The sequence below is a fragment of the Heterocephalus glaber genome, unplaced genomic scaffold (assembly GCF_053883595.1).
Source record: "Heterocephalus glaber isolate CG9 unplaced genomic scaffold, H.glaber_assembly_v1.0 deba00000281, whole genome shotgun sequence".
NCBI lineage: Eukaryota > Metazoa > Chordata > Mammalia > Rodentia > Bathyergidae > Heterocephalus > Heterocephalus glaber.
Window position 1 is genome coordinate 37,738,868 of NW_028258139.1, and position 50,594 is coordinate 37,789,461.

The window sequence follows — 50,594 nt, forward strand, 5'->3', positions numbered from 1 at the left end:
ACCAGTTCTTGAAGTAGGTATTGATGATCTTCTGGATTTCTGCAGTCTGTTGTTTCATTTCTAAGCACATGTATTTGAATATTTTCTTCCTTTTTTGATAAGGTTGGCTAACATTTTACCAAATTTATGTAATCTTGCAAAGAACCAACTCTTCATTCATTCATTCATTGTATTGTTTTTTAGTCTTCATTGTATTAATTTCAGCTCCAATTTTTAATAAATTCAGCTCCAATTTTTAATAATTTCCACCCCTGTATGAGCTTTGAGATTGACTTGGTCTTCTTTTTAATAGAAGCTTGAAGTTCAGCATTGGGTTGTTTATTTGAGCCCACTCTGTTTTCCTGATATGAGCATTAACTGCTATAAATTTCTTTCATAGGACTCCTTTCATTGTGTCACATAAGTTCCAGTATGTTGTACTGGCATTATATTTAATTGCAGGAAATCTCCGATTTCTTCTTTAACTGCATCTGTGACCCCTTGGTTGTTCAGGAGGGTGTTATTGAATTTTCATGTGTTTATGAAGATTTTCTGGTTTATTTTGGTGTTAATTTCCAATTTTTTTATTGTTAATTGCTACATTTTAGGTACACAATACAATTACATTCATCATTAGAATCTTGTACCTTTGCATGATGTATCTTGGTTGTTATTTTTTCCCCATTATCCTGCCCACCTTTCACCCCCTCTACCCTTCCATATTTACAAAGGCTTTGTTTATATTATTTCCTTTTCTCATAAGTTTTCTTTTCCCTTCTTTCCTTTCCCCTCCCCCTCCTACTTCCCCTGCTCCTCATGACATTTTCTTCCCATTTCAATTATCAATTGTACATTTCAGTCCTTATTCACACTTTTAGTTTTTCACATGAGAGAAACTATTTAGTATTTACACGTTTATCCTATTTATTTCACTTAAGAGTATGGCCTCAAAGTGCATCCATTTGGCTATAAATGTTTCTAGTTTCTAGTTCTTTATGGCTGAGTAGTACTCCACAGTATACATATATAAAAAAACACATCTTCTTCATCCAGTCTCCAGGTGATAGGCAATTGGGCTGTGTCCAAGTTTTACCTATTACAAATTGTGCCACTATAAAAATGGATGTGCATATATTGCTGTGGTATGATGCTTTTAAATCTTTTGGGAAGATACCCAGTAGAGAAGTAGCTGGGTCAAATGAGACCCCAAATAATAGTCTTTTTTAGGTAATTCCATATTGATTAACACAGTGGTTGTATCAGTCTGCACTCCCACCAACAAAAGAGAATGGTCTCTTTCTCCCCACAACCCCCACCCATATTTGTTGTTGGTTGATTTCTGGATAGTAACCATTCTTTCTGGGGTGAGGTGGAATCTCAGTGTTGTTTTCATCTGCATCTCTCAAATGGTCAGTGATGTTGAACATTTTTCATATGTTTATTTGCTCATTGTCCTTCTTTGTCTGAGAAATGTCTGTTCATTTCAGATGTCCATTTTTGGATTGGCTCTTTAGATTTGTGGGATCTGATTTTTCTGAGTTCTTTATATATTTTAGATAGTAGACCTTTGTCTGAGGAAAAGCAGCTAAAATTTTTTTTCCCGGATTGTAGGTTGTCTCTTAGTGCTGTTGGTGGTTTCTTTTGTACTGCAGAAGCTTTTTAATAAGATGAGAACTCAATTGTTGATTCTTTGTGCTAGTTCCAGTGCTACTGAGGATTTGATCCCAAAGTCTTTTCCCATGCCAAGGACTTCAAGAGTTCTACCTAACTTATCTTCCAGCATGTTTAATGTTTCTGTTTCAATATTTAGATCTTTAATCCACTTCCATTTCAGTTTAGAGCATGGGGAAAAATAGGGTCTAGTTTTAATCTTTGGCAAGTTGAAATCCAAATTTTCCAACACCATTTATTAAAGAGGCTATCTTTCCTCTAATGAGCTCCTTTGTCAAAGATGAGGTAGCTGAGTCTGTCTGGAGTTGTTTCTGCATCTTCTAATATATGCCATTCATCCTCAGGTCTGTTTCTTTGCCAGTACCATGCTATTTTTATCACAGGGGCTTTGTAGTACAGTTTCAAGTTGGAGATTGTGATACCTCCTGCCATATCTCTGTTACCTAGAATTACTTTTGCTATTCTAGGTCTCTTCTTGTTCCAAGTGAATTTTTGGACTGTTTTCTCTAGTTCTGTGAAATAGACTGTTGGAATTTCAATAGGGATTGTATTGAGCCTGTCTAGCAGTTTTGGAAGTATGGGCATTTTCACTGTATTGGCACTTCCTCCCCAGGAACAGGGGATGTCTTTCCATTTTCTTATAACCTCTTCAAGTTTTTTAGAGTGCTGTAGTTTACATTGTGGAGGTCTTTCGCATTCTTCATTAGATAGATTCCTGGATATTTCATTTTTTTGGATGTTATTGTGAAAGGAATTGTTTCCCAAATTTCTCTCTCAGTGAGTCTGTTATTTTTGTACAAGAAGGTTATTGATTTTTGAGTGTTGACCTTGTATCTAGCTACACTACTGAATCAGGCAATTAAGTCTAGAAGTCTTTTGGCAGTTTTCTGGGTCTTCTATGTAGAGTATCATTTCATCAGCAAATAATAACAGTTTAACTTCTTCCTTTCCTATCTTTATTCTTTTTATTTCTTATTCTTGTCTAATTGCTAAGGCTAACATTTCCAAAACTATATTGAACAAGAGTGGTGATAATGGATATCCTTGTCTTGTTCCTTATTTTAGTATGAAGGATTTCAGTTATTGACCATTTAGTATGATATTGGCTGTTGGTTTTTCATAGATGGCTTTTATCAATTTGAGGTAGAGTCCATGTATTACAATATTTTTAGAGTTTTTATCATAAATATGTGTTGGATTTTGTCAAATTCTTTTTCTGCATCTATTGAGATGATAACACGGGTTTTGTCCTTGGCTTTATTGATATAGAGTACTACATTTATTGATTTGTGTATGTTGAACCAATCCTGCATCCCTGAGATGAATCCCACTTGATCAGGGTGGCTGATCTGCTTGATGATCACCTGCATTCTGTTTCCCACTATCTTATTAAGGATTTTTGAATCCATGTTCTTTAGTGAGATTGGCTTATAGTTCTCTTTTTTGGTTAGGTCTTTCTCTGCTTTGGGGATCAAAGTGATATTTACTTCAAGGAATGAATTTGGGAATACTGCTTCCCTTTATATTTCACTGAAGAGTTTAAACAGTAGTGGCAATAGTTCTTCTCTAAATGTCATTTAGAATTCAGCAGTGAAGCCACCAGGGCTCTGGCTTTTCTTTATTTATTTATGTTAATTATATTTTCAATTTCACTGATTGATATTGGGTTATTTAGAATTTTTAGGTCATCTTCGTTCAACTTTGGTAATTCACATGTATCTAGGAATCTGTCCATTGCTTCTGTATTTTCCGTCTTATTAGTGCACAGGTTCTCAAAGTAAGTATTGATGATCCTCTGCATTTCACCTGGGTCCATTGTAATTTCACCTTTTCCATTCCTAACTGCATGGATTTGGGACTTTTCTTTCCTTTTTTTCATAAGGCTGGCTAAGGGTTGTCAATTTTGTTTATTATTTTGAAGAACAACTTCTTGGTTTCATTGATTTTTTGTTTCATTACTCTCCATTGCATTGATTTCCACCCTGATATTTATAATTTCCTCACTTGTTTGGGCTTTGTGTTTGTCCTGTTCTTCTTCTAAAAGCTTGAGGCTCAGCATCAGGTTGTGTAATTGAGCTCACCGTGTTTTCCTAATATCTGTATTCACTGCTATGAATTTCCCTGTTAGACTGCTTTCACTGTGTCCCATAGATTCCAATATGTTGTATTGTCATTGCCATTTAATTGTAGGAACTGTTTGATTTCTTCTTTAATTTCCTTTGTCACCCATTGGTTATTCAGGAGAGTGTTGTTCAATTTCCATGTGTTTCTGAAATTCTTGTGGTTTCTTTTGGTACTGATCTCCAATTTCATTGCACTATGGTGTGTTAATACACAGAGGATAACTTCATTTCCTTTGCACTTACTTAAATATGTTCTATGAGTGAGTATGTGGTCAATTTTGGAAAATGACCCACGTGCAGCTGAAATGAATGTGTATTCTGATTTTATGGGTGGAAGACTCTGTAAACATCTGTCGATTTCATTTGTTCAACAGTTTGATTGAATTCTAGTATTTTGTTGTTTATTTTTTGTCTACTTGATCTATTTGTGACACTGGGGTATTGAGTTTCCCCACAGCTATTGTGTTAGTGCTTGTACGATTTTTCATGTCCATTAGTATTTGTTTTATATAGTTGGGTGCACTTCTATTTGAGGCATATATATTAATGATTGTCAATTCTTCCTCTTGGATTTTTCCATTACAAGGATATAATGTCCTTCTTTGTCTCTCTTAACCAGTGTTTCTTTGAAATCCATATGATCTGCAAAGAGGATAGCTACTTCTGCTTTATTTCAGATTCCCATCCAATAGAATATTGTTTTCCAACCTTCAACTTTCAGTCTATGAGTTTCTTTTTGAATTAAGTGGGTTTTTTTTGTATGCAGCATATTGTTGAATTTTGCTTCTTGACACATTCTGCCAGTCTATTCCTTTTGGTTGGTGAATTGAGACCATTAACATTGATGGTTATAACTAATACATATTGACTTATCCTTGACATGCCTTTTTCTTCTTGTTGGATTCTCAACCCTTTGCATTTAATTTCTTGCTGTGCCTTATGGATTTATTCTGCTGGGCTTCCTGGGGTTGTGATCATCATTTTCTTTTCCTAGGATATTATCTAAAATCTTTTTTTTGCACTTTATTAAATTCTTTTATTGGTATATTGTAGGTATACAACCCAATTACATTTCTCATTGGGAATTGTACCTTTACATAATGCATCTCGGTTCTTATTTTTTCCCGATTCCTAGCCCTTCCTTCACCCCCTCCCCGCTCCCTATTTACACAGACTTTATTTCCATTTTTTTCATTTCTCATCATATTTCCTTTCCCTTCTTACCTTTCCCCTGCCCCTCCCACTACCCCTACCTCTTTGGACCTTTTCTTGCTATTTTGCATTATCAATTATTCATTCTAATCATTGGGACATTTTAGGTATACAATAGAATGACATTCATCATTGGAAATTTGCACCTTTACATAGTCTCTCTTGGCTCTTATTTTTCATCCTTGCCCAGCCCTCCCTTCAACACCTCCATTTCTCCCTATTTACAAAGATTTTGTTCCTATTTTTCCATTTTCTCATATTAATCCCTTTCCCTTCTATCCTTTCCCCTAGCCCTCCCACTTCCTTCCCCTTTGCCTCTTTTCTTCCTATTTCACATTATCTATTATACATTTTCGTCCTTATTTACACTTTCAGTTTCTCACACCAGAGAAACTATTCAGTATTTACACATGTGTGTCCTATTTATTTCACTTAAGATTATTGTCTCAATGTGCATCCACTTAACTATAAATGTCTCTAATTTCTCATTTTTTATGGCTGAGTAGTACTCCATTTAAAAAAAATCCACATTTTCTTGATCCAGTCTCCAGTTGATGAGCATTTGGGCTGTTTCCAAGTTTTAGCTATCACAAACTATGCTACTATGAACATGGGTACACATATTTCACAGTGGTATGATTCTTTTAATTCTTTGGGGAAGATCCCTAGCAGTGGAATAGCAGGGTCAAATGGGACTTCCAGTCCTAGTTCTTTGAGGTATCTTCATACTGATTTCCACAGTGCTTCCACCAGTCTACACTCCCACCAGCAGTGGAGCAGGGTTCCTCTTTCCCCACAGCCCTGCCAGCATTTGTTATTGGTTGATTTCATGATAGCAGCCATTCTTTCTGGAGTGAAGTGGAATCTCAGTGTTGTTTTCATTTGCATCTCTCAAATGACCAGTGATGTTGAACATTTTTTCATGTATTTATTTGCTATTTCTACTTCTTTGTGTGAGAAATGTCTGTTCATTTCAGATGCCCATATTTGGATTGGGTCTTTAAATTTGGGAGGTCTGATCTTTTTAAGTTCTTTATAGATTCAAGATAGTAGACCTTTGTCTGAAGAAAAGCAGGTGAAGATTTTTTCCCACATTTTGGGTTGTCTCTTCACACTGCTGGTGGTTTCTCTTGCTGTGCAGAAGCCGTTTTATAAGAAGAGATCCCATTTGTTGATTGTTTGTGCTAGTTCACAGGCAACTGAGGTTTTGTTCATAAAATCTTTTCCTACAACAAAGTCTTCAAGGGTTCTACCTAACCTCTGTTCCAACTGGTTCAGAGTTTCTATTTTAAAATTTAGATTTTAATCCATTTTGATTTTAGTTTAGTGCATGGCACAGACATATAGGTCTAGTTTTAATCTTTGGCAAGTTGAAGCCCAATTTTTCCAGCACCATTTTTAAAGAGGCTATCTTTAGTCCAGTGAGGGTGTTTGGCCCCTTTATCGAAGATGAGATGGCTGAGTGTGTCTGGTGTTGTTTGTGCATCTTCTAATCTGTTCCACTGGTCCTCAAGTCTGTTTCTTTGCCAGTACCATGCTGCTGATATCACAGTAGTTTTGTAGTATAGTTGCAAGTTGGGGATTGTGATATCCCCTGCCATGTCTCTGTTACCTAGAATTGCTTTTGCTATTTTGGGTCTCTTCTTGTTCCAAATGAATTTTTGGATTGATTTCTCAAGGTCTATGAAGTATGCTGCTGGGATCTCAATTGGAATTGCATTAAATCTACATAGCAGTTTTGGAAGTATTGCCATTTTCACTATAATAATCCTTCCTACCCAGGAGCAGGGGATGTCTATCCATTTTCTGATATCACCTTCAATCTCTCTTTTCAGAGTGCCATAGTTTTCAGAAAAGAGGTCTCTGATTTCTTTCATTAGGTTGATTCCTAGGTATTTCAGTTTTTTGGATGCTATTGTGAAAGGAATTATTTGCCCTATTTCTCCCTCAGTGAGTCTGTCATTCGTGTAGAAGAAAGCTATTGATTTTTGTTTGTTGACCTTGCAACCAGCTACTTGACTGAATTTGGTTATTAAGTCCAGAAGACTTTTGGTGGAGCTCTTGGGGTCTTCTATACAGAGTAGCACGTCATCTGCAAATAATGACAATTTGACTTCTTCATTTCCTATCTTTATTCCTTTTATTTCTTTCTCTTGTCTAATTGCCATGGCTAATGTTTCCAGAACTGTATTGAACAAAGGTGGTGATAGTGGACATCCTTGTCTTGTACCTGATTTTAGTGTGAAGGATTTCAGTTTTTGACCATTTAGTATGATATTGGCTGTTGTTTTTTCATAGATGGCTTTTATCAGTTTGAGGTAGGGACCATCTATTCCAATTTTTTTTAGGGCTTCCATCATAAATGCATGTTGGACTTTGCCAAATGGTTTTTCTGCATCTATGGAGATAATCATATGGTTTTTGTCCTTGGCTCTATGGATATAGTGTATTTCATTGATTGATTTGTGTATATTGAACCATCCCTGCATCCGGGGGATGAATCCCACTTGATCAGGGTGTAAGATCTTCTTGCTGATCTTCGGGCAGTCTGTTTGCCATTATCTTATTAAGGATTTTGCATCTATGTTCATGAGTGAGATTGGCCTATAGTTCTGGTTTTCAATTGGGTCTTTCTCTGCTTTGCGGATCAAGGTGATGCTTGCTTCCAGGAATGAATTTGGGTGTATTGCTTCCCTTTCAATTTCACTGAAGAGTTTAAACAGTAGTGGCAGCTGTTCTGCTCTAAATGTCTTGTAGAATTCAGCAGTGAAGCCATCAGGGCCCAGGCTTTGCTTAGTTGATAAGTTTTTAATTACATTTTCAAATTCATTGGTTGATATTGGGTTATTCAGAATTTTTAGGTCTTCTTCGTTCAACTTTAGTAATTCATATGTATCTAGGAATCTGTCCATTTCTTCTGTTTTGTCCATCTTATTGGCATATAGGTTCTGGAAGTAGGTATTGATGATCCTCTGGATTTCTGCTGGGTCTGTTGTAATTTCACCCTTTGTATTCCTAATTTCATAGATTTGGGCCTTTTCTTTCCTTTTTCTGACAAGGTTGGCTAAGGGTTTGTCAATTTTGTTGATTCCTTCGAAGAACCAACTCTTGGCTTCATTGATTTTTTTGTATCATTCTGTTAGTCTCCATTGCATTGATTTCTCCTCTGATCTTTATAATTTCCTCCCTTGTATGAGCTTTGGGATTGTCCTGTTCTTTTTCTAGAAGCTTGAGGTTCAGCATCAGGTTGTTTAATTGGGCTCATTCTGTTTTCCTAATATGCATATTTACTGCTATAAATTTCCCTCATAAGACTGCTTTTGTTGTATCCCATATATTGCGATATGTTGCATTGTCCTTGTCATTTAATTGAAGGAACTGTCTGATTTCTTCTTTAATTTCCTCTGTGACCCATTGGTTATTCAGAAGTGTGTTGTTCAATTTCCACGTGTTTATGAAATTTTTTGAGTTTCTTTTGCTATGGATCTCCAATTTCATAGCACTATGGTCTGATAATGTACAGCGGATAACTTTAATTCCTTTGTACTTACTTAAACATGTTCTCTGTGTGAGTATGTAGTCTATTTTTGAGAATGACCCATGTGCAGCTGAGGAGAATGTGTATCCTGATTTTGTGTGGTGGAAGACTCTGTAAACATCTGTTAAGTTCATTTGTTCAAGAGTTCAGTTGAGTTCTAGTATTTCATTACTTATTTTTAGTCTAGTTGATCTATCTATTTATGACAGTGGGGTGTTGAGGTCCCCCACCACAATTGTATTAGTGCATACATGACTTTTCATGTCCATTAGTATTTGTTTTATATAGTTGGTGCACTAGTGTTTGGTGCATAGCTATTTATGATTGTCATCTCTTCCTCTTGGATTCTTCCTTTTGCAAGGATGTAGTGCCCTTCTTCATCTCTCTTAGTCAGTGTTGGTTTGAAATCTACTTGATCTGCAAACCGGATAGCTACTTCTGCTTTTTTTCAGGTTCCTGTTGCATGGAGTATTGTTTTCCACCCTTTAACTTTCAGTCTATGAGTTTCCTTTTGAATTAAGTGTGTTTCTTGTATGCAGCATATTGTTGGATTTTGCTTCTTGACCCATTCTGCCAGTCTATTTCTTTTGATCGGTGAATTGAGACCATTAATGTTGATGGTTATAACTGAAATGTATTGACTTGTCATTGCCATGACTTTTTCTTTTTGTTGTATTCTCCCCCTTTACATTTAATTTCTTGTCAGGCCAGATGGGTTCATTATACTTTGCTTCCTGGGGTTGTGATCCTCAATGTCTGTTCCTAGGATATTGTGTAAAATTCTTTGGAGTGCTGGTTTGGTATTCATGAAGTTCCTAAGGTGCTCTTTGTCATGAAAGTATCTTATTTCTCCATCAATTTTGAAAGAGAGTTTTGGAGTGTACATCAATATGGGTTGGAGGCTGCTTTCTTTTCGGGCTTGGAATATGTCACTCCAAGATCTTCTTGCCTTGATGGTTTGTGTTGAGAAGTCTGCTGTGATTCTGATGGGCTTTGCTTTGTATGTGATTTGTTTCTTTTCTCTAACTGCTTGGAGAACTTTGTTCTTCTCTTGAATTTCTGGAATGTTAACAATTATATGCCTATGTGTAGATTTTTTTTGATCAAGGCTATTTGAATTGCTTTATGCCTCACTTATCTGTATGTCAAGCTCTTTGCCCCAGCTTGCGACATTTTCTGCCATTATTTCTGTGAAGAGATTTTTTATGTCATCTCCACTCTCTCCTCTTTCTTCATTGAGCCCAATCAGTCTTATGTTATTCTTCTTTGCATTGTCTAGCAGCTGCTGGATTGATTTCTCATGTTCCCTTATAATTTTGAAGCAATTTTTCTTTTCCTGTTCACTAATTGCAATCTTATCTTCTATATCTGAAATTCTGCCCTCACATTGGCTCATTCTGCTGTGTAGACTTTCAATGGCGTTTTTCATGTCCTGGAAATCTATTTGCATCTGTTTTATGGATTCCATTTGTTTCTTATGTTCGGATTCCATCATGTTCCTGAGGTCCTCTCTAGATTTATTAATCATTCTTGCACTAGGGGCACAATTTCTCCTGTTATCTGAGAAATTATTTCTGATTTCATTTTTTCCAAATCCCCTTTTGTCGCCAGTTCAGTGGGTCCAGGTGGTTGAGTATCAGAGTGTTCCATCTCATTTCCCTTTGGGGTTGCTGTAGGTGATCTGGAAGTCTGGTTTTGAGACTTATTAATGTGCTTTCTCATTTCGACTGGGGGGGGCGGCTGTTAGCGCCTGCACAGATTACCTCCTTTGAGCTGGGAGAGGTGGGACAGGGGTCTGGAGCAGTGGTAGGGATGGTGGCTCAGAAGCCCATACCTCTGGGCCGGGAGCAGTCGAGAGATGGCTGCCCTGATGCCCCTTCCTCTGAGCCAGGAGCACTGGGACAGAAGGTGGCCCAAAAGCCCTTTCATCTGGGCTGGGTGCAGTGGGAGGGATGGTGGCTGGGAAGTCCCTTCCTCTGGACCAGGAGCAATGGGACAGCCGCACAGAATCCTCTACCTCTGGGCCAGGAGCAGCGGGACTCAGTACCATGGTGTGGTGTTCCGGTGTCCTCTGTGTCTTTGTAATGTGGAAACAGGTGGCTGTACAGTGGAGCGTGGGGGTCCCAGTGGATTGTTGCCAGGGCGCAGGTTGATTTGGCATGTTCCAAGCAACTTGGGACCTCGGTAGGGTATCCACAGACCTGCCTGTCTGCAGCGGCTGATTCAGAGTGTTCTGCATGACTCGTATCTAAAATTTTTTTGAGTGCAGGTTTTGTATCCATGAAGTTCCTCAGGTGGTCTTTGTCATGAAATTATCTTATTTTTCCATCAATTTTAAAAAATAGTTTTGCAGGGTACATCAGTGTGGGTTGGAGGTCGTTTTCCTTTAGGACTTGGAAAACATAACTCCATATTCTTCTTGCCTTGTGGGATTGTTTTGAGAATTCTGCTGTGATTCTCATGGGCTTTCCATTGTAGGTGATTTGTCTCTTTTCTCTAACTGCTTGTAGAATATTTTTCTTCCGTTGGGCGGAATCTTAACTATTGTATGCCTATGTATAGATTTTTTTGATCATGGTTAGTTGGAGTCCTATATGCCTCACTTATCTGTATGTCAAGTTCTTTTCCCTTATTTGGTAAGTTTTCTGAACAGTTTTTTTTTTTTTTTTTAATGTAGTCTGCACTCTCTCCTGATCAGTCTTAGTTTATTCTTCTTTGCATCATCTAGAAGGTGCTGGATTGATTTCTCATGGTCCCTTTTTTTTTAAAAGAAATTTTTCTTTTCCTGGTCACTAATTGCAATCCTGTCTTCTATATCTTATTTTTTTTCCTCACATTGGCTCATTCTGCTTTGTATATTTTCAATGGTGTTTTGAATGTCCTGGAAATCAGTTTGCATCTGTTTTATGGATTCCATTTGTTGCCTGTGTTGTGATTCCACCATGTTCCTCAGTTCCTCTGTGTTTTTTTTTTCTGTGTTCACTCTAGATTTATTAATCATGTCTTGTACTATGGGCACAATTTCTGCTTTATGTGAGAAATTATTTCTGATTTCATTTTTTCCAGGTCTTCTTTTGTTGCCAGTTCTGGAAGTCCAGGTCCTGGAGTTTTAGATTGTTCAAGAGGCTCAAGGGATCTACACTCTCAGACCCTAAGTGGCTAGAATTACAGGCATATGCCACCATGGGTGGGTAGCCATGTAAATTTAACTGGAGGTATATTCTTTGGCAGGTAGTCATTTACAATCTAAAATAACATCCTCTACATAAATGCATATAGGTTGAAGTATTTCTGCATCCCATATTCCTCAAAGTTGTATTGCAGGGTCAAATAGTTGCTGCAGTTCTATTTGACAGAATGATGCTACATCATACTCACACAGAAATAGTTTCCTTAAAGTCTCGTAGGTTATAGTCCTTGGGAAACCACTTATTGAGTTGATTTCTGTTTCTTGAAGCATCATTGACTTTTGTCATCTTTTATGTATTACTGTGCATTTTTCATTTCTATGAATTATCTGTTCATCTCTTTCATGTATCTTCCTGCATATTGAGCTCTGAATGTTTGGTCACTGATTTATATATTTCCTAGTACACAATGCATATAAATCATTTCTTCTTACATATAATGCATGATAGGTTTGATAAATATTAATTCCACATTATGTGTAAGATTTTATAATATTAACTACAAACATTTCATTAATTGTCTTTTTTCTTTTAAAAGTGTCTATTGTTAGATGAATAACATAATTGCACTGTAAAGTCTCCTTTAATTCTTAGAACTAAATTAAATTTTAAAAAATAAATTAATGATGATGATGGGAGCATATTAGTGTCATGAGACTTATGTGATTGTCTTGTTACCAGTAAAGTCAGCTGGTCTGATCAATTTTAGCATAAAGTTCATCCATCATATGCAGCTTCAAGGAGGGTCTTCATCACTTTTGTAGTTCAATTCATGTACTTTCCATACAATTTATATCATCATATTATTTTCCTTGTTGTTTATTATAGTAGTTATGAGTGCTTAGGTTTAAAGAATAATGACAATTATGCCATTTTCAATCAGGTGAAAATTTAATTCTTCCATGTAAGCATTAAGGAGGGAGGAAAGTGACAATAGGATACTGAACAATGGAGAAAATGAGACATACATTCTAAAGTACATATTATATAATAAGAATCATTTCAAATTATCTATCCCAAACCTATTTAATTTCTCAATGTGTCTGCAAGATAATTTAGTGGTCCTGAGTCTTATTCTGAAAAATGAGACACACATATGGCCATACACATTTGGAAAAAATGAAAATTTAAGAGGTATTATTAGATTACCAGTTCTACATTATTACAATCTATAATTGAGACCTTACATATATTCTCAAAGACTACAAATGGTAAGACTAAGAGGGTCAGTTTTTAGAGGTCTAAGAAAAACATAAAATTAGAATGTGAAATCAAAACTTTCCCAATAAGATCAATGTTATAGTAATAAGCAGTTAGTAACTATTATATTTCACATTCTACATATATTTCTTGACAAATGAGTACAGCATGAAGAACATAAATGTTTGATAAGTTCCTTTGGGAAACAGGAGATGTTGCTGTGGATCTAACAGGATCAGTCAAGAAGCACTACTGGTGTTCCAAAACCACATACAATGGTGAGTATGTTTTACAAGATTTTAATTATTGAATATTTTCTCCAGAAAATGATGCAACTACGATATGATGAATATTTGCAAAATTATATAGTTACTCTATGTGAACTTTTTAATGTTCTTTTGTCCATGAATAACTTGTGAACCACAGCTAAGCTAAGTAAATTATTTTGGTATCAAGTATAAGTTACAGTAATAATTTCCAATAGTTACTCCATTTTTTTACTTTTCCCCCAGCCATCTCTTATGTACACCCTGAAATTTTTCTAACTCCTTACCAGTTAGTTATTAAATATCTTGGAAAGGAAACTTAGAGTGTGTTAGGTAAATTGTGAAAATTTATATAGTCACAGGAAGAAAGAATTTGGCATCTTCTTGCTGGAATAAACAGGGAGAATTTGCAAGTATATAATTCCCATCTATCAGGGCTGCCAACTTCAGGCACAAATAAAACTACTCCCTTTTTTCCTTTTTTCTGGTTTTTGTAAACTTTCTGCAACAAAATAGACAATATTTGTGATGATGAATCCCACACTGGCCACACAGGTCAGCAGGAACTCAATCATATCCAAAGAGTGGTACTGGAACCAGTACAGGTTGTGAGCCACAACCCAAAGTTGCTTGGCCCCTTTGTAATGCATGACAAACTCAATCCAGAAGACTGCTCAGTCCAGGGGCTTCACTGACTGGTCATGATGAATTGTTGATAACCTCATGGAATTATCTTCATAGCTACATGGGAAACAGAAAGACCAACATTGAGTCACTTAATTTGCCTAAGTATATAAAAGGGTTTTAGAAACTTGTAAAGATGTGACAAAATATGTGCAAATAAAAAAGCAGTAAAAGTGGTATACTATGAGGTAGGTCATCTCAGAAAGTTTGGTTTTTATGTTGGAGTTTTCTTGTGGGCATTTTTTAATCTCCATGTGGTTAGTGAGATTCTGAAAAGCCATTTAAAACTGTCATCTTGAAATTTTAAAAGAGGAATTATGTCCCGGTGGGTGAAATGCCAGTTAAGTAGTCCATTTCCATTCTTCCACCATCTTCTCTTTTATTTCCACCTAATAGCCAGAGTTTTTTTCCAAATTTATATCAGATTACAACAGTACAATGCTCAAAATTTCTGCTTTCTGATTATGTTTAGAATAATGTATACATCCCATCTTTGGACCACCTGGCCACAAAGTGTCACATACAGAAAAGGTTTTCATCCATGTACATACTCTTTCTTTATTGTTCTGTGTTTAGTTAGCACTTCTTAGAATTTTAAAGTTCATTATGTTTTAATAGAACTTTAAATATGAGCTTTTTAATAAAATATACCTATCATTAATGAAGAGCTGGTTATTATATAATTGGATTGATAATTCTTGTGAAGTAAAAATGTCAATATATTATACCAAGTAGGGGAACAGCTGAGTCAAATGGAACCTCTGGGTTTTTTTGGGTTTTCTTTTTTTTTGTATTTTTTTGTTTATTGATAAAAGTACTTAAATGCTGCCTACTGTGAACATAGATGCATATTTATATTTTTCTTTTTATTAATTTGTAGTTGTTTTCAAGCTTAATTAGCAGGCACATAAAATTAAAACTGAATTAAGAGGGCTGGGGATTTAGCTCAGTGGTTCCAGTGAGTGCCTGCCTCACAAGCGCAAGGTCCCGAGTTCGATCTACAGTACCAAAAAACAAAACAAAACAAAACTTGAATTAAGAGTGAATGACTCACTATTATGAAATATTCATTTCTATATTTATTATTTTGGCCTGTTATGTCTGATGTTGATAAAGCTATAATAGCTTATATTATTATGACTTAAAATAACTATGCTAACCCTTTTACTCATATTCACTTGTATAATTACAATAAACACGTTTTATAAACAGATTATATAGTTTTAGCTTTAGTGAGGTTTAAATATTCAGGCTAATTGTCTTAGACTTTTAATGATTTAGTCTGCTTATAATTAATGTCATTGAAATATATTTAAATGTTTCATCTTATGCTACATTTCCTCTTCAATTTTTCTAACCAAAGTTATCTTCATTCTTTATTATCTCTTGACTATTTTTTCAGTACTTTTACAGTTCAATTTTGTAGCTATTTCTTTTTGGTAATGCATTGTTGAAATATTCCTTTAATTTATCTTCTGCACAATAATATGATTGATAATTGTACAGAATGCTGACTTAATATTAGAAATGCTAGGCACTGCAAACTTTATTAATTATTTCTCTTATAGTATTGTGAATTTTGATTTTTGAAAAACTTTTGTGCTTTAAACTGCATCATGAAGAACGAGATGAATCCATGGATTTAGAATGTAAGAAAATATCTGGATATCATATAAGATGGGTTTAGATCCACATTACAGAGAATTCTTAGAAGGCAATAAGTAGACAACCTAATTAGGAAAAATGATACAGATAGAAATAGTCATATTAACAAAGAATAAATGTGAATAACCAGTTAGGCCTGTGGAAACTATTTATTACTTCTATATATAAGTGAAATGAAAATTGAGATCCAAATAAGATAGCACATTTTGCCTTCTTGAATCCAAAAACTTAGACTATAATAAGTTTTAGTAACATTGTGGAATAATTGGAAGCCTCCTGCACTGCTCATTCAGATTGTAAAATGCTGAAATTTGTTTGGAAAACAGATAGACTTTACTCATTAACATGAAGTTCTTGTGTGAGGCAGTAATTCTACTCCTTGAAACTAAACAAAAGAAGTAAAACATATATTCAAATTAAAACACACATAGCTGTGTTCATCATAATCAAAACAGGAAACATGAAATGGTTCTGTCAAGGCTGAGCCTCCTCAGTGGGACCTGTAGAGGGGTTAACACATTCTTCCTTCATGAGTGAGATAATTAATTGCCCAATGAAGAACAGGATGTGAAGCCAATTATCAGAGTAAAGGCAGCATCAGAGCAGAGGAGAGAGAACCAGGTCTCTAAAGCTCAAGAGCTGCTTGTCTTTATTTCTTCATCAAAACAGCTACTAAAAAGCCATGGTATTCTGTAGTTTACAGCAGTTATATAGTCTGTTATCAATTTAATGGGACATGGGTGACTTTGCAGGACCATATGGTTCATACCTGGTTGAGTGTGTTAGGTCATTCTTATATAACTGTGCACATTCCACTGATAGTGGGGTTGTGTTCTTCAGTGTCCACAAGTGTCCCTACATTTCCAGGCTTTGAATCTAATCAGAAGTGGTACCTCACAAGTTCAAGATGCAATAAATGGGTAAATAAAATGGCATATACCATGCTAAATTATATTATTCAGCAGTAGACAGAAATGAAGTGCTGATGAATGTTAAACCATGGAAAAAAATTGAAAAACTTCATGGGAAGTGCAACAGCACAATTCCAGAATACTCATGCATTTTCCAGCTTTATTTTCACCTGCAACTTAAGGGAGAAGAGGTTAAATTTGGAATGATTCGTATACAACTTAAGAAAAAGATTACTAGTTTCAAAAACTTTGGTATTGGTTTGAAAAATTTTATCATATTTCAACTTTATTATCCTTTTCACTTATATCTTCTGTCATATTAATAAAAATATATTCATGACATTTAAGTACATAGTAAATATGTTTAAAATATGTTTTAAAATTATTTTACCAATGGTCAGGAGGTAGATTTATGATATCAATTTACAGTTTAAAATCAATGATTGGTCAGCTGCAGGTAAACCTGGAGCTGCAATCTGGCAGGTGGTTTAACAGAGAAAGCAGGGGCTGCTACTGGGCCCTAGAATCTCCCAGTCCTTTAGCTGTCCAGGCCAGCTGTGGAAAATCAGAGGCTTGGACCTGCAGCACAGCACAGCCACCATGACCGAGCCAAAGCGAGGTACAGGTGAGTGAGGCCGCCATGATGGAGATGAAGTGAAGCAAGAGTCCTCACTTCCCACAACCTTGCCTGTCAGGACAGAGGAGGAGCCTCGGCCCCAGCCATGCTTCCAAGAGTGGAGCGCTCCCTAAGAAGAGGGTGGATGCAGGGAAGCAAAACATCGAAGGCCTGCATGGCTTCAGACTCCTTAAGGAGTGGGAGGGAATTGCACCAACAGACAGGTGCATGCCAAGTTCTGGGGAGAAGACAGAGTCATGATCTGATATTCCAATGTAACACATCTCATGAAGAAGTACAAAATGACTATGCAGAAAAGATTGTTAAACATGTACTTGAAGGTTAAATGAAGCAATATTTGCATATGGACAAACATCGTCTGAGAAGACAAATGATGGAGGGTCAACTTCATGATCCAGAAGGTGTGAGAATTATCCCAAGAACTGTGCAAGATTTTAAAAATTATATTTACTCTGTGGATGAAAATTTGGAAATTCATATTAATATTTCATATTTTGAAATCTATTTGGATAAGATAAGGGATCTATTAGATGTTTCAAAGACCAACCCTTTCAGTTCATGAAGGCAAAAGTGGAGTTCCCTGTGTAAAGGGGTGCACAGAACATTGTGTGTAGGCCCCATGAAGTTATAGATACCATAGATGAAGGAAAATCCAAGACATGTAGCAGTTACAAATATAAATGAACATAGCTCTAGGACTCACAATATATTGCTTAGTAATGTAAAACAGGAAAACATACAAACAGAACAAAAGCTGAGTGGAATACTTTATCTGTTTGATTTACCTGGTAGTGAAAATGTTAGTAAAACTGGAGCTTACATCAATGACTATTACTTAAATATGTTGTTGTAATATTTTTAAATTGGTTGTCATCAAAAGGTTAAGTTCTAAATATGTTATGGTGATATGTTTCCCCACTTTTGAGAAGTGGGTCTAGCTGAAGCTTATGTCCCAAGGTCAGAGTAATTCAACCCCAAGTTCCATTCACAGGGCTGTAACCTTTAGACTAGAAGAACAGTGTTCTAATTACAACCATATATTTTGTTATCTCCCTTGAGACTGTAACTGAAACTTTGACAACTTGGAGCCTTGTGTGCTCTCTTTTACAGCCCAAACAACTGAGTCTGGGAGCTGCTCAAACTTCTGCTCTGTGGCAATCAGGCTCTGAGGAGAACTGTTTAGTTTCAGTCTTAGAAAAACTGCTTGGCAAATCCAGTGTCCTTCATATGGCAGACTTGCCTCTCTCAGCCTGTTACAATATGTAGATGACCTCCTCCTTTGTAGTGAGTCAGAAAAGACTGTTGGGAAGGGACCAAGGCCCTCATCAAGTTTCTACAAGATCTGGAATATAGTCTCATGGGGAAAAGCACAAATCTGTCACACCAAAGTGCAATCTTTGAGATTTGATTTAGAAAAAGGACAGAGGAGGCTAGGTCCAGAGAGAAAAGAGGTCATTTATTCTCTGCCAAGACCAAAACCCAAAAAAGAAGCTCTGAGAATTCCTCGGGACAACAGGCTTCTGTAGAAACTGGGTTCTGGGTTTACAGAGAAAACAAAACCACTATATAAAATACTGAAAGGCAAGGAAAAGGAGATTAAGAAGCAAAATCCAGGAATATGCTGCATACAAGAAACACATTTGATTCAAAATGAAACTCATAGATTGAAAGTTGAAGGGTGGAAAACAATACTCCATGCAACAGAAACCTGAAAAAAAGCAGGAGTAGCTATCCACTTTGCAGATCAAGTAGATTTCAAAGGAAAAGGAGTACTCCAACTTAAATAAGATTCGCCCTTCAGAGGACTGAAAAAAGCTTTAAGTGAAACTCCTGCACTTGGCATCCCAGATGTCACTAGACCCTTCAACTTGTTTCTAGATGAGAAAATCATGTTGTCTTGGGGATCTTAACTCAAAAGATGGGCCCCTGACCTGTCTCTTACCTCTCAAAAGCTTTACACCCCATGGAAAGAGGATGGCCTCCCTGTTTATGAGGTGTGGCTGCTGCTGCAGTTACATTAATAAAAGAAGCTGAGAAGCTGACTTTAGGACCAGGATTAACTGTGTATACTTCTCATTCAGTAATGGAATTACTAAATAGTAAAGACCAGAATTACCTCTCCAATAACTGCATCATTCAATACCAGGCACTGCTGTGTAAAAATCCTCGCCTGTTCATCATGGCTGTAAAAGCTCTAAATCCTGCAACTTACCTGCCCTCTGAAATGGGTCCACCTGACCATGACTGCCTGATGACTGTTGATGAAGCCTGTGCTAGCCAATCCAACCTTCAGATGACTCCCCTGAATGACTCTAAGTACACCCTTTTTACAGATGTAAGTAGCTCATTCGGGGAGGGAGTCCACCACTCTGGATATGCAGTGCTAACCACCAAAGAGGTGCTCCTAGATAGACCTTTTCCAGCTGGATGGTCAGCACAAAGGGCCGAACTATGGGCCTTGATTCAGGCACTCAAGTGGTCAAAAAGAAAGTCAATATATATACTGATTCCAAATATGCTTTTGCCACTATACATGTTCATGGCATGCTATACAAGGAGAAAGGATTACTTACAACAGAAGGAAAACAAGTTAAAAATAAAAAAGAAATCCTACAGCTCCTTGATGTACTTTGGGAGCCTCTGAAGATAGCTGTCATCCATTGCAGAGGCCATCAGAAAGCAAAAGATTCTGTTACTCTTGGAAGTCAAAGGCAGATGAGCCAGCCAAAAAGGTGGCCAACTCAAGAACAGAATTTATAGAAAACCTACAGAACACCCAAGAGGAATCAAAAAAAGATTGACTTGCACTACTCACACAAGGAAGATAAATGGCACAGAGTCAGAAAGTCCATAAAGGAGAATACAACAACTGGGTGCTCCCTGATAGATGGGTAGTCATAACAAGGAGACTAGCCTATGCATGGATCAAGAGACATCATGATCTCACACATGCAAGAAAAACTGCTCTAAATGAACTCCTTCAGAACTACTATTACATTCCTCAACTCTCCACAGTTTGTCCCCTTGTCTGCCAAAGATGTAGCACCTATGCCAGAGTAGAACCCAGCCAAAAGCCTCAGCCAGTGCCCAGAATCCAACAAGTTGGAAGCTCTTCTTTTGAAAACATTAAAATATACTTCACAGAAGTGAAGCCCTGCAAAGGCTACAGATATTTATTAGTCTTAATCTGTACCTATTCAGGGTAGGTTGAAGCTTTCCTCACTAAGACACAAGGGCTCAATAACTGTGCAGATCCTTCTAAGAGAAATCATTCCAAGATATGGACTCCCTCTGACCATCAGCAGTGACACTGGTCCAGCCTTTATAGCAGAGAGAGTCCAGAAATTGATTAAGTTACTAAAAATAAGATGCAACTGATATGTCACCTACCATCCACAAAGTTCAGGGAAAGTACAAAAGATGAACAGAACCATCAAGTTAGCTCTCACCATGTACTGCTTAGAGACCCAGGCCCCTGGGGTAGATCTTTTACCCTTTGCCTTGAAGAAAATCAGGAATATGCCTAGCAAAGGAAAATTCTCCCTTTTTGTGATCCTGTTCAGAAGGCTACCACCATTAACTAAAAGCCTTAGAGCCAATACACAAGAAGTAGAGAGCCTAATGCTTAACCAACTGCTTGATGGTTTAGGACAGGTTTTTCATCAGCTTCACAAATATTATGGGGAAGGGGATAACATCCCCACAGACACTCCTGCTCATTCATTGAACCATGGGACCAAATTTATATAAAATATTGGAAAAAGGACTCTCTCACCCCAATTTGGAAAGTGCCTTATGTTATTGTTATGACCACTCCCACAGCAGTAAAAGTTGTAGAAACTCATCCTTGGATCCATCATTTAAGAATCAAGGAATTTCATCCAGGAGATGCCTGGATGTGGCACCTGGATCCAGCAAACCCGCTGAAGGTCACACTGCTGAGACAGTGCTCTCAAAGCCCTGCTCCCGTCACTCTGGAAGCTGACAGGTCAATGCATGGCTGAAGAAATTAAAGGAGACAACACTCTCAAAAGCCCTGCTGGCAGGCTGATGTATGGCTAAAAGCTCATGAATTGTTGTACTGCCTTGTTGACTGGGACATTCCTACCCACTATTGTTGTTGTTTAGTTTTATTATTGTCTTGTTAATATTGTGTGTTTAGTTCTAATTGGGTTCCTCTTTGGCATTGCTCTGGGTGCTAGTGCCCCAAAAGACCAGAGCACTTACCAAAAATGCTAGCTTGCTATCAGATATTGCTGTATCATCTCACTTTTATGAGTTCTTATATATTTAAGGTAAATACAGGACATTGGAACTTTGAACTGAGTATGTACAAGCCTAAAGATTCAAAGTGTGATGCCCAAACCAAACTCATTAAGGTAATTAAATGAGAACCCAAAGGGCATCCCCTGCCCATTACATTTTATGGATGCTCATGCCAGGACTGTGGTTGGCCGAGAGTGATAGATTGTGGAGGTCATAGTAAGGAATATCAATACTGGGCAATGAGGTCAGAAGGGTGAGCAATAATGGCTATAAAGTTCCAAGGATAGATTGACTTGCTGGCAGATGTAGTGCTGCAGAATAGAAGAGCCCTCTATTTGCTGACTGCTAAGTATGGGTAAACTTGTTTTTTCCAAGGAAAGAATGTTGTTACTATGCAAATCAGTCAGGAGTAGTCAGGGAATCCATGACCCAACTAAAAGAAAGGTTAAATTGGATGGAAACTAAGTATGGTTCCTAGAATACCAACTGCTGGTGGAGTTGGCAGTTCACTGGATGAAAAGCATGGTTAGGGGCCCTGATGGCACCCATAATGGTGATAATACTCCTTGTGACAGTAAAGCCATGATTATTTAATTTGATCTCCTAATTTATAACAGATAGAGTCCATTCCATGCAATCATATCAAATGCTGTTGCAAGCAGAAACTCCTTATGTTTGTCCTGTTCAAATCAATGAAGATTCTATTTGATGCAACAACAGAGGGGAATGAGGCAGAAAAAGTTGCCAAACATAACATGGACATGGAACAACTGTGGCTTTATTTATTACATAGTTCATCTTTTGTGTCTTAAATTTAGTTTTTGCTGTGCCAAGATACCTGTACCTTATAGGACTGTACTTTTTGCATTTGGTTTTGTTTATATGTTTGTTTTTAGTTTCAGTTTGAATAACCTAGCTGTTACTGCTTCTTGTATTTCTTTTCCTACTAAACTTTCTTTTTTTTAGGGAAAATGGAACATCATAAATTTTACCACATACAACACTTCATGCTCACAAAATATATCAGGTCAGTATTGTATTTTAAAATCCCTTGCAGTGAAATCAAGGTTAAAGTTCTTTGTATCACTTCTGCCATTTGCTTCTGAAAACTATTGTCTTGAGCACAGAAACCTTTCAGCTGCCTAACTAGGCATTTGAGACTGAGCAAGTGATCATTATCTCATGCAGTGCCTGTTGCCCAATTATTCTGAATGGGAAGATTTCACATAAGAAAAGCAAGTCTCAGTTAAAGAGAACTTGGAAAAGGAATTGCATCTCTCTTCCTCCTAATTCTGTACTTAACATAGTGGATGGACTGAAAATGCTTTGTTTCATTCTGATGAGCCTGCTAGCTAATAGAATTGGGCAGGGAGTAATTTGTCATTTTTAATATAGTAAAATTAAGGTATTGTGGAATTAAACAATTTTATACTGTTAGATACTGTATTGGCTGATATAAATTTATAGGCTATGAAAATAGAAAAAATTGAAGAAATAGGACAGATACAAATAAGGATAAAAATATATAGACGAATTCTGGTCTGAAATCTTTGAGATGTTTTAAACTCCTACAGTAAGTCAGACAGTATAATTTTTCATATTTTGCTTAGAAATTTATTTTTTTAACAGTCAAAAATTTTTGCTGTTGTAGTCTGCAGCCATTAAAATGATTGTGTTGCTTTAAGGATACTAAAAAAAGAAAGATATAGAAGTTGATATTAAAACATGGTGCAGCAATATCAAAGTAATACAGTTACAAACAAAGTGCTTCTTTTTCTTTATGGTGATAGTTTCCTAAATGCAGATACATTTGGTTACATCCATGTAGACATTTTTTTTTAGATGAAAACTTGTTTCTCTGTCAATATTCACAAAAGAAATGATTTTTATTTCTCTTCCCTAGTTCTGTATTTGTTAGATGTTTCATGGGTATTGGTGCTATGTAACAAAAAATGAATTGTAGCTAGCATGTGGTTCAGAATACATGATGTTAAGTTTTTAAAATATCTTAATAGTTCTTTTTATGTATAATTTCAAATTTTCATAATGTACACCAAGAATTTCATAAATTTGTTTTCAGTGAACAGCTCTTTTTTCTTATAAATGGAAATTTCTGATCACCTACAATATTGACACATTTCAGTTTGTGGCATCATTTTTATTTTTTATTTTTTGGACTGGATATATTAAAATTCTCTGAATGGTATTGATAAATATTTCAGATGGGAAGTTCAGTGACATAAAAATAATATTTCATAGTTATCAATAATTTAAATTGTTTGCCTAATTTAAGAAAACTAAGTTTTTGTGCATAACTTTCAAATTTTTGTGACTCAATTTCACATGAGGTGATAGTAGACAGTTTGAGTCTACCTTTGGAATACCTTGCTTTATTTTCAGTGCTTGAAAATATACTCAAAGGTAATTGGTAATTAGTTTGGGAAGACACTATACAATTTTAAATTAAACTGCATGCTGTAAATATTTTTATGTCTAAATAAAAAGGAAACATTTTTGAAATATTAAAAGAAAAATCAATGCTTGAGAGTAAAAGCCCACTTTACAGTATTTAAATCATTTCAATTTTTCAAAATTAAGACTAAAATTAGGATGAAATCTATTTTATTTTCAAGATAACTGATCCACAAAACTGTCTAATAGATAAAATTTTGTACTCACGGAGGATCATTAATGAGAGTCTTCAGTGCATTGAGCAAATCTGTGCTTGTCATTGTGATGAAATCCAATCTAACAGCTGCTCCCTTGGCCTTCATGTGAACAATGTTAATAGCTTGATCATAAAACAGAGGAAAGCCCACCATAGGGACCCCATGGTAGATTGCCTCATAGATGGCATTGGTTCCACTGTGAGTTATAATGGCTTTGGTTTTTGGATGACCTAGGATTTGGGAGAATTTAAGGAAAATTATTGATAATAAATATTAAAAATAAAACAAAAATTACAATATAAGGCACTGAGAGATGAAGTGTTTTCTAGATAACTGATTATTATAACCATGAAACTATGTTGAAAGTATTTAGTCCACTGAGAGGTAAGTGAACACTGCAAGGAAAGGGTGGTATGAGAATTGAGACTTGATAAAGTAAAACAAAGTTGCCAGGTAGATGAAAGAAAGAATAAATTCTAAGAAGGAAATAGTATGTGAAAACATAGGAAGTATGTGAGAGAATATGTTCACGTAAAGACACAATAAAGTTCCTGAGTTTTATATGTGGGTGTGTAGGGAAGCAGGGAGTTTTTATAGTTCTGGAGTCACAAAAAGGAAGGTTAGTCTTTGTAATTAAATGTTTTATTAGTTTTAGATTTGGAACATTTGCTAAGATAAAGAGTCAGACATAATAAAAAAGGGAGTTTTAGTTTTCAGTTAAATTTGAAATAGTCCTGCAGTACTTAAGGATAACTGTAAAATACTAGAGAGAAGAGATAAAGTCAAGGTGAGAAGTGATTGATCATAAAGATTGCTACCATGTGTAAGCAAATGCCAATAGTTGTTCTTTATAAATTGTTTTCTAAGACAAGAGCATAAAAGTAAAATCAATGGGAGGTTTTGGTCCTGTTCTTAGTAAATTTTCAATACATTTAATTCCTGTCAATCTCTTATCTTACAATGGTCTGTTTCTCATGTTTCAGGGTTTGTTCTGAGTCTCACCAAGAAGGTCATTCTGAGGGATCCATTTGTACAGCTGAGTGTTGGGTCCTAGGGTATCTGTTTTTTTTCCCATTAAATCTCCATATCACCTTTTAGAGTAAGAAAACCTCTATTTTAGATTACAAATTTTAAATTACAGCATGATCAAAGGCTAAAGATTTTAAGAAATTGAACAATTAAATGCCTATCATGTGACAAATAATGAGAACTAGAGATGATAATGATAACTACTAAATTGGCAATGTACACAGAATGCATACTTTTCCTGTGTTTATTTTATATTTAATTGTGGTGTGGAGCCTTAATAGTTTGTAAATTGAATCTTTAAGAAGTGCATTCATCAGTATCATATACATATATTTCAGAAACAGTTACTATAATTGTTGTGGAACTATCTATGAAAATTCCTAACTGCACACTGAAGAATATATATTTTATACTAATTCTGAACTGTAAACATAATGCTACAATTTTATTATTTATTTATTTATTTATTTTTAAATTTTATTTATTTATTTATTTATTTAAATTCTTTTACTGGTACCTTTCAGGTATACAACACATTTACTTTTCTCATTGGGAACTAATACCTTTACATGATGAATCTGGGTTCTTACTTATTCCCCATTCCTAGCCCTCCCTTCACCCCCTCCAGCCTTCTCTATTTACAAAGACTTTGTTTCCATTTTTTCCATTTCTCATAATTTTCCTTTCCCCTCTTTCCCTTCCCCAGCCCCTCCCACTTCCCCTACACTTTGAATCTTTTCTTCCTGTGTTGCATTATCATTTATTCGTTCTAATCATTGGTACATTATAGGTATACAATATAATGACATTCATCAATGGAAATTGGCAACTTTACATAATCTCTCTTGGTTCTTATTTTTCTCCCTTCCATTGTCCTTCCTTCAAACTCTCCATCCCTCCCTATTTAAAAAGACTTTGTTTCAATTTTTCCATTTTCTCATATTAATTCCATTTCCTTCTTTCCTTTCCCCTACCCCTTCCACTTCCCCTTCCCCTTTGCCCATTTTCTTCCTATTTCACTTTATGTATTATAGCTTTTAGTCCTTATTTACATTTTCAGTTTCTCACATAAGAGAAACTAGTTGATATTTATACATGTGTCCTATTTATTTCACTTGAGTATCACCTCAATTTGCAACCATATAGCTATAAATGTCTCTAATTTCTCATTTTTTATGGCTGAGTAGTACTCCATTTTATTAAAAAAGCCCCACATTTTCTTTATCCAGTCTCCAGTTGATGCGCATTTGGGTGGTTTCCAAGTTTTATCTATTACAAATTGTGCTGCTATGAACATGGGTACACATGTATCACTGTGGTATGATACTTTTAATTCTTTGGGGAAGATAATCAGCAAGAGAAGAGCTGGGTCAATGGAATTTCCAGTCCTAGTTCTTTGAGGTATCTCCATACTGATTTCCACAGTGGTTGCATGAGTCCACACTCCCACCAGCAGTGGAGCAGTGTTCCTCTTTCCGCACAGCCCTGACAGCATTTTTATTGGTTGATTTCATGATAGCAGCCATTCTTTCTGGAGGTGGAATCTCAGCATTGTTTTCATTTGCCTCTCACAAATGAACGTGTTCAGTGATGAACATTTTTTAATGTATTTATTTGCAATTTCTACTTCTTTGTCTGAGAAATGTCTGTTCATTTCAGATGCCCATTTCCAGATTGGATCTTTAAATTTGGGAGGTCTGATCTTCTTAAGTTCATTATAGATTTGAGATAGTAGCTATTTGTCTGAGGAAGAGCAGGTGAAGATTTTTTCCCACATTGTGGGTTGTCTCTTCATACTACTTGTGGTTTCTCTTGCTGTGCAGAAGCCTTTTAATGAAAAGAGATCCCACTTGTTCAATGTGCTAGTTCATGGGCAACTGAGGTTTTCATAAAATCTTTTCCTACACCAGTGTCTTCAAGAGTTCTACCTAACCTCTCTTCCAGCTGATTCAGCATTTCTATTTTAATATTTAGATCTTTAATCCATCTCAACTTAAGTTTAGTGCATGGTGAGAGATATAGCTCTAGATTTAACCTTTGGCAAGTTGAAACCCAAGTTTTCCAGTATGATTTATTAATGAGGCTATCTTTCCTCCAGTGAGGTTGTTTGGCTCCTTTATCAAAAATGAAATGGCTGTGTCTGAAGTTGTTTCTACATCTTCTAATCTGTTTCAATGGTCCTCAATTCTGTTTCTTTGCCAGTACCGTGCTGTTTTTATCACAGTAGCTTTGTAGTATAGTTTCAAGTTGGGGACAGTGATACTCACTTCCATGTCTCTGTTACCTAGAATTGCTTTTGCTATTCTTCTTCAAAATGAATTTTTGGATTGTTTCCTCAAGGTGCATGAAGTATACCACTGTGATATCAATTGCAATTGCATTGAATCTATATAGGAGTTTTGGAAGTATGGCCATTTTCACTATATTGATCCTTTCTACCCAGGAGCAGGGGATGTCTATCCATTTTCTGGTGTCATCTTCAATCTCTCTTTCCAGAGTGCTACAGTTTTCAGAGAAGAGGTCTTTGAGTTCTGTTAGGTTGATTCCTAGGTATTTCAGGTTTTTGGATCCTATTTTGAAAGGAATTTCTAGGCCTATTTCTCTCTCAGTGAGTCTGTTGTTCGTGTAGAGGAAAGGTATTGATTTTTGTGTTGACCTGGTATCCAGCTACTTGACTGAATTTGGTTAAGTCTAGAAGACTTTTGGTGGAGTTCTGTCTGTCTTCTATTTAGAGTATCATGTCATCTGCAAATAATGACAATGTGACTTCTCCATTTCCAATCTTTATTCCTTTTATTTCTTTCTCTTGTCTAATTGCTGTAGCTAATGTTTACAAAACTATATTGAACAGGAGTCATGATAGTGGATATCCTTTTGTTGTTCCTGATTTTAATGTGAAGGATTTCAGTTTTGGACCATTTAGTATGATACTGGCTGTTGGTTTTTCATAGATGGTTTTTATCAGTTTGAGTTAAAGACCATATGTTCCAATTTTTTATAGGGTTTTTGTCATAAATGCTTGTTGAATTTTGTCAAATGCTTTTTATGCATCTATGGAGATAATCATATGTTTGTCATCCTTGGCTCCATTGATATAGTATATTACATTGATTGATTTGCGTATGTTGAAACATCCCTGCATCGCTAGGATGAATCCCACTTGATCAGGGCATAGGATCTTCTTGATGATCTTCTGCATTCTATGTGCCAGTATTTTATTAAGGATTTTTGCATCTATATTCATCAGTGAGATTGGTCTATAGTTCTCTTTTTCCATTGGTTCTTTCTCTACTTTGGGGATCAAGGTGATCCTTGCTTCCAGGAATGAATTTGGGAGTATTGCTTCCCTTTCAATTTCATTGAAGAGTTTAAACAGTAGTGGCAGTAGTTCTTCGCTAAATGCCTTGTAGAATTCAGCAGTGAAGCAATCAGGACTCGGGATTTCTTAGTTGATAAGTTTTAATTATGTTTTTGATTTCTTTGGTTGATATTGGGTTGTTCAGAAAGTTTAGGTCTTCTTCGTTCAACTTTGGTAATTCATAGGTATCTATGAATCTGTCCAATTTTTCTGTGTTATCCATCTTATTGGTATATAAGTTCTGGAAGTAGGTATTGATGATCCTCTGAATTTCTGCTGGGTCTGTTTTAATTTCACCCTTTTCATTCCTAATTGCATGGATATGGGCCTTTTCTTTCCTTTTTCTGATAAGGTTGACTAAGCGTTCAACAATTTTGTAGATTCTTTTGAAGAACCACCTCTTGGCTTCATTGATTTTTTGTATTGTTCTCTTGGTCTCCATTGCATTGATTTCTCCTCTGATCTTTATAATTTCCTCCCTTGTATGAGCTTTGGGTTTGTCCTGCTGTTCTTTTTCTAGAAGCTTGAGGTTTAGCATCAGGTTGTTTATTTGGGCTCATTCGGTTTTCCAAATATGTGTATTCACTGATATGAATTTCCCTTGTAAGACTGTTTTCATGGTGTCCCATAGATTCTGATATGTTATATTTTCATTCTGATTTAATTGATGAAACTGTCTGATTTCTTCTTTAATTTCCTCTGTGACCCATTGGGTATTCAAAAGTGTGTTGTTCAATTTCCATGTGTTTATTAAAATTTTCAAGTTTCTTTTGTTATTGATCCCCAATTTCATTGGACTACGGTCTGATAATATACAGGGGATAATTTCAATTCATTTGAAGTTACTTAAACATGTTCTATGAGAGAGTATGTGGTCTATTTTGGAGAACAACTCATGTGCAGCTGAGAAGAATGTGTATTCTGATTTTGTGGGGTGGAAGACTCTGTAAACATTTGTTAAGTTCATTTGTTCAAGAGTTCAATTGAGTTCTAGTATTTCATTACTTATTTTTTGTCTAGTTGATCTATCTATTTGTGACAATGGGGTATTGTGGTCCCCCAGTACAATTGTATTAGTGCATATATGATTTTTCATGTCTGTTAGTATTTGTTTTGTATAGTTGGGTGCACTAGTGTTTGGTGCATAGGTATTAATGATTGTCATCTCTTCCTATTGGATTGTTCCCTTTCCAAGAATGTAGTGTCCTTCTTTGTCTCTCTTAATCAGTGTTGGTTTGAAATCTACTTGATCTGCAAAGTGGATAGCTACTCCTGCTTTTTTTCAGGTTTCTGTTGCATGGAGTATTGTTTTCCACCCTTCAACTTTCAATCTATGAGTTTCATTTTGAATCAAATGTGTTTCTTGTATGCAGCATATTCCTGGATTTTGCTTCTTAATCCATTCTGCATATCTATTTCTTTTTATTGGTGAATTGAGACCATTAACATTGATGGTTATAACTGATACATATTGACCTATCATTGTCATACCTTTTTCTTTTTGTTGGTTTCTCCCCCTTTACATTTAGTTTCTTGTTGTGCCTGGTGGATTCATTATGCTGTGCTTCCTGTGGTTGTGATCCTCAATGTCTGTTCCTAGGATATTGGGTAAACATTTTTGGAGTGCTGGTTTGGTATACATGAAGTTCCTAAGGTACTCTTTGTCATGAAAGTATCTTATTTCTCCATCAATTTTGAAAGATATGTTTCCAGGGTACATCAGTCTGTGTTGGAGGCTGTTTTCCATTAGGGCTTGGAATACATCACTCCAAGCTGTTCTTGCCTTGGTGGCTTGTGTTGAGAAGTCTGCTGTGATTCTGATGGGCTTTCCTTTGTATATGATTTGTTTCTTTTCTCTAACTGCTTGTAGAACTTTGTTCTTCTCTTGTGTTTCTGGAATCTTAAAATTATATGCCTATGCATAGATTATTTTTGATCAAGGCTATTTGGAGTCCTATATGCCTCACTTATCTGGATGTCAAGATCGTTTCCCCCATTTGGCAAGTTTTCTGCCACTACTTCTTTGAACTTCTGTTTCTTCTTTGACTCCAATCAGTCTTATGTTATTCTTCTTTGCATCATCTAGCATTTTTCTTTTCCTGTTCACTGATTGCAGTCTTATCTTCTATATCTGAAATTCTGTCCTCACATTGGGTCATTTTCTTATATAGACTTTCAATGGAGTTTTTGAGCTCCTGGAAATCTATTTGCATCTGTTTTATGAATTCAATTATTTCTTATGTTGGGTTTCCATCATGTTCCCCAGCTCCTCTCTAGATTTATTAATCATGTCTTGCTCTACAAGCACAGTCTCTGCTGTTATCTGAGAAATTATTTCTGATTTCATTTTTTCCAGATCCTCTTTTGTTGCCAGTTCAGGGAGTCCAGTTGCTTGAGTATCAGAATGTTCCATCTCATTTCCCATTGGGGTTGTTGTAGGTGATCTGGAAGTCTGGTTTTATGAATTGTTTATGTGTCTTCTTAATTTGACCTGAGGGTGGGGTGCTGTTGGCACCCATGTGGCTCACTTCCTCTCAGCTGGGAGTGCTGGGACAGTGGCTCAGAAGCCCCTTCCTGTGGGCTGGGAGTGGCAGGATGGTCAGCAACCCAGAAGCCCCTTCCTCTGGCCTGAGATTGGCAGGATGGATGGCAGCCAGGGAGCCCCTTCCTCTGGGCCAGGATCAGTGGGATGGATGGCAGTCTAGAAGCCCCTACCTCTAGGCCAGGAGCATCAGGACTGACATTGGCCTGGAAGCCCCTACATCTGAGCTGGTCATGGGAGGATGGTGGCTCAGAAGCCCCTTCCTCTGGGCTGGGAGCAGTGGGATGGATGGCAACCCAGAAGCCCCTTCCTCTGGGCTTGCAGTGGTGGGATGGACAGCAGCCCTGAAGCCCCCTCCTCTGGGCTGGGAACAACAGGATGGACAGAGGCCAGGAAGGCCCCTCCTCTGAGCCAGGAGCAGTGGGATGGCAGCTCAGAAGCCCCTTTCTCTGGGTTGGGTGCAGCAGGACAGATGGCAGCCCCGAAGCCCCTACTTCTGGGCCAGGAGTGGCAGGATGGCTGGCAGCCAGGAAGACCCTTCCTGCTGGCTGGGAGTGGTGCCAATGCTGCCATTTTTAAAGCACTATTTGAGGAAATGTATTTATACCTGTTTATTTCATGTTATTATATTAATGTTTGGCAGTGAGGACTACATTTTTAATTCATAGAGTGGACCCTTTCTCTTGGATATTACTCTTTGAGACGTTGCAGTGGCAAATGTACCATAGTAGGTTGAGGTTTCTCTTTTTTAAATTTAGTTGATTTGTTTGGTACCTTCACTCAGAGTTGTTGTATTTGACTGTTTTCTCCTTAGTGGACCAAAGTCAAAGAACCTGACACCCACAACTGAGATGAGAAGTTGATTTGATTCCCAGTTTCAGTAGATTTAATTCATGGTTGGCAGGCTCCAAGTGAGAAAGATCAAAGGAGAAGGGCATGCCAGAACAGAGTTGTTTAGATATTGTCAGCTGGAAAGCAAAGCAGGGAAACATTGCCAGTGAGGAAGGGATCATGAACCACATAAAGTAGTCCTTGTCATTCCTTTGTGATATTTCTAGAAACATTGATATGTATGCTTCACTGGCCATCTTTGTAGTTAATGATATAAGCAGAGTGACAATTAAACAATATTGACAATCTACTCCTTTTCAACTCAACACTCAAGAAAGCATGAGCCTTACTTAGTATCCAAAGAATGTCAATAATCAGTTCATAATTTTGCCTAACATGATACAACTCTGCTGTTTACAACTGAAAATTTGATAGTCTTTTCCCATTGTCTCAACAGATCTGGCATTGTTCATATATGCATGTAAAAGTCTTGTCTGAGACTCAAAGAACTTCTCATTTGTGAACCCCTATAAAATAATACTGGAGTTATGTAATCCCATGGTTCAATGGTACAGGGTAAGCATTTCCATTCCAAAAGGGAGAAATAGCAAGAGAGGAAAGAATAAGATGAAAGCAAGCCTGAAATTCAATAGGGCAAACAAGGCCTGTTACTTGATGTCTGGCATAACGGATACATTATGATAATATTTGAATTACAATGCACCTGGAGAACCACAACTCTATGCCCTTGCTGGTTGCAAGGCATATAGTCACTCTTCCACATACTGCCTATGGCTCTCATTAGTAAATGTTTCCCATTCCTAGCAGCTCTGACTTCCCAGAGTCTGTATTGCACATTCTGATTTATTTGAAAGCAAAAGTTTCAAATAATGCCCTCTCAGGAGCTCATTGGTTGACCTCTTTCTTAGTAGCATTGTGATCTCAGCTCTGACCAGAATCGCCAGTCAGGCTCTACTCACAGTATCATGGGCTTCCCTACCTTGTATTTCCAAACCTATCCAGCATTTTCTGACAAATCAGTTTCAATAGCTTCTAAATCACTTTAACAGATATAGTCACAGCAAAGACCTCATTTGCCTGGTATCAATTTTCTGTAGTAGGCAGCTTTCCTATAGCTCAAGTAAAGTACCTAACACCCACAACTGAAGGAAGAGAAGTTTATCTGGCTCCTGATTCCAATAGATTCCATCCATTATTGGCTGGCTCTGAGGGAAAATCTTTACAGGGTAAGATCACAGCAGAGCACAACTGCTTAGCTTATGATGGCTTGGAGGCATAGCAAGGGAACAGTGCCAGAAAGAAAGGGCCAAGAGACCATGACCCAAGGTCATGTCCCCATTACCTACTCAGGCACACATGAAAATGTCATTTACCATTCTCCTGGGCAGCTCCCAATCCAACCATATTGACAGTTATGCTTAATCTTCACTCTTGATGAGTCATTTTTTTCCTTTTTCTGAATAGCACCAACAACAGCATTATGAATAGGCCCTTTCCAGCATTTATGAGAGTAAAGGAGGTAGATTCACACAGGAGATGTTGCTGAGAAATGCACATCTGACTATGTAGTATTTGCTTATTTTTATTGTGCAACTGGTTTGATTCACTAAAATTTAACCAGACTTGGATAAGTTCTGTAGTATACACACTGTCCTAAATAATCCTGCAAAGATAATAAAGAAATGACAGGGCAGAATTCAGTGACTTCTGTGTCTCTGCTTTCAAGACAAATCTAATACTAAGTTCACAATAGACTTGTAAAATATGTGTCTATCTGACCACAATATAATAGAAGGCAACCTATACACTCTCTGAATGCATGACTTATATCAATGTTCCAAATGCCATTTGTGGCATAAATGAGAGAAATCATGAAGGTGTATCTCTCATCAAGGACATTTCTGTAATGACACTCTTTACAGCCTCATTCAGTAATTGTGCACCACTTAAGCACTTTATTTCACCTTTTGTGGAATCTGAGCAAGGGCTGACGCAATTACATTGGCTCTTTCTTCTGTTATGTTCCTGACCATTGACCCCAGAGTAAACACCACAACACCATGTTCTCCAGAGCTCTGCACAAAGTCTTCCATTTCCTATAAAGAAAGAATTTGCTTTATCACAAAAGAAAAACAGCAGCCCCCACACTTGAAAGCACTGGAAAAAACTACTGAGGAAAGAAATCATATAGTACCAGAATTTATTACAGTAGTTTCTCTTAAAAAGCAATACATGTAATTATAACCCATTATAAGGTGTTTAGTTCAATAATGTAGCACATGCATTTTTGAAAGCAATCTCTAGAATATTTTTATCTTGCAATACTGAAACATTCTCAAATTAAAGAAATATTCCTCACTGATTTCCTAGACCCTTGGCTAGTATACTTCAAGGTTCTGTTTCTATGAATGGACTAATTTAAACACATCATACAATTGGATTTATATAATATTTCTCTTATATTTTGAAGGGCTAATTTTACTTAATTTAATTCCAGGATAGAAAGAGCTCAGACATTACCTCCAGAAGGAGCCCTCGGTACCCCAAATCCAGTAACATTCATAGACTCTGGCACAGAGAAGACAGCAGACAGAGCCCAGCATGTTTTCTGAGGCCAACCTATAGCTGCCTGGTATGAATGTTGGCACTACCAGGGCCAGAATAAATGCTCTTTTTCAAATTCAGAAAAAAATATTTTGTTAAATGTAGCATGTGTCCCAACTGCCTATGTTTATAAGGCTTAGTAATATTTCTATATGTACATACTTCATAGAATTTGTTGGTAAATCTGCTAATAGAAACGTAGGTTGCTTCAATCCCTGTAAGGAACAGAGCTGCTGTGATCACCGAAGTCTTTCCATTAACCCTGTACATATATTTCCACTCCCTCTGACAATTTCATGCTCTGAGCCTGGCCTCTTCCAGCAGAATACAGCCCTGTAAAATTCCTGGTTTGATCCTCGGTCTCCCAAGGAATCCCAGGAGATCTCTCCTTAGCTCTTCGCCTCTACAAGCCTAGGACCCAAGAATTCTCTGACCTGGTCTCTGTGGTTGGGTCACTTTTTTCCTGAAGTGAAACTCTTCCTGGGTATAGGTGTCATCTTCAGTCATGTGAGTAAGTTATATTTCACCTCTGTTGGCCTAGACCATAACCTGGTGTGTGCTTGTCTGGTCAGTCCTGGGGTTGCTCCCAGGACTGGGTGCTCTGTGGTGGCCCTCATGTGTTGCAAGGAGTAGGTTGGCCAGACAGCAGGTTATGTTCTTCTTCCCTGGGCCACTTGCATGGTGCAGATCCTGGCGTACAGCCTGGGAATGGGATAGTCATCCAGAAAATTGTGACCTACTTGGGGCTTGAGGTTGCAGTCCCTCACTGCATTTTCAATATTTAAGGCCTACCTTTGTCCTTTCTTTTGCACTATCTTAATGTATAACAAATTAGTACATTTAACTTTTTAAAACAAGACAATTACTTATTCCTCTCTTCTTGATCTCTGCAGCATTTGAAAACACATATGGAATGCTCTTATTTTATGACAATATAATTATTTGCATGAGTCAATAAGAATCTGTATTCCTTGAATGCATGTGCAGTTAGAAGCATTGCTTGTATTACCATGGCTTTGATTGGTTCATCATACTTAGCAGTAATATATGCAGAATCTGATTTTAGAAAATGGAGTTGACGTTATACAGTCAATGCTGTGCACTCTTCTGAAAAATTGGTCTGCTGCCTGGCTAAAAATGTCCAATACTTTGTATAAGTGCCAAGTTCTCTTCTTGTCATATTCAGGACAATTACGTTTTCTTGGAGACCTCACAAAGACAGGACAGGAATTTACTCAAATCTATTGATACTGAGTGTCAAGTCTTGCTTCTGGCTTGGCTTTCAAGCCTTGGGAGGCTTTTAAAAACTGCTCTGATATTCCTTGTGAAAAGTTCCCTCAAGACAAACTACAAAAAACTCCAATTGATTCCATTCTTGTTGTTATGAAGACTAGTACAATGAAACAAGATGCATCATTAGATATATAATAACCTTAATCAGTTTATCATTGATCAGAAGTGGGCTTGCTTATAAGTGTACTTTAGGTTAGAATGGAATGCCATAGCATAATATTTTTGCTAATATTTGTAAATTGGACTGGGTCACATTATGCCCATTCTCACCAAATTTTTAAATTTCTTTCCTCCAATGTGTAGCTTTAAGGCACCAAACTAAAGTTTCCACAGTTTTGTGCAATTTTGGTCTATAGAATATGGTCTCCTAATTTTTAAATACTTACTGTAACTCTCTAAGAAGCTTCTCTAGTGGAAGCTGGGTGTTTGCATCCTATGGTCTGATATACAACCATGACCGTCTGTGCCATCACCAAAGTCACTCAAACATTCAACTGTAATATTCTCAAGTCCAGAAATCTCAATTGGCTGTCCTCTCAACTCAACTTTGATTTTTGTGTGTGTGTGTGTGTGTGTGTGTGTGTGTGTTAACACCATGCAGCAAATATTTTCTATTGTATCATCTCAAGAAAAGCCTGAACTATTCTTGAAGAACTAAAGTGATGAAATGAGCAAAGAAATTTATGTTGTTCAGAAGAAGGAACAATATCTGTTTTTGCTAAGAGGGAGAAGTGATGAAGATTTACTCCTTGACCAAACTGATCAAGATGCTCTGAGAACAGAAGATCCTCTAGATCTTCAATATGAACTATTTTGTTTCTCCTTGCTATGTCCAATTTTAGCTGGAATCCTGCTATGTTGAGCCAAATCACAATCATTAACTTTCTACATCTGGTCAATCTGGATATGGAATCATAGTTCTTACTTTCTGTAATCTCCTCATATTCTTTGTGAAACCCTGTTCTGCCTTCAAAAAGAATCATGTTATATTGGATTTAGCAAGAATCTTATCTGATCCAAAATGTTTATTCTAGTCATTTTAGCCCTGAAAATTCCAGCCCTAGAATTTGGCTATAAATCCCTTCTTTCCTTGTATATAAGAGTGAGCCCAATGTCTCTTCCCTCTTGTAAAATGGCTTCATAGTGGTCCTAACAATTTTTGAGAGAGTTCTTAGTAAAGTCTGCCTTGCTGACTCTAAACTTATTGACCAGTGTCATGAGATTTTTAAAATTTAAAGAAGTAGTTAGAAAACTTATACTTAGAATTAATTATTTAATAATGTTATTAATAATAATTTATATTCATAGAAGTAGCATATTCTAGCATCTTCATGTTTAATTATTAATGTTCTAGTATCAAATCACTTGTGTTTATGCTAAGCAAATTATGTGGAAATTTGTCATATTTTGTTGTGAGCCACTTAGTTCTTGACCATAAGAAAAATTAAGAAAAAATAACTTTTGTGATTATCTTTTTCTCTGACCTAAATTCCTTCATAGATTAACTTACTGTTTGTCATAATTGCATAAGCTTTTTCTTGAAGTCATTATTTATTTCTAGGTTCCCAAGAATCATTGAAATATAGGAATCTACCATTGTGGTTTAGAATTTTGGTGAAATAACTGCATAAGCCCTATTAATTCTCTAGGATAATACATGCAAAACTATGTGTTTGAATGAAAACACCTCTGTACTTGTTTCCTTTGACACTGTTTGCCTAGTAATTACTGCTAAATTGATATCCCAGTAAAATATTCTGTGTGTAACAGCCTGTGAGGAAGCTTAATTTTTATCTCTGTGTCTGGCAGGAAAAACTTGCACCAGAGTCAGACAGGTCAACCAGGGCTGAGACATAGTTCTCTTCTCTCCTTTGGATCTCACTTCATACTTTAGAAACTTCTTGGCAAAAGACATGCTTTCCTGGAATTCTTGGGGGACTTAATCTAATATGTTGATTAATATGGCATTTAATTGAAGGCCTTCGCACTGAGCTACATCTTCAGCCTTGTTTGTTTAATTTTTTTAAATATTGGGACAAGTTTAGACTATGTTGTGAAGTTTCTCAGGCTGGGTTTGAACTGGTGATCTGCCTGCATCATCATCCCAGGGTGCTGGGATTATAGGCATTTACCAGTAGACCCAACTGGCTGATATATTCTATGCAATACTTATTCCGCACATTCTTGACAAACTGCCCACCAAAATGAAAGAAACGAAAAATGTTAGAACCATATCCTCATTTCCTGTTGTTTTTTAATTTTTTTTCCATTAAATAATCATCCAATTTTCAGGGTATGGTGTTATTCACCTGTAATCTCAGGATGCTAGAGGCTGAGGCAGGAAGACCCCAGCAAGTTTGAGGCCGCCATGGGCTACACCATGAATTCAAGGCCAGTCTGAAATACATAGAATCCCCATTTTTGAAAAAAACAAACAAAAACTCATTACCAAATTCCACCAAGCTAAGCTGTATATTTGTTTTTCCTGATAATTTTTCCTAATCATTTCAAGTTCTCTGTATAAACTCCTATTGTCCATAGCATTCAAAAAAATTGAAATTTTTAAATGCGGGCATCAGCTTCGTTTACAGTGCATTCTGACTCTGACACACATGTTGCATCTAGTTTTTTCTGTAAGAATCCCTAAAACAGTAACACTATTTAAAGTCACTTTTATTCAGTGTTTTATTTCATGAGTATTCTAATGAAATGATTTCTTCATCTTTGCTGAGGAGCATGTTTTCCTACACTGATTAGTAAAACTCCTTTTCAGGATCAATCACTGACATGGCTTCATCATTCTTTTTCTGAAAATATTCTTATAAAATTCAAAAGAGCTCCTTAAATAAACACATGGCAAAGTATAAAGTGTAGAAGAGTAACGGAGTAAATGAGGTAATCTCCATGCAAAGATATCCCTGGGTTGAAATTTGTCTATTGTTGGAGTTGGGGTTATACTTCAGTGCTAGAGTACATGCTTAGCATGAATAAAGCCCTGGGTTCAATCCCTAGCAAACAGAGCTGTAAAAGAAATTTGCATGTTTTCATTCTTTTTAAAAATTCTATTCCTAAAATCAAATGCATATATGTATAGGGTGAGGTTGCAACCCACTGGTGGAGCACTTGCCAAGCAACTCTGGGATTAATCCCAACCACAAGCACACATATGTGCATATAGGTGACATTTAGAAAACTGTAATTCTACTAGATATACATTTCCATCCACCATGAAAATACTAATCGTACTATTCATTCACTCCTCAGATTTGAAGTATGTTTATATCATACCTGACAATGTGATTTAGAATTCTCCTGTCAAATGCTTATAATAGCTCGTTTTAAAATCATTCTCTTAAATTGATTCCAATGTTTATTTTGTGAATAACTACTGTAAGTATGGATCATGCCCATTTTGATAATTTTTCTGTATATAATTTCCCATAAATCTGTCATGAAAAATGGAGATTAGGAAAATTTTCTGTCTTCGCTCACTATGTTTAAAAAATTAATTCATTCATAATACTACATAGTGTGCTATTTTGTACATGTGTACCATGATTCACCTTCTATTTATTCTTTTTCTTGTCCCCCTTTTGACCTCCTCTCTTGCCTCTTCCACTGACACTGACAATTTCCTTTAACATGAATGGAAAAGTCTTTAAAAATAGAGTTGGATTTCATGAACCTTCATTAATCTTAATTTTGCTTTTGGAATTGCCAGGCAACATATTTAGCCACAATAATTGGCTTAGAGACAGATACAAGCTTTCAAATTTTGAATAAGATATTATTTCATATTGTTGCCAGTAAGTCTGCAGACAAAATGTTCTTAAAATCATTCGATGTCATTTAGTAGTTCAGTACGCTTTTTTGTTTTTTATATAAAGTGATATTTAACATATTCTTATGTTTCTTCATAAGGAATGGCATTATATATCCTTAAAAATCATTTTCTAATTGTGAAGAAAGAGGGGCAGACTTCAAATGCAGCTGGTAGATATCAATAGGCATTCTTTAAATATGCAGCGTCTGTGCTCTCCACTTTCTCTTTCAACTGCTGTCAGGCAGTTGTCATGAGTAGAGCCATGCTCACCAAGGAAATTTTCCTAAGGTCTCCTAGAGTCTTGCTGTAGCCAGGAAACACCTGTGGTCTTTCATCATTATAACATTTTCCACACAATATCTATTACTTGTTTATAGTCTGTCTCCCCAAGTAGAATGAGCAGTGTTGGGGAAGACACTGTGCCTATTTGGTTTCTCTGTGCACCCAGCTCTCTGCTCTGGGTAGTGCTGGGCACTTGTCAGTGTATTTGGATGGATGATGATTATTTTCTCATGTGTTTAATACTGCAATACCTTTGCTTAATTGTCAGTGTCAAAATCTTCAGATTTGCTTTTATTTTCAATGAAAATAAAATTCACCTACTTGCGAAGGAAAAATGTGTAAGAATGTCTGAGTGCTGGTCTCATTACCCCATTTCTTATAACTTTGTTACTGTAAGTGAGATGTTCAGAATGAAGATCATAGCATACTTTCTGCTGAAAGATAGAAGCAAAGAGAATCAATGTTTACCTTAGGCAGAGGTTTGGCAGGTTTGCAGTGGAGTCCTCCAACAAAATCAAAATTGGGTAAGGATGGGCGAGGGAATTCCAAATCCCAGTAGGTTCAGATAAGCCATATTTCTGCCTTTTCCATTGTGTCTCATAATGTATGGGTGTTCCTGAAGAGAAAAACGGACATTACAGCTATGGAATGTATGATGATTGTGAGCTGAATAAGAATGTGCCAGGTCATTTTCTGAAAGGCTTTCAGTGATGTAGCAGAAGTTGTTTAAAAGTGGAATCTTCTAATATATTCTACTGATCCTCAGGTCTGTTTCTTTGCCAGTACCATGCTCTTTTTATCACAGTAACTTTGCAATATAGTTTCAAGTTGGGAATTGTGATACCCCCAGCCATGTCTCTGTTGCCCAGAATTTCTTTTGCTATTCTAGATTTCTTCTGCTTCCAAAGGAATTTTTGGATTGTTTTATCTAGTTCTGTGAAGTATATTGTTGGAATTTCAATCAGCATTGCATTAAATCTATACTGCAGTTTTGGAACTATGGCCATTTTCACTATATTGATTCTTGCTATCCAGGCACAAGGGATATCTTTCCATTTTCTTATATCCTCTTCAATCTCCTTCTTCAGAGTGCTGTAGTTTTCAGTGTAGAGGTCTTTTGTTTCCTTTGTTAGGTTGATTCCTAGATGTTTCATTTTTTAAGATGCTATTGTAAAAGGAATTATTTCCCAAATTTCTCTCTCAATGGGTCTGCTATTTGCGTATAGGAAGGCTATTGTTTTTTGAGTGTTGACTCTGTATACAGCTACTCTACTGAATCTGTCAATTAAGTCTAGAAGTCTTTTGGTAGAGTTTTATAGGTCTTCTATGTAAAGTATCATGTCATCAGCAAATAATGACAGTTTTACTTCTCCCTTTCCTATCTTTATTCTTTTTATTTCTTTCTCTTTTCTAATAGCTATGGCTAATTTTTCCAGAACAATATTGAACAGGAGTGGTGATAGGGGCCATCCTTGTCTTGTTCCTGATTTTAGCTTGAACGTTTTCAGTTTTTGACCACTTAGCATGATGTTGGCTGTTGGTTTTTCATAGATAGCCTTAATCAGGTTGAGATAAAGACCTTCTATTCCAATTTTCTGTAGCGTTTTTATCATGAGTGGGTGTTGGTGGGAGTGCAGACTGGTGCCACCACTGTGGAAATCAGTATGAAGATACTTCAAAGAACTAGGACTACAGGTCCCATTTGACCCAGCTATTCCTGTACTGGGTATCTTCCCTAAAGAATTAAAAGAATCATACCACAGTGATATATGTGCACCTATGTGTATAGTAGCACAGTTTGTAATAGCTAAAGCTTAGAAAAAGCCCAAGTGCCCATCAACTGGAAACTGGATAAAGAAAATGTGTTTTTTTTTGTAATAAAATGGAGTACTACTCAGCCATAAAGAATGAGAAACTAGAGACATTTATAGCTAAATGGATGCATACTGAGGTCATACTCTTAAGTGAAATAAATAGGACACATGTGTAAATACCGAATAGTTTCTCTAGTGTGAGAAACTGAATGTGTAAATAAGGATGAAAAGGATTAAAATGAATAATTGATAAATTGAAATAGGAAAATCTCCAAAGGTGTAGGGGTGGTGGGAGGGGAAGGGGAAAGGGAAGAAGGGAAAGGAAAAATTATGAGAATGAGAAAAAATGGAAACAAAATCTATGTAAATAGGGAAGGGTGGAGCAGGTGAAGGGCACACAGGTAATGGGAGAAAAATAAGAACTAAGATACATCATGTTCAGGTACAAGCACCCAATTATAAATGTAAATGTATTATATATCTAAAATGTACCAATAAATATATAAATAAAAAAGTGAAATCAGTTAAATTTCAATTTCTATATATGGTCTCTCTGGGATAGAGGCTCTACATCTGCCAAATGTAAAGAATTCATCAAATAAAATAACAATACAGGTTATTTTGTAAATGAAGAAAGTAATATACATTAGGGGAAGCAATTTCTTCAGTGCTACCTAGAGACACAAATGTGTGAAATTTCTCAATTTCCATGTAACTATCATCAAGACATATAGGGGATTTAACAATTACTGTTTTCAGAGATGACATAAGATGAATGATAAAATGCTAGACAAATAAATGCTTAAAGAAATCCTCGGTGCTACGCATTATTAATTTATTTGTTCCTAAATTGTTCTGTACAAGTGATGGTTGGACCTTTCTAATGCAAGGTTTTTCTAATGTCAGCTTTTCCAGAATATTTTGAAATTGATAGAGTATTTTATATATTTATTTCATCATTACATTAGAAAAGTTGAGCTCCTCTTATGTTTTATTCTTTCAGTCAGACCATCAAAGGCATAGAAAAGTTAGGCATTCAAGATACCAACTGAAAACAGAACTTACCTAGTACTTTGCTGTAAAACTGATTCCATTTCTTCTCATCAAATGTTTGGAACCAAAAATCAAAATAGAGTAATATATCATATTTTTTACCCTCTGCATGACTGTCATTTGATCACTTAATTCTGACAGTGCCATAGGCACATAGGAAGGAGGAAATGGAAGTCCTCCACTGTACTTTTCATATGTGTAGTCAGCAAATGCGTGGTGGGTGTACACAAAGGGTACATGCAGGAGCTCAGCAATCAGCCCACCACAGGGAGTGAAGGCATCTGCAAGAAGAATGTCAAACCTTGATTCTTGTAGTTTTGACATAAGTTCCTTGTTCAGCACTAATTCTTTTTTTGTTTGTTTGTTTGTTTTTGTTACTGGGATCGAACTCAGGACCTTGTGCTTGTGAGACAGGCAACGGAAACACTGAGCTAAATCCCCGGCCCTCAGTACTAATTATTTACAGAGAATTTCAATGTAGTTAAAATCTACTCACATTATTTCTCACAACATTGAAAAGTATGTCCAAGTTAATTCTTTTAGTAGATCATAAATTAATTTTCTGAGTCCTTCTGTAAAAATATACTCCCAATTGCCTCTAGATAGTGATGTAGGATAAGTCTCAAATTTAATAGCAGATTCCTTCTCCGTATCAAAAAAAATGGAAGCTGAAGATCTCAAAACAGTCTCTCCATGACCATTTTGGACAAGTACATCCAGGATTGTCATTAAATTGATTCAGTGGCTGTGTTCCATGGGGCACACCAGCACATTGCCACAGCGCCCACTACTAAAGTAACTACTCAGCCAAAGCAGCAAGAGAACAGCAATGAGTTTCATAGTCATCCTGATGAGAACAGCTTTTCCTTTCAACCCACATTTCCACTGCTCTTGCTGATGTCTAGGGATAAATTAGCAAGTAGTTAAAATATAGCTTAGTTAAAATGTAACTTGTACTCACCAATGTAAATGTATAACAAAACAGTTAGGGTATCTGGATGCCAGGGCAAAGTGCAAAAGTGGGATGACTTCATGGTTATATGAAGGTGTTTAATGTCTCATTCATGATTATATGTGATTTTGTACAGTTAATTTGATGACCTTACATCTGCTACTCACCTGTGCTATGAGACATTTTGGAGTAGCTCAAGAACAGTGGAAAATTAGAAAACAAAACAAAACCATGGGAAGTGAATGTGACTTTTCTACATAGCTAATTTACACAGAATTAGAGATGTAGTTATAAAAATGGTGAAACAACATTTTTTGCATAGGGTGCTTCTGTAGACTGTTTTGTACAATCATTGTTGACATATCAATAGAAAATCATACATTTTATCAATTTTAAAGCCTTAGGTCAGCAGTACATAGTACAATTGCAGAATTATAAACTCTCCAATGTAATCAAATGTAGAGCAATTAAGCCCCACAGAGATCACCTTTTATCTATAATCATTTCACATTCCTCAGACATATGCAACAACTAAATTCCCTCTTAGATTTAGAGGCTTATTTATTTAGGGCATTTCATGTAATTGGGATCATACAATACATGGTTCTCTGACTAAATTCCATGTTTATGAAATATTTAAAGCTTCATCCATTTAATAGCATGTATCAATATTATTCCTTATAACTGCCAAATCTCATTTTATTATTGATTCATCATTAAGTGGATGGACATTTGCTTTTTTTCCCATATTTTGCATTTTATAATGGATGCAATTCATTAATATTCTTTAACTAAGTTCTCTGGGTATGTTTTTATTTCACTTTGTGAGATAACTAAACATGGATTTTAGAGTCTGGTGATAACTCTGTATTTAACCTTAGAGAAATGGGCAGATTCTTTTCAGTTCACCATTTTCCATTTACACTGCATTGTCTGCCTTCCAATTTTGCCAGCACTATATTATTTCTTATTTTTATTATAGCCATGCTAGGGAGGATGTAGCAATATCTAATTGTAGTCTTCACTTAAACTTCTATTTTAATGATGAGAGCCCAAACAATGTTGAACATTTTTTCATATGCCTATTGGAGATTTTCATATCTTTGTTACAAACATGTCTATTTAATTTCCTTGGCCATTGTAAGTAAGATTGGATTACATTTGTTCTTGTTCTTTAGTTCATTTTTGGTGTATTCGCTATGCAGGTCTCTTATTAATGTATCATTTTCACGTATATTCTAATTTTGCATCTTTTCACTTTTCTTGATGGTATTGTTTCATGCAGAAAATTTTAATTTGGATGAACCCCAGTTTACTAATTTGAGTTTCATTGTTAGTGGCTTTGGGTAACTACAGAAGGAGTGCCAAATACATGGTCACACAAATTTACCCACTTTTCATTTTTTTCCGAGGTTTTGAGAATCACACATCGCTTCCTTACATTACTTATTTACATATTTGCATAGGGTTTCTCTCCAGTGTTGGTTCTTTAATTCATTTCAAGGTAACTGAAAGCATAGAAGGGTTTCCAACGTTGTTTACTTATAATCTCCCATGTTAATTGTTTCATGCATTGAATATGTTGGGAAAAATACAACTTTTCCCACATTGTTTATATATGTTCAGAAACATTTCACTGCAACTTCTTTCATACATATGATCACACATGCTGTGTTTTTGATCATACATGAACGATTTTTGAAAGATTCCACATATTGTTCCACTGTGAGTCCTGTTATGTCAATGTCAGTCACATTTTGTATTCAGTTATTTTGTAGTATAACTTTTACGCTTGAGATGGTTCTTGGTGTAAAGTGCAAATTCTTTCATGCTTTTGAAAGTTACTGTGTAAATTGAATGCTTTTCCATATGGCCTACATCCATTGGGTTTCTCACTAGTGTTAATCCTTCCATGTGCGTAATATGAATGGGTATTACTGAATATTTTCCCACATTGCTTACATATATTGCATTGTGGGGCCTTTCATGTCTCCAAAATGAAAGGATATTAATTAGTGAAGGCTGTGCCACATTGTGAACATACATAGGGGCTCACCACAATGGGATTTCTGTCAAGGATTGGAACATAATTGTGTATAATGAAGGGTTTTGCATCTTGCCCACATACAAGGCACTTGTTTTTAGCGTCAGTTCCTTTATTGCAGTGAGAGTGGGTTTTTCCACAATCCGTATGTGAATAGATTTTTTCTCCAGGGGATGTCCTTGCATGCTTCTGACAAGACTGGGAATCACTGCAGGTCTCCTTAGTGTTCTCCATATTTGGAAAGCTTCATTCTAAAATCCCTCCTACTCATATGATTTGAATTAAATGTGAGCTATGATGGGCACATTTAGTGATGAATGACCAGGGAAGGCCTGTGTACACACAACATTTTCTTCTTGTTTTGGATTAAGAAGTTTAATGTTCACAGTAATATCTGGTCTAGAGTCCAAAAAATCTGATCTGAAGCCTCCTTGCTTAAGCCTTAATTTAACTTAACAGTATTTTTCTACCTCTGTTCTTCTTAAATTTCTTCTTCAAAATTTGTATTCATTTTTAATTTGCTGATGTTCCCAGGTTCTTCCATTGTGTGGCTTGGGGGTCTTCCAAATCCTTCCCATGTAGCTCACAGCTAGTAGAAATACAAGATTTAGAGTTTAGCCAGCTGATGTGGAACTCTGCAATGTGCTGAGGATCAGGACTACAGCACCAAGACACAGGACCAACAATATGGACATTTCAACAATATTAATTCTTTTCATCTGTGCCCATGGGAGGTTGGGTGTTTTTTTCTGTTTCTGTTTCTTTTCCTTTCTTCTCTTTCTTCTTTTGTATGTGTGTGTTTGGGCGATGTTTTCTCTTCCATTCATTTCATCACTGTTTTATACATTTTTTGGTAGAGAATTTTCACTTTCATGGTCAGATTTATTTGTGGAAATTTTTTGTAGCCATTTTGAATGAAATTGCTGCCTTTGTTTATTTTCCAAAAAGTTTGTTATTTGTGTGACTGTAACTTTTTTTGGTATTTGGATTGTGTATCCAACAACTTTACTGAGTTTATCAATTCTAATAATTTTAGGATTGAGTCTTTAGGTTTTTTTTAAATATACAAAATTATGTCATTTGCCAACCAGAATAATTTGATGTTCTCTTTTCTTGTGGGGGTAGACCTTATTTATTTAGTCTGTATAACTGCTATGGCTATGACTTTCAATACTATATAGGGTAAAAGTGGTGAAAATGAACATTCTCATCATGTGCCAGGTCATAGATATGATATTTTCACTTTTATGCTGCTCAGTATGACATTGACAGTATATTTTTCATATGTAGCCTTTATTGTTGAAGTATATTTCTTTTATACCTAATTAGTGAAGAGTTTTTATGATGAAGAAATGCACAGTTTTGGCGAACATCTTTTCTTCCTCAACTAGATGATTACATCGTGTTTGTCTTTCACTGAGGCAGTATATTATGTTCATTGCTTTGTATCCCACTTGATCATGTGCAATCTTTTGATGTGCAGTAGGATCTGATTGACTAATATTGTAAATATGTTGTTTTTGAGTTTGGGGAGTGAATCCAGTGTCTCATGCATGCAAGGACAATGTTCCACTGTTAAGCAACATCCCTGTTCCAAGTTGATTAGCATTTTCTTGAGAGTATTTATATGTATGTACATCAGAGAACTGGCATGCAATTTTTTTTTCTATATTTTTTCTTGGAGACAGGATCTTGCGATGAAGTTCAGGCTGGACTTGAGCTCATTATGTAACTAACTCAGGGCTGGCCTCAAACTCATGGTGATCCTCTGACCTCAGCGTACCAAGTGCTGGAATTACAGGCATGCACCACTCCACCATGCCAATTTTTCTTTTCTTTCTTTTTATTCTCTTTCTTTCTTTCTTTCTTTTTTTTCTTTTTTCTTTCTTTTTCTTTCTTTTTTCTTCTTCCTTCCTTCTTCCTTCCTTCTTTTCTTTCTTTCCTTCCTTCCTCCTTCCTTCCCTCCCTCCTTTCTTTCTTTCTCCTTCCTTCCCTCCCTCTCTCCTATCTTTCTTTCTCTTTCCTTCTTTCTTCCTTCCTTCCTTCCTTTCCTTCTTTCTTTCTTTCTTTCTTTCTTTCTTTCTTTCTTTCTTTCTTTCTTTCTTTCTTTCTTCTTACCCCCCCCATGACTAATTTTGGTATCAGTGTAATGTTGGCCTCATAGAATGACTTTGGCAAACTTCGCTCCTTTTTAATTTCCTGAAATAGTGTGGGAAACATTAATGCAGTAGTTGTTCTTGGAAATATTCCTGGAATTTTGTAGTGACACTATTGGATCACTGGGTTTCTTTTGTTGGAAAATAGTTTATAAGTAAATCATTTTCATTGCTCATTATTGTTCCGTTTAGCTTTTCTATTTATTTGTGGTTCAATATTGGCAGATTGTATGTGCCCTGGAATTTATCTACTTTTCTCTATGCTCATCAACGTGCTGGCATTTAATTGTTCAAAATATTTCTTAATAACCCTTAGTATTTCTGTGGAACTAATTGTACTATGTCTTTTGTCCTATAAAATTTTATTTACTAGGCTCATCTCTCTTCTTATCTTAGTCTATCCAAAAGTGTGTGAAGTTCATCTTCTCATTAAACCATCACTTACCATTGATAATGCTTTGATTTTAGGTTCAATTTTATTTATTTCTTCTCTGATTTATACAGTTACCTCCTTTCTAATTTTGCATGGGGTTAGTTTTGTTTTTTTAGGTCCCTAAGTTCATTTTTAATTTGCTTATGGAAATCTTTCTCCTTTTCTGATGCAGGAGTTTAATAGCATCAGCTTCCTTCCTAGAACTGCTTTTGATGTATTCCAAAGGTGTATATTTTCATTTGTTCCAAAAAGTTTTCTGCTTTCACTTTTTGTGTTTTCAGTGACTTATTGGCTGTTCAGGAGCATATGTGTATTTCCACTTGTCTTCATTTGTTGATTTCCAGTTTTATTCTTTTGTGATCAGAAAAGATGTATGATATGACTTAGACTTTCTAAAATTTACTGCAATTTGTTTTGTATGTTTAGTATGTGGAACATCCTGGAGAATGTCATACATGTTAATGAGAAGAACATGCTATTCTGTAGCTGCTGAGTAAATGTTTTGTAAATGTATCTACTTCCATCTACTGTGCAAGTATAATTAAACTCCCATATATCTTTTGTGATTTTTTGTCTGAATGATCTGCAGATTGATGAAAGTGAACTGTTAAATTATCTAAATATTATAGCACTAAAATATACGTCTCCTTTCCTATCTAACATTTTCTTTAAATTTTTGAGTGTTTAGTCATTTCATGCATTATATCTACAATTTTATTTTCTTGCTTGTTCGATGCTGTTTTTCAATATTTGTCTTTTTTGTTTTCCACTTAAATTCTTTTTATGATATGAGTACGGCTACTTATAATTAATTATGGATTTGAATTTTTTCCCTTTTTCCTCTCAGTGTATGTGATTTTCTTACTGAAGGGAGTTTCTTGTAGGGAGCGTAATGTTGAGTCATGGTGTTTTATTCTGTCTATAACTTTTAAGTGGAGAATTTAATCTTCTCACTTGGAAGGTTACTAGTTGGTAAGAACTTAATTTTGACACTTTGTTAGTTATTTTCTGATAATTTTGTATATTTTTTTGCTGTCCATGTATCTTATTGTTATGGTTTAGTATTTTTATAAAGTAATAGTTTTCATTCTTTTATGTTTATCTTTGCCTCTTAATTTTACCAGTTAGCTTTATTTTTTCCAAATGATTTCATTTTGGTCTTTATTATCTTTTTGCTTCCAAATGTACACTCTCTGAAGCTTATGACATGGCCAGTCTACTGGCGAAGAACTCTGTTAGTATTGCTATTTGGGAGTACTAATTTTGGGAAAGGTTGTATTGTTTCTTTTCTCTTTCCTTTCTGAAGGATAACTTTGCAGGATTTAGTGTTCTCAGTTTCCAGTTATTTATTTTTTAAATTTCAGGACATTGAATTTCATGCCGTTTTTCCCCAGGCTGAAAAGTTTTTGCTAAGAAATAATCTATTGTTCTAATGGGGATTCCTTTAAGTATGTCCTACTGATTTTTCTCTTCCTCTTTTTAGCATTCTTTGTCTTTGATTTTTGAAAGTTTGGATATGATGTGCTTGAGAGAATGTCATTCTTGCTTGCATTGACTTTGGCACTTTTGAGCTTCCTGGAGATGGATGCCCATTTCTGTCCTAGTTAGCTTTCCATCACTATGCTAAAATTCAAACAAAAAAATGCCTTCTACTAGGAAAATATTACTTTTGTCTGATGGTTCTGGAGTTTATTTCCCATCTGAGATTATATATCATAAGACTATAGGCTTTTAGCATAGATCCACACCATCATGGGAGCATAGAAGAGAAAAACTTACAATGGTTACATTGTGAACCAGGAAGCATCAAAAGAAGAGGAAGAGACTGAGCCTCCCAAAATACACTACAAGGCAACAGCAAGAATGACAGGGCTGCCTGTGACATACTCCCCCTAAATATCCACAGGATCCCCCAATAATGGCAACTGGAACCCTGGGCTTTAGCATGTGGATTCACATGTGACCCTTATCCAAACCATAAAAAATATCCCTTTCACAACTTGGAAAATTTTTAGCTATGTTATTATGTAGCTTTGGAAAACCTTTTACCCTCTTTTCCTCCTGGAACTCCCATTATATAAACCCTTGTTTGTTTACTCCTGTCATATAAGTCTTGGTGCATTTTTCCATTCATTTTAATATTTCTAACACCTCAGACTTAGTAGATGTGAGCACTGGTGGTGATAGGCCTAAAAGTGGTAGTAAGTATGATGGTCTAATCTGCAAGCTGTGATGCCGGTTGGTCATCAGCTCAATCTAAATGATCACCAGTGTTGGTGGGATTTCACTTCATGACAGTAATGAGGTCATGATGGCCTACTGGCTTGTACCTCAGAAAGGGCTAAAGCAG

The 50,594-nt window shown here is 36.2% G+C and overlaps 1 pseudogene across 1 annotated transcript; it reads right to left on the reverse strand.

The window, feature by feature from the left end:
• Positions 1–12,600: 12,600 nt before the first annotated feature.
• Positions 12,601–43,531, reverse strand: LOC147830287 (UDP-glucuronosyltransferase 2B31-like; annotated as a pseudogene). Its single transcript, XR_015441835.1, has 7 exons — positions 43,122–43,531; positions 42,668–43,010; positions 40,261–40,408; positions 33,755–33,886; positions 25,012–25,100; positions 24,020–24,239; positions 12,601–13,918 (listed from the first exon to the last, which is right to left on the reverse strand). The product of XR_015441835.1 is annotated as a UDP-glucuronosyltransferase 2B31-like (transcript).
• Positions 43,532–50,594: the final 7,063 nt, after the last annotated feature.